The sequence below is a fragment of the Pinus tabuliformis genome, chromosome 2_2 (assembly GCF_031772625.1).
Source record: "Pinus tabuliformis cultivar Carrire ecotype Pingquan chromosome 2_2, CPIR1, whole genome shotgun sequence".
NCBI lineage: Eukaryota > Viridiplantae > Streptophyta > Pinopsida > Pinales > Pinaceae > Pinus > Pinus tabuliformis.
Window position 1 is genome coordinate 954,078,817 of NC_142300.1, and position 72,089 is coordinate 954,150,905.

General features: G+C 37.1%; 2 protein-coding genes across 10 annotated transcripts; both read left to right on the top strand.

The window, feature by feature from the left end:
- Window positions 1–3,596: 3,596 nt before the first annotated feature.
- LOC149196374 (uncharacterized) lies at window positions 3,597–7,289 on the top strand. Its single transcript, XM_089408265.1, has 4 exons — window positions 3,597–3,795; window positions 4,556–4,648; window positions 4,784–6,692; window positions 6,836–7,289. The coding sequence occupies exons 1-4, from the start codon at window positions 3,597–3,599 to the stop codon at window positions 7,287–7,289; spliced, it is 2,655 nt and encodes an 884-aa protein (XP_089264391.1).
- Window positions 7,290–37,457: 30,168 nt separating this feature from the next.
- LOC149196375 (uncharacterized) lies at window positions 37,458–40,656 on the top strand. 9 transcript variants are annotated; one of them, XR_016254668.1, is made up of 4 exons: window positions 37,458–37,723; window positions 37,864–37,930; window positions 40,190–40,486; window positions 40,626–40,656. XR_016254668.1 is itself a non-coding variant. In XM_089405536.1 (3 exons), exons 1-3 carry the CDS (start codon window positions 37,648–37,650, stop codon window positions 40,648–40,650), a joined length of 183 nt encoding a protein of 60 aa, XP_089261662.1. In that variant the 5' UTR covers window positions 37,460–37,647; the 3' UTR covers window positions 40,651–40,656. The 9 variants fall into 9 exon arrangements, 3 of the variants coding, with proteins under 3 accessions (XP_089261662.1, XP_089261661.1, XP_089261660.1); XR_016254666.1 differs by having other exon boundaries at window positions 37,467–37,723; window positions 37,849–37,930; window positions 40,611–40,656; XR_016254665.1 differs by having other exon boundaries at window positions 37,467–37,723; window positions 37,849–37,930.
- The last annotated feature ends 31,433 nt before the right edge of the window (window positions 40,657–72,089 follow it).

The window sequence follows — 72,089 nt, forward strand, 5'->3', positions numbered from 1 at the left end:
AGACCTGTGGCAGAAGATACAAGCAGCCAATGCATGATGATTGCTGCATGTTAATAAGCAGGGCACGTAAGGAAGGACCAGGTCGACATCTGGCAATGGGAACGCTTGACAGCCCCAGTTAAATTCTTAGGAAGGCAGGAGGTTCCGGTTTAGTTCTCTGCAGTCTCTGAGTGACACTAGTGATTAGCTGATAGTATCATTGAAAGGAAGCATTTTCAGAGCTTAGAAAGGTCATAGTCATCTCCAACTCTGCTTTCTTCTCAGGCAAGCTTATCCTTAGGATCATGGTCTAATATAATGGGTTACAAGTGGTGCTGAGCTTCCTGGTATCGGTTTTATGAGGGAGAGCTTTTTTGGTCAAGGCCGTTTTGTGGAATGATGGAGGATTGTTATGTTGTATCTCCTTTTGGTGCGGAATGGGCGATGATTTCCTCGGATATGGCTCGAGTTGGCTACTTCCTGCACTCTATGCTCAGCTTGCTGGCGGCCCTAGGTCAGTTCATCTAATCTGTGAGTTTCTCTCTATTCTTTTTCTTCTACTAATTTTCAAAAAGAGGTAGTATAAGAACAATGAGAAGTAGTAGCTGCTTTCGTTTGGAACAAAGAATTATGGAATTGGTAATCTGGTTGTAGATGAGTAGGAGTTTTTTAGAATGGAATGGAAGTAGAGTGGTTGTTCCCTTTTGTCTAAATGACCTCAAGCAAACCATAATAATCCTCAACCTTATGGATCTGAGACGGTCATGGGCATCGTTTCCTAAACCTCAAAAATTCTTTGTTATCTCCAAGCCATGCTCGGACTTTCGATTTAGGATTTGTCAATGGTGGTGTGTTTGCCAAATAGTGTGCTACTATGTTGTATGCCCAGAGGAATCATCCTGATCAAAGCCCATCCTCTGCTATTCGGACCTCATCTCCTTGCCTGAATTTTCAGAAGTTCTCCGGGCTAGGTTTTTTTTCCGGGATGCTGACTCCCGCTCTCATAAGTACAAAGAATTAAATCATGCTCTGTCTAGAAATTTGGGGTGAGGAAAGCTTTGTACTTCCCCTGGAGTCTCGAAACTACTGAAGTGCTAGATCTGAATTTGGGATATTACATCTAGCCGTCGTTCTCCATTTTCTATTTATGACTGTTAGCATCCAGGTAATGGCATTGTCCTCTCCCGTTATAGAAACTCTGACTGAAGGATAAGTATTTAATTCCTCAAAGATCCTATTTAGGGGCGACTCAATCCCTAGACAGTCCGGACCTGTACTTCAGCTTGAATTCAAAATTCTAGGCTCTCTTCCTCTAGGTATTATTCAATTCCCTCTGTCAGTCCTCCCTGGATCATATCTTCGCAGGACCTATTGTAATCCTCTTGGGTTCAGAAGTCGTTGGAGAATTAAATAATGGCTGACACTTCTGATCTCGAGGCAATGATTCAACTAGCGATTCAGGCAGAGTTGGTTCAAAAATCTGCCAGAGGGGTTTCCGAGTGGCAATCCACGCTGGAGGAGATGCTTATTCATCCCTTGGTCCCACGAAATGAGAAAAGTGACCTGTCAAAGGAAAAATGTGTTATTTCAAATAGCAAACGTGGAATGGACATAACACAGAAGCCATGGAAAGAAGTCTGAAACAAAGGAAATAACAAACCAGTCAAAACTATCCCTCCTCCTGATGCCATTAGCATTAACAGTAGCCACCTGTCAGAACGCATTGAGAGTCTGCAATCTAAAGCTTTAGTTGGGAGATGGCACTTCCCGGAATTAGACGATGCGGGAATGAGGCGCTGGTTGGAGCAGCAATGGAAGCCCTTAATTGGATATGTGTCGATCATCTCTAGGCTATTAAAAGAGTGGTATTGCTTCCACTTTCTAAACTCTGTAGATCTGGAAATCATCCAAAAACATCAATGGGTTTATAAAAGAAGTTTCTTAGCCTTACACAGGTGGTACATGGGCTATAACCCATTGAATAACATTCCATCTAATAACTTAATCTGGGTCAAGCTACCCGGCTTACCATTAGATCTGTGGTCAAAGGAAACACTCGCTGAAATTGGCAATGTTATTGGAAGGTGCGTATATGTGGATCCTTGGGTGTTAGGGGAAAAAGACAAAAGGGTAGCCTGGATTTTGATAGATAAACCTTTCAGAGGGGGCTTTCCGGCTCACATAGACATTCAATGGAGGGACTTAAAAATTAGGCAAAGGCTCGACTTCTGGGGGATTCCCTTTAGATGCTCAGGTTGCCATCGCACTGGGCATCTAATCAAGAACTGTCCAAGACGCTTACCAATTAATCGCAGACAGCTCGGTCATCATAGATATCCCACGAACGCCGTCAATAGCTCATCCCCTGAAGGGGATTCTGAGAATTCATCACCCGTAGTGTACAGGGCGCTTATGGATTTTGATGACCAACTGGATAGTGCAGAGAAGGAATTACGCCCATCATCTCATTTGAAGGAGCCAACTCCATCCACGGAACCTGTCTCGAACCACGATCATCCTGTTAACCCTCACATGCCGGAGCCCATATCTCCGTCCATGCCCCTTTTGGAGCCTGCTTCGGACCACGATTCTCCTGTTATTCCACACATTCCGGAGCCCATATCTCCGTCCATGCCCCCACTAGAGCCTGCCTCGGACCACGGTTCTCCTATTATTCCTCACATTCCGGAGCCCATATCTCCGTCAATGCCCCCTCTAGAGCCTGCTTTGGACCATGAGATCCCGTGCCCAAGTCCTTCTCCACATCCTTTCTATGGATCTGTAAATGACAATCTAGTCCAATCTCCCTCTTTTTATGCTTAGAATAACAATCACATGTCTTCAGACAGAGGAAAATAAATTATGATTTTGCCTACGCCTGCTAACTCGCCTTACTCATCGCCTACGAATTTGGTAAGCAGCGATTTGGATTTCCTGCTGAACAAAAAATCGCTCCAACTCAGGGAGCTTACAATCCACAAGCCCCTTGACCATTTGTCCCCTCGAATCAGTCCGAAGTCAGCCAAAAATATAACGGTGAGAAGGAAAACAAAAGGGGGAAGCAGACATTTCAGGGGGAGAGGGGAGGGCAAGGGGATCCGTAATTTTTCTCTTGTTGATGTTCCAATTGTAGACATGACTGAAGACAGGCCTCTTAGAGCATGCAAGGTCGAGAACACTCCAAAATGAATTTTGCAATCTCCATGAATATTAGAGGATTGGGGGTAGACCCCAAGTTTTTGGCTTTAAAAAATTTCTTTCATTTTGAAAATCCTAAAATTATTCTAATACAGGAGACAATGCATGATGCCAATGCTGCAATTTCTTACTTTAGGAAGATGTATCCTTCATGGCATATCTCAACCACTGAAGCGAAGGGCCTTTCGAGAGGGCTAGCAGTCCTCTGGGACCCATCTTGGATCAAGGCAAAAACTTATAGATGTCTGGCAAGGATTTTAATTTCTGCAAAATTGAGAGGACACAATTCTCCCATCAATATTCTCAATATATATGCTCCATACAGGGACAGAATGCTCTTCTGGGAGAAAATCCTAGACTCTGAAATTTTTGATGTGGAAAATTTATTGATTGTAGGTGATTTTAACCTTACTTTAAGCATGGAGGAAATATGGGGAAGCAATAGGAAAAAAGATCCTATAGCTGAAAGACTGAAAAATGAATTTCTTAAAAGAAGTTTAGTGGATGTCATTCCTTCACAAATGAGGCCGACTTGGGAAAATGGCAGAAATGGAGATGCATATGTTGCAAAGAGACTGGACAGGTTCCTTATTCATGCTAGTGTGATTGATTGCATGGGTATGCCTTTTTCCTCAATAGAAAACATTTTCATTTCATATCATAGGCCAATCAAGCTAGGCTGGAGGGGAAGAAACTTTAGGAAGGGATTCCCATTCAAGTTTAATAGCTCTTTTATGGAGGATCCAGGATTTAATGATCTCATTAAAAATTCATGGTCTGGGCTGACAAAAAATAAAAATCCTTCCACGCTCCTAATGACCTTTAAGGACAAAATGGATTATATGAGGAGGATTATTAAAAAATGGCAATATGAGAAAAGACAATCAAATAGGAAAGAACTAAGAATTATTCAATGGGCTTTAGATATGGCATCGAAGGCTTTTTCCTCTCAGAGTTTGTCTCTGGAATCGAGATGTCTCATAAAGGAGCTGCAGAAAAAGAAAATCAAAATCATGGAACAAGAGGAATCCTATTGGCGGCTAAAAAGCAGAATGACTTGGATTAAAGAAGGGGATAGAAATTCTAAGTTCTTCCATAATTTTGCAAATGCCAGGGGAGAAAAAAATACCATATGGAAGATAAAAAAATGGCAATGGTCAGCTTATATATTCTCAGCATGATATAACAAATGAGGCAGTAAATTTTTTTGGGAAGCAATTTCAAAGATCTGAGAAATGTAACTTTAAAGACATCTTATGGGGTATCGAAATTTTCCCAAAGATGTTTGATGTGGAAGCAAATGTCAGAATTTTCCAAAAAATATCTGAGGAAGAGCTGCTTAGGGTTATGAAGTCATTTAAATCTGATAAATGTCCAGGGCCAGACGGCTGGACAATAGAGTTTTTTATTCATTTCTTCGACCTGTTCAAAGGGGTTTTGCTAAAAATGGTTGAGGCTTCAAGAATAGCGGGTAGTATAAATTCAAAGGTTGCATCCACCAATATCACCCTCATCCCAAAGAAAGATGAAGCTGAGTCGTTTATGGATTTCCGGCCGATCTCTTTATGCAATATTTCTTAAAAAATTATTGCGAAAATAATTGCAGAAAGGATAAAAGAGTACTTATCAAAGCATATTTCATCAGAACAGCATGCATTTCTTAAAGGAAGGAACATACAAGATGCAGTGGCAAGCACCCAGGAAGGCCTATTTACTATACAGAAAAGGAAAAGGAATGCAACCATCCTTAAGATTGATCTCCAAAAGGCATACGACTGCCTCGATTGGGGATTCCTCAGATGCCTATTGGTAAAGATTGGCCTTAATACTGGTATGACAAACTGGATAATGGCGTGTGTCGAGATTGTGAATTTTTCAGTGATTATAAATCGTATTCCTTCCCCTTTTTTTTCTGCATCCAGGGGGCTCAGACAAGGATGCCCCTTATCGCCTCTGTTATTTATAATGGCAATGAATACTCTTACTCTCCATCTTAACAAAGCTGTAGAAGAATCCAGAGTTCTTCCGCTTAAAGTTTGTAGAGGAATCTCGATATCCCATAACCTGTTTGTCGATGATATCATTATGTTTGGAATGTTGTGCAAGATAACTTGGTCATGCTACTTCGATATCTTGGACAACTTTCAAAAAGCAACAAGCCTCAATATCAATTCTGAAAAGTCTGTTTTTTTTCACAACGATTCAGGCCAGGATATGATTGATTGGTTGTCGGAGCTGTTTGGAATCAAAGCCCATTCTATTGGGCGTGGGCTGAAATATTTGGGCTTTCAGCTAAAAGCCACAGGCTATGAAAAGGCGGACTGGGGATGGATATTAGACAAATTCTATAAGAGGATTTCTGGTTGGCAGTATAGATTCCTATCTCTTGGCGGTAGAATGATCCTTGCCCAGTCGGTTTTAAATCAGCTGATGGTATATTGGGCTCATTTATATGCCATCCCAGCAAGCATAATATCGGCAATGAATAAGCTCACAACGAGATTTATTTGGGGAGACCAAGTAGGGAATAAAAAATATCATCTTTCTTCTCTTTCCAATATCTCCAAACCAAAGAAATTCGAAGGTTGGGGGCTATTAGACCTGAAATTTTTCGGCAAGGCTTTATTATGTAGGACGCTATGGAGAGGAGTTTTTGAGGAAGGTCCGTGGAGTTCCATTATTCGTTTCAAATACCTAAGAAGGAAGAGCCTGGCATATTGGGTCAGGAGAATGCAATTAGGCTCTCCTAGGGGATCTCCTATTTGGCAAAGCATGCGGAAAATTGGCAAATTTTTTCTGGAAAATTTATTATGGCATTTCCAAACAGGTAAAAATATTCTCATTGGGAAAGATTGTTTTTTGAGTGGATCTGAAGTAATTGAGATACAAAAGCCTCTGCTAATCTTTCTCCACAGACAAGGTATTTTTTTCTGGGAAAGTCTTATTGCTGAATGGAATGGTCCCATCCCCCAGTGGAAGGAAGCTAAACATATGCGGATGCCAGCAGACATTGCCTCACTGTGGAACAACATTAAAGTTCGACTCAGGGACTGTGGAATCTTTCGTTCAAAGGAGCAAGATAATCTCATCTGGAGAAGTTCTAAGGTTTTATATGAGGTCCAAGTTAAAGATGTTTATAAAGATTTGATTAGCAAAGTTCCTTCTCTGCTCAAGCCGTCCATTCTGTGGAAAACAGGTTGCCCCTTAAAAATGATCTTGTTTTCGTGGCTGGCATTTCACAACAGGAATCTTTCTTGGGATAACTTAAGGAAGCGAGGGTGGCAGGGACCGGGTGTTTGCTCCATCTGCTGGGCTGAAGAAGAAACCAATTTCCACCTTTTCTTTGCCTGCAAGAAGACTCGTCTTCTGTGGTGGAATCTGGAGAATGCCCATGGTATCCAGCACTTAGCCCATTCATCGACTGTTGATGCGTTCTTATGGTGCAGCCTTCAAAAGAAATCATGGAGATCTATCTTCATCATTCGGTATGGTGCATATGGAAATGGCGCAATAAGGTTGTTTTCAATGGCAAGGCCCCCCAGCACTTGGAAATTTTATCCTCCATAACTTCTCTTTTTGAATGAATCCCACAAAGTTCAGCTAAGCTTCCTCTCCAAAAAGAAAGTGTGATTCAACAAGACCTGTCTGTCATCCCGAGAGCCTTCTTCGATGGGGCTGAGCAGGAGGGCCAATATGGCTGCGGGGTTTATATTGTGGTGAATGAAATCTGTCATTTTCATCTGTTCTGGAATGGAGGCAGTGGTTCAAACAGTAAGGCGGAAGTAATGGCCCTTGCGGGCCTTCTTCATTTTTGCCTTTTTCTCAATCTTCAGGATGTTTCCATCTTTGGTGATTCTAAGGTCTTGGTTGATGGTCTCTGTGGTAAGAACATCATAAGAAATCTGCAGCTCTCTGGTTGGATTGAGAGGATTAATTTTTTATGGAACAGATCTAAGGGGGTGTCCATTCGTCACATCAAGAGGGATCTTAACCATGCTGCTGATGACTTATCCAAAAAAGGTCTCCGGGTGGCTCCAGGCTTATGGTTCTTGCAGGTCTTTTTTGAAGGCAACGTTATCTCCATTCAGGACTTTCTCCCTCCTGATTTCTAAGCCTTGTTTTGATTCTAGCTCCTTCTTCTTTCTCTGGTTTTGTTTCAAGAAAGCTCTGATTTCTCTTTCTGGAAGATGAAGGTTCTCTTTGGCTAATCTTGTTGTTCCAGTGACCGCAAGTTTTTCACGAGCGCTTACAATATACAGTTGCTAGATGCAGTATGTCCGTTCTCGCTTCCTTTTGGTCTGCGATTTGCTATGGGTTGTGGGATCGCCATAACTTCATCCCTGGTGTAGTTAGGAGTTTTGATTCAGATGTTGTTCAATGGGAGTTTTTGGTTTATGATGTTCCTATTTTAGGGAGATACATGTGGAACATTTATGTTTTTTAAGTCTGGCTTGTGCCTTCAGGTAAAATATCTTGTATGCTTTTCATCACAAAGACCAGAGGAACTGATATAATGTCATTGTTTATATTACTGATATAAATGAAATATAGCTTTTTTCGGCCTAAAAAAAAAAAATAAAAAATAAAAAATTATATATATATATATATATATATATATATATATATATATATATATATATATATATATATATATATATAAATTGTATTATGTTGTATATCTGACTATTGGCATATTGAGGATATATTGAATCAGTCCTATCTGGAGTATATTGTTTTCAGATTGGGCGAACCTATTTCTCAGCTATGATGTAATATTTTGGCTGTTATATATCTTATATAATACTATTGAGCTTTTTCTCTCTAAAAAAAACTCAAAATTTCAAAATATTCTGCAGATTTTATCATAATCTTTCTAAAATTTCCCCTATTTTCCAAACTAATTTATAAATTATTTAGATTAAACTTACTCCTAATATCTCTCTAGTTCATGAAAATACCTATCCCATCAATATGGTTCTATTCATTCCTTTCTCATCAAATTAAGTTTGGAATTTGAAAACTCTCAGAAAGAATGTATGATAAACAGAAAATATGATTGCATAATAAATCTCAAGTTGATTTAATAAAAATAGCAGTTGTCTATAATGCGACTTTTTGGATGCTTTTCCGGTGGGTTTTTCTGGTCAAAATCCGGCAGCAATTTATTGGAATCGCAAGTTTGATAGCTAGTTTCTGCACAATCAAAATCTCAGAGTTTTTCACGGTGCTGAATCCAAATATGCAGTTAAAAAAACCATTTTAAATCATACAAATCAAGATTTAACCTCAATTTTTTCCGATTTCGTCACCAGAATCTCCAAAAAGTCACATTATAGACAACTCCATAAAAATATACAATTAACATTAAAAAAATTATGATTGTACAATAAGATTCAGGTTAATTTAATTAATTAGATACTAAAAGATAAAATTATATATATATTAAAAAATGAATGTTACAAATTATTATTTGATTTTAATTAAATGAACGATTAATAAAAAAATAGTCACCCATTATACCTTACCAATAGGGGATAAATGATAGGTTGAATCTTTGAGTGTAATGCATTTTACCATTTAAAAAAAAAAAATATTTAAAAAAATATAAATTTTTATTAAATAAAGTAAATTTAATAAAATTATCTTTTATAAAATTTTATTAAATAAATAAATTTAATAAAAAATTAAAAATAACATATCAAAATTTTTATCATTATTAAAATTCACTAAAACATCGGTTATCCGTAACATAACACATAAAATTAACGGTGTAGTCTATGAATTGGCTTTGCCGGCTATCGTTTTTCTCATGTTCTCCAGCAACACATTGACTCGTTCCATAAACAACTCAACCATTAAAATTTAATTCCAGAAAAATATCAAATATTAAGTAATTGCAGGTCTTGTCTCTCCTCACAATTAATAGATTTGGAAAAGGTATTTAAAGTTGAGAGATTTATTAATTGTTTTCGGAAAGGAGAGATTTATTAATTGTTATCAGCATTGATAATTTATAATTTTCATTGTGACTTGATTTTGTTATTTTATTTAAAAATAATTGTATTTAAATTTTAGATTTAAAAAAAAAAAAATAGTTAATTAGTTTTTTGTTTGTTTGGTTAGGTTATGTGAGACTTGTGATTACTCACACATTTAACTTATGACTTGAGTAATCGGAATCAGGGGCAATTAAGTCATCAAAATCACCTAGTAATCCTAGCAGATCTCGGCCACGAAAACCTTTAGCATGGCTAGATTTTTGCCCACATAATTTTGAATCAATGAAATTTATACCAGAAAATGCTTTAACAACAAAACTCCATAGAAATCTACAATAAACCTTATGGGAAAAAATAGTAAATTATTAATAAAAAATAAATTGGTATTTATTTTTCTATTTTCTTAATCAATAGAAATACATCTATTGACATTAGTTTTATAATAATTAACAATTTCAATAAATATAATAACATTCTTGTATTGAAAAAAATTATTAAACTCTATTTTATATTCTTCCACAAAGCTAGATAATTTATGTCAACATCCAAACACCATATTGTTAAGTAACAATACATGGTATATGAATAAATAACATTCAAGTTATATTATTAAGTGGCATTACATATATTAAAATATTGATTTATGCATACAAGTTTTATTGAGCTATGTAGGGAATCAATAGAGGCCATAAAAGGGCCTTCTTATGTTGTTAGGAGGTAAACCAAGTACCCAATACCTTGCTTTATCTCAAACAATGAACATAGCAACCACTGCCCCAAACCCTATCCCAATTCCCATCCCTAATGCTATCAAAGACATCTTCTCATTTACATGGCTTAACCATCCTGTCTTGATATTAATTTGACTGCCACTGTCTCCACTGGTTGTCTTCATATATTTTTTTATTGCATCCTAGAAGAGGATATCCACATAAGCACTTATTCCTTTGAAATGAAGACTCATTAAAGGTGTAAAATTGTGTCCCTCCTGAAATTGGTCCACATAAGTTATTAGATGAAACATCTAGATAAGCCAACATTGATAATTGAGAGAGCTCTTGAGGAATTGCTCCATCCAAATTATTTTTGGACAAGTCCAACTGCTCCAAAGTTGGTATCTCACTAAAAGACACTGGTATTTTTCCTTCCAATTGGTTCCCAGAGAAATTTAGTAATCCCAAGCTTCTCATGTTGCCTATGCTTTTGGGGATTTCTCTAGAAAGATTATTCCCAAACAAATCAAATATAACATTTATAATCAAGATATATGACAAATTATACTCAATCCCTTTTATGTATTCTTTGGTTTGGAAATAAAGCTCAAAGAAATAAAATTGATGAATTGCAAACCCTTGCAGTCTTTCAAGATCATATGGTATGCTTCCATTAAAATCATTGTCTGATAAATCCAACAAAAACAAGTTGGTAAAATTTGTGATCCATTGGGGAATAATACCTTGAAAATTATTATAACTAAAACTTAAAAATCCCAATTTACTCAAATTTGCTAGGGTTGAAGGAAGCTCACCTCTAAATCCACAATTCTTTAAATCCAATATTATAAGCTAGGTGCAATTTGCAAATGATGAGGTTAGAGTCCCAGAAAATTTGTTAGAATGAGCGAAGAAAATATTTAAAGAAGTGGAGTTATAGATGCAGATACTAGGAATAGGTCCCTCCAAATTGTTTTCTGATAAATATAATGCATTAAGCGAAACCAAATTATTAATATTATTAGGAATCTTCCCGGTGAAATTGTTTGAATTTAAATATAATTCATTCAAAGAATGAAGGTCTCCTATAGCTCTGGGAATTGTCCCTTCAAGATTGTTGTTTGAGAATTTTAAGTATATAAGCTTCTTTAAATTGACAAGGGTTTTAGGAATGTGACCTATGAGTTTATTTTGAGACAGATCTAGGTATGACAGATTAGTCAAATTGAAAATTGTTTTAAATATGTTACTGCTTAGATTATTGTCAAAGAGATTTAATTCTGTCAACTGAGATAAAGCGACAATGTTTTCATTTAAGTGAGTAATGTTGTTTTTATTAAGATCTAAGTACTCTAACTTAACCAAATTGGCAATACCTTCCAGTATGGTAGTCAGTATATTACTAGAGAAATCTAAGTCAGTCAACCAGGTCAAATTGCTAATGCTCTCAGGTATGAGAGTGAGCCCACATTCATAAAGTTGTAAGGCAGTTAATTTGGTCAATTTAGTAATGTAATTAGGTATCCTCCCTGTGAGGTTAAAACTAAGAGACAGAGTAAAGAGGGGAAGTCTAAATATTTAAGAGGGAATAGAACCTAAAATACTATGACCAGAAATGGATAGATCTGAAAGTTGTGTCAAATTACCCAATTGACATGGAATTCTGCCTGACAAGCTGTTGTTGTCCAGATACAGGGACTCTAGCTTCTGTAGCAGGCCCAACTCCATTGGAATAGGACCGCGGAGCGTATTGGAGCTAAGGTCAAGCTACGCTAGTTTCTGTAGCAGGCCCAGCTGGACTAGAATAGGAGCACTGAACGTATTGCTACTGAGGTCACGCTCCTGTAGTTTCTGGAGCAGGCCCAACTCGACAGGAATAGGACCGTTGAGCATATTGTCTTCAACATGTAGGTGCTCTAGCCTCTGTAGCATGCTGAACTGGACTGGAATAGGGTCGTTGATCGTATTGCTGTTGAAGCCAAGGTACTCTACTTTGTGTAGCAGGCCCAACTCGACAGGAATAGGACCGCTGAGCGTATTTCTGCTGAAGCCAAGGTACTTTACTTTGTGTAGCAGGCCCAACTCCATTGGAATAGAACCATTGATCAAATTGGCATTGAGGTCAAGGTACTTTAGCTTCTGGAGCAGGCCCAAATCGACAGGAATAGGACTGCTAAGCATATTGAGGCCGAGGTACAGGTGCTCTAGCTTCTGTAGCATGCCCAACTCAACTAGAATAGGACTGTTGAGTATATTGTTGGTGAGGTCCAGTGTTTGTAGTGCTTTAAGGTGGCCAAACTCGGCCGAAATTCCTCCACTGAAAGCATTAAGGAAAGAATCAATGTGTTCAATAATGAGAGAATGCTGATAGATGGGGAAAGTTTACCTTGCAATGCTCCATCAGATGGACAGAGGTCAATGGCCACCACTCTTTTGGTGTTTGCTCTGCAGCGAATACCGAACCATGAGCACATGTTATCGGAGTTTTCTACCATCTAGTTGGATAGCAAACCTTCGAGATCGTGTGTGATAGCATTTCTGAATGACAAGAGAGCATCGAGGTCACTTTTATGGCCGACGTCCATTGAAGATACATTGAATTCACGTTCCTCCACCAATATGCGTTCAGAATTAGAATTCCTCCGCCTCGGTAGACGACTCCAAAGAAATTGGGCATCGCGATTCGCATGCAAAAAAATTGGTGAATAACTCCATTCAAAATTATTGGTGTGGGTAATCCATCCGTACATGACGGCTGTAATGAAGAAATTGGGCATCGCATGCAAAGAAATTGGTGAATAACTCCATTCAAAATTATTGGTGTGGGTAATCCATCCATACACGGCGGCGGTAATGAAGAAATTGGGCATCGCATGCAAAGAAATTGGTGAATAACTCCATTCAAAATTATTGGTGTGGGTAATCCATCCGTACACGGCAGCAGTAATGAAGAAATTGCACATCGCATGCAAAGAAATTGGTGAATAACTCCATTCAAAATTATTGGTGTGGGTAATCCATCCGTACACGGCGGCTATAATGAAGAAATTGGGCATCACATGCAAAGAAATGGAGTAGTCTAACAAGGCGGAGGAATTGCCCGGTTTTCGTCACCGCCCGGAAAAACATCCGGCTCCAGCCATTGGAAATTCCTCTGCCATCCGCCACCCTCCGCCACCGTTCCACATTAATTGCCGATGGAATCTCGTCTGACATATTTTCGGAGTCTACCAGCTTCTATGATCCTTTCCTTTTGAATTTGGGCCAAACCGCGGGTTCTGCAGCTCCCCTCACCAGCTCGACTCTCGCAAAAACTCCATCTTGGCTCTGCAACTCCACTCACTAGCTCGACTCCCGTAGAAACTCCATCCCCGCTCTGCAGCTCACCAATTGCCTCCATGCAGAAACTCCATCCCGCGCTCTACAACTCACCACCATTGACTCGTCACCAGGCGACAGACAGAGGCAAGTTCAATCATCTGGTTCATTTTTCTGCTCTTTTTCGTTGTGTCCATGTATGATCGAGGAACAGGGTCTTACTCTTTTGCTTAATTCCTAGTGGCTTGCTATTGTTGTCTCAGCTTCACGACTTCCATCATTAAAACGACTTTGTCCCTTCTAAGCCCTTCAATTTCTCCTAGCATATTGTCCAACCTCAACGCAGGAACCCATGCCCTGCTGGTGATGATGATGAACATTATCACACTGAGGTACTAAATTGCTCGACATAACAGCGTTGCAATAAAATCACTGAACCCCATAAGCTAAAAACTAATTCAATAATTAATTGTGTGGAGGGGTTCATAGGCAAATGATCCGTCGAGGGTCTAAAACTAACATTTGGAATTAGGTAACTTGATGATTTACAACGCTCTCCCTTCAAGCAAGATCTAAAGCCATGTCGATTGGTCTGGTCTGTTGATTTGAAAAATCTTATCATCTGCGTGTTTTATTATATATAACCTGTCATTTCCATGGGTCAAGGAAAATCCATCGTGTTATCGAACTATCAATTTTATGTAAGCAAGTCAATGAGGCAGGATATGCAAACATTGGGGACGGGGAGAAGGCACTTGATTATTTTGTCCGAATGTTGAGGGCAAGGATGAGGCCGGACCGGATCAGTTTTGAAAATATTCTAAATTGCATGGTTTCTTTTATCAAATCCAAAAACTATTGAGGAGGATAACGCCCTACTTGATGGATACAATTAAAAGTAGACAAAATATTCTACCAAAATATTTGAGCAAGTCTTTTGTTTCCTATGCAGTGGCTGTAACTTTATTTCCTAATGGGAAGGATTCTTTTCATAGTTGTCACTTTCACATAGGTGCGGCCAAACATGGTTTATCAAATATCTAGTGATTCTTGTAGTTTGATCTATTGCCACTACTTGGAAAACTATATTATTAGAAGATTTTTACTGCAGACCTAGAGCACAACACATTTTGGGGGTTACCATTAGTCACATGACCTGGACTAGGGAAACGACTGGGCAAAGCCAAAGAGTGAGAGTTTGAATTTGTCAGGCCAGAATAGGTAACTCCATGATGGTCTTTTCATTAATGTGCAATCAGAGATATATAATGGTGCAACCCTTTGTTTCATTTTCAAAGGATCCCTTCATCTTTGCATTCTCCTACTTTATTTATTTACAATTTTATTTATAGGGAAGAAATCTTGGAAGATTATGTCCAACATAATCGAATTGTGAAAACTCAAGGCTAACATGAGTTACCTTCTTCACATAAGAGTACCATAATACCAGTGGAAGTGGAAGGGATTGCCTAGAATTATATTGATGAGGAACAATACATTTTCAATACATCCACAATTGAGGTGAATTTCAGGAAATTCTAAAACTCAAAAACAACTTAAAATAGGTAAATGTTGGTTGAACATAGTCAAACTTGCTGAGTAAATTGCGTAAGATCAGTCAAACTTGTTGAGTTCTGGTGACTTTGACAAGATTTAACTGAGTTTTGCTAAAATGAGAAGACTTGGCTTGTTTTGGAGTTGAGCTGAGTGAACTCACTGAGAAGTGGACAAATTTGACAATCTTGTAAAATTGGTTAACATGCAACATATTGTACAGAATCAACCCCAGGGAGTATATACATTAAGCTAATGTATTGTTTGCACAATGTAGAACCTTGCATCATTAAGGAAAGCAAAATGATTGACTGCTAGAATCCAATCTTCTTGTGGAGACCACCTTCCATAGGTCAAACACCATGTTTTCATAACTAATAAATCAAACCGACAAGTAGCTTGACATGACTAGACACTCCACCATATAACCATGGGCACAGGATGACTCTTTGATGCCTTACTAGCACTGAACACTTAACCTAGCTGGAATTTCATGCTACCTATTATGCAACAAATGGGAGCAACAAATACAATCATATATCAATTTTTGGCACACGTGTGGGTTGACCCTATATGAACTTTGTGGAAAAAAATCAATTGCAATAGACACACATCAATTTCGACTAGCTAGGTGGTCCATGTGATTAGCAGGGATATTACTATGATGATTGATCTTCCATACCCGTAATATATTCTGGACTTAATAGATCACCCCAGGGACTTTCAACCATGGCACATAGTGAAGCATGATGGATGCAAGAAGTCAAAGTGAGATAATTATAATGGTACCAATAAATATTAGCACATGGTGATGATGATGATGTCTACATCCGTACACAAGAACATGGAAATTAGACACAAATGAACCATACTAGTAAACAATAAGTAAAGTGGAAAGAATAAAACAATAGGTAAATAATAAGTAAAGGGGAAATAATACCCACTGTTTCATAAAAGGTTAAATGCTAGAATGCTGAAGAAAACTGAAATATTATCGTTCATATCTAAAATCATCTCTTCATGTTGGATTTATGTGGTTGGCATTGCAAATTTGGCTCTTCTGAAATTGGTCTGTCTCATTTTAACTTCAAATCGTATGCATGGCCAGAGAAATTCCATGTAAGACTACAAATATTCCCAGGTAGCCATAGAAACCGTGTTCTAGCTCATGTAAAAATTCTAGATCTAATTCAATTATTCAGCCCATAAAAATTACTAAGATTGAAAGTTCGGTTCTGATGTCCTTGCATATTGTTTGACCAGATCAGTTCAAAATGGGCAAGCAAAGCAAATGGTAATATATCATGGATCTTGAGGTGCAAGACCTCAAAGGCAAAATGACGTTCTCTAGTAAAGACTTAGTTTGGACAGAAATAAATAGAAAAAACAATAGTATTGATCGAGTTGTCATAATCCCATTACAACGAGTTGCTGACTTTATGAAAGGAGAGGAAGAAAATCCTATTGCTCCATGTAAATTCATACAAAAAACAAAAAAAGAACCAAAAGAAAGAGCTACCGCTGCATTATAATATAGATGTGAGTATTTAAAATATGTATTGTTTAGATCTTTTGAAACCACGGTTATCTTTCTTTGTATGTACTAACATTTTAAATTTTTGGTGTAGTTATCATTGTTCATTTGGCCTAGAGGATAAAAGAGGAAATCTTCCAACTAAACAAAGGACCTCATTTGTGTAGAAGAGGGGTTGCCAATGCCACTTTATTGTGAAAGTTATGCATGAAATTCTTGATAGAGAAATATTAACTTTCAATATGTATGAACCTAAAGATGGGGGAGGTTGGGCTTGTCATGGTCAATGTGACACCTCAGGTGAGACCAGGACCTTGCATAGGCAAAAGCTTTCAAGGGACGTTGTTGCATATGTAGAGAGATGTTTCTTTTTGGGAGTCCCTGTTGATGTAGTGTATGGAACCCACATTAAGAGACATGTGGACATCGATGTGGAAGCTCGAGATAGAGATTTCTTCTTATGCAGGAAAGATATTATAAACATCTATAATAGGTTGGCGAAGAGAAATTATCAACATCACAAAAAGGATGAAATGAGTGTAAACCTTTGGTGTCAAAAGCATCGGGAAGATTTTTTATTTTACCAAAAGCCAAATGGTGTGGAGGTCCCTTTTATAATAGGGATTCAAACAAAGTGGATGTTAGAGACAATGGTCAAGCTATCACACAATAGCTTAATAGCCATGGATTCAACATTTAACACAAGTAAATACGGTGTAAGTCAGATGCCAATCATTGATTGAATATATTTATTTAAGTTGTATACATTTAGAATGATTAATAACTTGTATTTGATTTTATGTAATGTTGAAAATGACAGTATCAGTTGTATACACTCGTGGCATTTGATGAACAACAAAGTGGGGTGCCTGTTGCATGAGTCGTGGCATCACGAAACACATAAGATGATATTGCAATATGGCTAGAGCAGCTCATGCACAAATGTTTCCAAACCCATCCTAATTGGAAAGTCAATGCTTTCATGGTTGATGATGCATTGGCTAAAATCAATGCCTTGAGGTAATTTTAACATTATCATGGTATAACCAAACTTGCATTGTTTTCTAAAAATAGCACACTAAAATGCATTGAATATAGCAAGAGGATCACAGGTTGTGATGTGATCTTATGAGTTTGGCATGTATAGAGGGCTTGGTTAAAAAATGTCAATTGGTTGGCCACTAGTTCCATAAAAGCCAATGAGATGTTCAGTGAGTTAGGTTTCATCATGAAATAAACTCTCAATTATGAAGTGGAAGATGCAATCAATCATTTTTTTATCAAATTTGCAGATGAAGAGAAGTTCTTAGACTATTTCAACAAGAATTGGGTCACTGGAGATAAGATTCGTAATTAAACATTTTTTCGTATTATATGCATTTTTTTCTTCTATAAATGTAATATAATGAGATTGACATTGTTCTATTTGCAATTAGGTATGTGGGTGAAAGGTTGTCGGGAGTTTCCTCATGCAAATTAGGAGACCAATAATGTTGTTGAGTCATACCATTGTTACCTAAAAACAACATTTCTATCTGATAGAAGGAAAAAATGTGCTCAGAGGATGGATTGGTTATTGCATATGCTACTAACAACAGTTGAACCTTGTTATCGGTTCAAGGAAATCTTAAAAGAAGAAGGATTTCTAAACAACTACAAGAGAGAAAAACAACTAGAATCATCAGTGGAACGAGCAAGAAAAATTCTGAATACTGATTGTTGTCCGCATGAGAGCATAACCTGTGTTTATTGGGTGAGAAGTGAGACAGATCGAGGTAAAAAATACCTTGTGACCTAGTATCGTACGGATTTTATAACTTTTGAATGTCCATGGTCTATCTGTTGAAACATTTGCAAGCATGCCACAAAGGTTATTTGGTTGTATTTCCACTCGGATAATTCAAATCCATTGCTTCATTAGCATGCAGAGGATAACATATGTAATGACCCACCTAAGATCAATATAGAGCCTGAAAACCATGATGTAGATGTTGATGTTACTCTCATGGCCACAAATATTGTTGATGCAGATGCCGAGGCACTTCATTTGGCAAGGGAGGAGTTGTTTAGCTATACACATCTCATTTTAGATAACCCTCCTACTACTTTGACGAACACAATCCAGTTGACTGGTATGCTTAAAAAAATGTTGGATGAAGCCAATAATTTGCACATTACTAATTTTGACTTCACACTTGGATTGGGTTATCTTGATCCATCTTTGAAGAGGAAGAAGAATTTCCTTAGCCCCATAAAGAAAAGAAGAAGCAACAGAAAAAACAATGGTTTGGAAATTGATTTAAATGTTGATCCAACAGAATATGAACCATTTGAGTTTCGATACCTCAATAAGCGAGGAGGTCATCAATCAAATAATGCCTTGTCTATGGTTCCAGGTTAGTTTTATGTGTTGAATAGAGTCATGGTTTTAGATTTAAGTATTTAATCATCACCATTCTTTAACATGTGGTATGTTTATTTTTATAGCAATGCAACAATCCCCAACCATGGCGATAACCCAAGACCAAAGAGAGATGCAAGACCATCCAACTTTACCTGCCATGCTAGGTACATTTGACACTCTTTCATTGTGTGTGCACATATACCTCGATGCTCTAGCAATTTTTTTTGCGATAATGTTTGACACTTTTCTAGGTAACTGTAGAATAAGTGGAGAAGCATCATCTTCTACCATGACTGATCATTTATGGAAGGACTTCAACTCTAGTGGGAATCAATGAGGTATGCACAAAGAATAGATAAGCTAGGTTTTCATGGCCTCGTCAGGTGGGTTGCCCTTTTTCATATGATAAGTATATTTATGTTTTCCTATTGTTATGTTGTTATGAAAATACCTTCTTCATAATCTGTTCAGGGTCACTGAAAAATTAGGATTGCCAAATGTGATCATTGTGAGTGCTTATGTTTCTTCCCATGCATTTCTCACTGAAACAAAGTTCAGTCGTCAACACCTTTCCCCCACTAAGGTGTTTATTGTATTTCCTATGCCAAAGTCATGGGCTTTGTGTGCCTTTTTATGCTTGTTCATGGTTAAGGAGAAGGACCATCATTGGGTTCAAAGCTCATGCTGTTATTTTTCCCTATCCATCATGTTGGCTGTCAAATATAATCTCTTTACTTATTTATGTTCATGCAACATGTTTGATTTTTATATGTAAACATGTAGTTACTATGTTCTCACACCTATGTTCATGGTTCGGTGTTTATTAGATTTATAGATCTTTATATTTTACATCTTTATAAATTTATGGTTAGATGGTTAAAGGCCAATGAGGTTTGAACCTTATCATTGCGTTTTTTGTTGTTGGATTTTTGATTCCTTGCCTCTAGTTAGAGATCTCGTTGGATTTTCATGACTTCATCAAGCTGATTTTTCCTTCATGGAATAGTATATGATAGCATAGTAGAATGTTATGTTATTTTGAACATGCCCTCTTCATGATTTGTTGATGTTCACTGAACGTTGTTCTGTCCTTTTATGCCTGCGATAAAGTGTTAACTGTCCTATTGCCCAAATCAACATCGGTTGTTATCTTTTAGTTGTGTGTTCGGTGAAAGTGTTTATTTAGATCTTGTGTGCTCGTGTATATATGCGTGTTGAAGTTCCTGGTCACATATAGTTTATGGTCTGCTAGGATAATGATGGTGTTGATTAATTTTCAAAATTTTAATGTGGATGCTCTTTTTTTCAGGTTGTTCTATAGTTCTACTTCCAACCAAGATTGTCCATGCATTGAACCTCAATGTGGAAGACATAAATTCTTAGCCAAGCACACAATGTGGTCTTTTTCCAAGCATGCAATTCTCATCCAAGCACACAATGTGGTCTTTTGCCAAACAAACAATGTTTATCTATACAAATAAATTCTAGTCCATGGTTTTCCAACTTCCAGTTGTACAACAATTGATAAAGCCGTGATAGATTAATTTATCTTTTGTATAAGCATCATTACATGAAATGATGCTTTGGAAGCACGAGTGAAGTATCATTCAGTACTATGGCAGTTTCCACAGTCTTGAGGAAACAATTCTAGCATTTTGTAATAAATTGAATATAATGAAATCCATTGCAATGAATTTCTTGCTAGCAATCTGTTATATTTCCAAACTTTTGATGTTCAGCTCCACTCCATTTTGGTATCTTCCCTTTTATGTTAGTAAAGCAAATCCATTGCAATCACTATACTTATCATTCCAATGGTAACCCCTTGAAATTATTAATTAACCAATTTAAGCTAATAAGGAAGATCCTTGCAAGTGTCCACTCTATTCCATCTATGTTCCTCGAACAAGCCAATGAAAACACAGATTCATTCTTTGAAATCTGCTCCCTTCACCATATTTCCGTTGTTGATAAAATTGTTTTTTGATGCATATACTAATGACAATATTCCTATACCCACCTGCCCCTGATAGTTGAAAGGGCTTAGGCATTTTCTAGGAACTACAAAATCCCATGTTACATTACACTTTATAAATGTTCCAAGAATTTTTGTCCTTGCTCATTTCCCTTAACAGAATTTATAAAATTTGATAGCATTTAAAAATATCGATGGGGTTCAATTATTTGAAACAAAGTTTTAGGTTCTAGAATTCCACAGAAGGTATATTTAATGAGCTTTTTTCATCATTTTTTTATATTCTGGAGTACCCAAAAATGTGACATTTATGTTGGATTCATTCTGAATCCAAATGAATCCATCTTCCCCAGAATAATTAGTCTCGGGGAAATCATAGACATCTCTGCATTGTCATGAATTTGACATGGCTTAGGCCTAGAAATGGCATTGGTTCTAACAGAATTTATAAACTTTGCCATGCCCACAGTGCACAAAAGACAAGTAGAATCCCCAAATATATGGATCCTATGATCTAATCACTTCCAGAATTGTAAAACTATTAGCCACTTCATAAAAGTAGAGTCTAACTGTTCTATGTGTTTACCCTCTTATAGGTATATTTTCTGGTCATTTACAATATGCTAGTTGTAGGATCCAAATACAAATCCATCATACTAAACCCATCTTTTAAGTTGCAATTTGTACAACAGATTTAGATTCAGTGTAATACGAAAAGATATTGATGGAGAAAATGATAATGGTATTTAATTATTCATGTCCATTTTCAAGACTCAAAACTAAAACTACATGCCTGGAATATCCATGAAATCTGCCCAGAGCATCTATGAAATGGCCAGCAAGTCCCCGTGCCCCTGATGAAGTTCTCAGCAGTTTGTGCACATTTACTAGGGCTCCCCAAGTGCTTGAAATGCTTTCAATGAGTTCAGATGTCAACCAAAATTTGTTTAGAGATTCTGGAACAACTCTTGTTGCTCAAGAAGCTAAGCATCACTGTTAGACCATTTGTAAACAAGGGGTATCTCAACCAGCCTATGAGGATGCTCTTCTAGAACCATGTCTTCATCGAATGCGGTGACACAACTTCGTAGAGGAATTTCATATCTCCTTTCACTATTAGCTTCTGATATCTTCTTTCAATGCCTAACTTCAGACCCATGAGGAGGCCTTTTGTGACTTGTCTTTACCACATTTTTAAAATTTTTACTCAGGCATTGACAAAAAATATGTGTCCCTCCTCTCATCCTTTAGTAATTTCCTCCACTCTCCAACTTTCCCCTTTGGTGCTTTGTCAAATTTTAATTTTACTCAACTTGTTGGGTGGTTTCAAATGAAATCCTTTCTGGTTTATGAGAACCAGATTTTTTCGACCCTTAAGCATAGATTGAAAATAACTTTCTAAGCTCTTGTTTTTTATGAGATCCCTTTCTGCCTTCTCCATGTGCCACATACCTTTGATATGTTCATGTCTTCTACAATCTCTCTAATCACTGCTTTGATTTTTAGCTTCACTTGTTTCTCTGAATTACTCTACCCTACAAAGAACCTATGCTTATCAATGAAGATCTTAATGGATGCTCCTTGAAGATGCTTCACCTGATTCATTGCAGTTTATTTTTTTAATAGTATGTGCTTTCCCTTTTTCAAGATGCATCAATAAAGATTTGTAGTCTCTTTATCCTTACATAAGTACACGAAAGTCTATTAACTTATGTTCTCATGTCCCATTTTTCCTTCTGTTGACTTTTCAAATAACCTTAGAATTTGGGAGAAGGCTTAACTAGCCTAATGTTTTTGATAATGTAGATGTAATGTTGTTTGGAGAACATTAGTTTATAACATATCCAATTTTGTCTCGCCTGGCCTGAAAAATTAACTGTTGTGATGTTTTTGTGAGCTGTAAATACAATGGAGCTCAGAATAGTTTGGAACATGCAACTACTCCTTATTTACGAGGAATTCTAATGGACTATTAGAGCTTTGGTTCCACATTTCCTCCTTTTTGGTTGTCCACACTTAAAGTTTTTATATTCCTTTGAATATTTGGTCATCAGTGTAGGGCAATCTATGTTATGTGTGGAATTGCCTAATATATACAAGCATTGACAAATTAAAATGGTAATTTGTATGTCAACTACTTTATTGTAGATTGGATTTTTCCTTAACTTTTTTGTTTAGGATATAAGATAAGATTACAATAAGATAAAATGGGAGAAGGCAACAATTATTGATTGTCTTGAAGTTTCTTTGTTTATTTAATCACTGTACCTAAATGAATCTATTTATCTTTTAATTATGTTGAAATGGGATGAGACTAGATAGTTTGCATTTGGTGTATCTACATGCAGTTTATTGGGTCAAATCCTACAATATATTTTTGCACAGACAGATTTGTCTTTGTGGTCCTTTGATGACCACCTTAAATTTGCCTTGGAAACACCACAGCTTGCTATTATTAGCCTTAAATATAGTTTTAGGGGATTGACTTAGTTGTGTCTCTCCATGAATGTCAATTGTTTTACTTTTGCTTAAACAACTCTGCTTAACTTATTTCTGTCTATTCTATCCTTGCCTGACAACAAATTACTCTCTATCTCATATATTAAGGAAAAGAAATAAAATAACTAATGGTTATGTGTGTCTGTGTGAGAGAGAGAAAGAGTGTGTGTGTGTGATAGCCATTCATACTCTAACCCAAGAAATAACAAACAAGGATACAAATAATTATTGTTTTGTCATTAAGGCTTTTATAGGAAGTGAACTTTGGGCCTTATTATGTTGGCATGCAAGTGTCAAGGCTCAAGTTGCATCAATTGAACAAGCAACTGCTGAAACTCCTAAAAAGGTTGAAGCCCCAGTGGTTGTTGTAACTGGAGCTTCGAGAGGAATTGACAAAGCCATTTCTCTGTCACTAGGTAGAGCAGGCTGTAAGGTGCATACTTATATCATTGCCTACTTAATAGATGCAATTACAATGGTTGTTTGCACTCATTTATGATAAACTGTTTACAGATTTATTTATTAGAAAAGGAAGAGGGGACAAATGATGCAACAATTGACGTGATGCAACTTTCTCTCTTGTTGCTTTCGATGAATATAATGCATGAGGAATAAGGCGAGTTGTTTTTGCACTATTAGGAGATGCAATATTTTATTTTTGTAGATGGTCTTTGTTTAATACATGACCTTTTTTCATTGTGTATTCATACAAGTCATGTATGACATGACAAAGGAAATGCCTTGTAATTGTAAGAAGGGAAAAGCAGAGCAGAGGGATTTAATGTAATACAATTTATCATCTTGAACATCCACTAAGGTCAACGATAACACACGGTAACTAGTACCCTTCGAAGAAGTCCAAGAAAAGTGCAACAAAGAAAAGATGATAAGTTAGTATAAAAGCCTACCATCCCGAATTTTAATGTCTTATGTAATAAATGATGCATTGCTAAAGGAAGAGAGAATAATTTAGTAATCTTCAAGATTAGTTTCAGCAATGCTGTTTCATAATCTTGTAACCCCCCATACTGAATTCATAATAGTTTTTTTTGGCAGGTTTTATGGGCCTTATTTATGGTACTTATTTACTACTTTCAATGTATCTTGAGCATGGCATATTGACTGGTTGTGGATTTCATTCTTTATTTGATTTGCATTGTACTTTAAATAGTCCAACAGCTGACTTTTGTTAGGTGCGACTTGAACTTTTCTCTTAAGTTTTAACAAGCGATGTGTGCCATCTCCCTTTGGAAGTTTGTATTCTTATATATGTCTGGGAAATTTCTTTTGTTATAGATATTGGGTTCATTTGTTTTAGCCCTACCATGTATGTACTTTTGCAATTTTCTTTTAAAAGTTGTCTTGAGATATTTTTATACGGCTGGGCAATTGTCTTATGTTATAAGCTATTGTATTATCAAATTTGTTGCATTCAATGCCCTGTTTCTAGTAAAATTTGCTTGCAGGCATTCTTGATTAGGTAAGAAAATGATTTTTGCTTGTTTCTATCTTCCTTTGTCATCTCCCTTTGGAGTCTGCATTCTTATATGTGATCAGAAATGCTTTTGTTAAATATTTTGTTCTTTGTTAAACCTACCATGTCTGTAGTTTTGCATTTTTCTTTTGAAAGCTATCTCAAAAACTTGAGTTATAGTTGGACAATTATCTTGTGTTATATGCTACTTAATTATCAAATCAGTTGCATTCAGTGCCCCATTTTTGATAAAAATTGCATGCAAGAATTCTTGATCACATAAGAAAGTGATATTTTTCCTATTTCTTTATTTATATACCTCTGTTACAGGCACTAAGTGCTTTATGCTTAATTTGTTTCCTAGCGTTGTCATCGAACTTGTTTGACATGGGTTTGGTATTTTCTAATTGCTTGTGTGTTTCAAATCTATCTGTATGTTGACTACCTTCTACTGTTTGAATGAAAAGTTTAATCTCAGAATTGGGCAAGTGTGTATCAGCAAGCAGTGTAGGATTTTCTTAGTCTTTGATTTGTAGAATTATGTATCATATGTTTCTTATTTTGAAAATGCACATGATGCAACTATAATAGTAGACTTCTTTCACTCAATAGACATGTTCTTCCTCAATCTGTTATAATGAAATTCATTGTACTCCAGAGTCCATACACGAAGAAATACACATGGCAATAATGATATCATTTTGTTGATAGGCTAGGACCCCATACAATTGATTAACACGTTATGTATTTGTACCACTCAGATTCTATTCATATTGCACCTACAACACAAGAATTTAAATTTAGGGTGTGGCTTCATACTTTGAACATATGAAAAATAGACACTCTGACCACTTTCAAGTACCATCCATTGAACTCAGTTACTATTGCTGAAGTTGCTAATTATAGTCTTGTATCTATATGTTTCTAACATGGCATAGCTCTCAAGATGTTTGACATGTCATCATATGATATAACTTTTGATTGCAAGTGATTTCATTATGAACTCTGAATTATCATAATCCTACACCTACCATTTTTCAGATTAAAATGATTGCTAACCATTTATACTTAAGATGATAGTGATTTCTCGAAGGTATCCCAGCATCCTGATCTCTTAAATAATAAAAACTATCCAAAACTCAAATCTGGGTTATTATAATTAGTGATCACTGATCATAGTTCTTATTCCAGTTTAAGAGAATGCAATATACACTATACCGTTAATATATCTCAGTATCTGGTATTAGCGTTGCCCATCAATTTGTAACTTTGTATTATCGATGTGTGGTATCATGCTATTTGTATGAATGTTTGAATTTTACCGTACTTAGATTTCGTTGTGTCATGTTTAAGGAAAATCTTTCATAACAGTCATGTAGAAATGTGTCTTCTTGGTTTCATATACTTCTTAGTTGCAACTATCATGACAAAAAACAAACAAATTCACAATACCATCATTACTTTGATAAGTAAAGTGAGACAACTCACAATTTTAATTCCTTTCAGTTCAAATGTTTTCTCTGTGAAACATATATTCACTTGAGTCCTGATTAATCATTTTTCTGTGAAGCTGGCAGGTTTTTAGCCTCTTGAATGTTCAATTGCATCACTTTACTCAAATACCTCTTCTTGAAAAAATATCAATATTTTGGATTTCTTTATAATGCAACTCTCAGATCTCAACTGTTTATCACACAAGGCTTTACTATGTTATACTTGAAAAAACAAGTATAACATTCAACTTACTTCTTAAGCCAATAATGATAACTTTCATGGATGTTTTTATTTATCCAGACTTGCAAATCAAGGATGCTCATTCCATATTCCCATGCACATTTCTCTAGATAAAAATTACTTGATATAAGGGGATGAGAGAAATTTAGATAAGTTTCTTATACAATATAATTAAGCAATTCCGTCATCATAAATCATAAATTTAAAATGTAGACTTAAACTTTCAAATAGAATTGAACAAACTAGAATGTAATATAATCCATCACACATAATCACAAGTTATGAACAATTGCCTTCCTAGGAACTATCTACTAATTGATTATGAAAAAGGGACAATCCACTCGCCAATAGGATTGCTATTGCGCCAACTTTCATTGTAATAGAGGTCAACCCCTAAGCAAAAACTATGAATCCATACTAAAACAATGGGTCGATGTTGCTTCATTATTTTTTATAGCTAAGTAATGCAAATGCATGTCTAACAATCATTTCAATTGAGTATTCCCAGACAAAAACAAGGTCTTTACGAACCTTAATGACATTTGTTTCAGGGTGCTATCCCAATCCCAACATATTCCAAGAAGGATCAATAGGATGGACATGACCATTAAATGCAATCAATGTTGGTGGTAGAGTCCCTAAATTCCGAAGTGGTGGATTTGAAGTTAGATTTCGTGCATGCTTAATGAATTGTTAACTTGTAGATCTAGATATAAAATACCAATGGTAATCCAAAATTTATAAGCTAAGCTTGATCAAATATTTGAACAAACAAGGATAACATTCAACTTACTTATTTAAGCCAATAATGATAGATTCTGCAAAAATACCATGTTCATGCTTAGCGAACTGTTAACTTGTAGATCTAGATATAAAATACCAATGGTAATCCAAACTTTTTAAGCTAAGGTTGATCAAATATTTGAACAAAAAACGATAACATTCGACTTACTTCTTAAGCCAATAATGATAACTTTCATGGATGCTTTTCTTTCTCCAAGCTTGAAAATCAAGGACATTCATTCCATATGCGCATGCACATTGCTCTAGATCAAAATTCTTTAATATAAGGGGATGAGAGAAATTCAAATAAGTTGCTTATACAATATAATTAAACCATTTTGTCATCATAAGTCATAAATTTAAAATTCAAACTTAAACTTGCAAACATAATTGAAGAAACTGAAATGTAATATAATCCATGACACATAATCAGAGGTTATGAACACTTACATTTCTAGGATGAATTTACAAATTGATTGTGAAAAAGAAACACTCCAACCTAACATAAACTCCTTGTTGCAACAACTCTTATTGTAATAGAGGCTAACCCTTAAGCTAAAACTATGAATCTAAGCTAAAACAATGGGTCGATGTCACTTCATTATTTTTTATAATTAAGTTATGCAAATACATGCCTAACAATCATTTGCAGTTGAGCATTCCTAGGCAAAAATAATAGCTTTAGAAACAATATTGAGGTTTGTTTTAGGGTGGTATCCCAATTCAAACATATGCCAAGAAGGATCAATAGGATGAACATGACCATTAAATGCAATCAATGTTTGTGGTAGAGTCCCTAAATGCCAGAGAGTTAGATTGGAATTTAGATTCTAAAAAAGTACCATGTGCATGCTTAGCGATCTGTCAACTTGTAGATCTAGATATAAAATACCAATATATTGTGAAAAAATACCATGTGCATGCTTAGCGAACTATTAACTTGTAGATGTAGATATCAAATACCTATGGTAATCCAAAATTTTTAAGTTAAGCTTGACCAAATATTTGTACAAACAAGGATAGTGTTCGACTTACGTCTTAAGCCAACAATGATTACTTTCATCGATGTTTGTCTTTCTCTAAGCATGCAAATCCATGATGTTCATTCCATATGCCCATTTACTTTACTCCAGATTAATATTATTTGATATAAGGGAATGAGAGAAATTTAGATAAGTTTCTTATGTAATATAATTAAACCATTTGGTCACCATAAATCATAAATTTAAAATGCAAACTTAAACTTGCAAATATAATTGAACAAATTGGAATGTAATATAATCCATGGCACATAATCACAAGTTATGAACACTTATATTTGTAGGACGTATCTACTAACTAATTGTGAAAAAGGGACACTCCACCCAACCATAGGCTCCTTGTTGCACCAACTCTCATTGTAATAGAGGTCGTCCTTTAAGCTAAAATTATAAATCCACCAATTTGATTTAACTATGGTTGAGTTAAACTCTCTTCATATAGTCCAATTCCTCTATTCATAATCAATTCTCAACCTACAACAACCCCAATCCACAACATTCTTTCCTGTCTACTTGTAATCCAAGGAATGGGATCAGTTTCACCAATCAACAATCCATTAGGCTAATGCACTTTCTTTTAGGGCTCCAACATATGATGGCCAACAATTTTCACTGTTGGAATTCCAAACATTTTGAATTGTAGATAACTTTCACAATGATATCAATTTTCATTACAGGTAGTCTTTATTACATTCATAAATATTGCACTATAACTCAACATAATTTCTACATCAAATATATGGTTGGTTATATAGTCAGTTTGTTTTGTCCTTAAGTGGATATACTCTATATACTATCTACTTTCACCTTAGGCTATAAAAAACTAGATTCCTTATCCAAACAATTCTCCCAACTTAAGTTTTCTTTTTAAATAAAATAATTCAAATTTATAATTTAAATATTCAATTAAATAGCGTAACATATACTCTTTCCTATGCTACAGACTTAAGACGTTTCTTTTGTAACATATTGTGCAATTGCTAGTATTAATATTATTAGATTTAATAACTTTGGATTAATAATTTGAGGAAAGGTTTGTATCTAGATGGATTTAATCCCTTTCTAGGAATGATAGATTTGTGGTTAGATGGATCTAGGCTCGTTTAAAAACTCTATTAATTAATATTTATCACATCTAGAAAATATATTAAAATAATAACATTCATAAAATAGAAAATCATTTATTTGATAAAAATAATACATATTTATGTAAACCACCAAATTCTGAGTCCGAATATCGTGTGCCAGACCAACAAAGATGTAAACATTCTGTTAGAAAACTAATAAACTTAAACAACGATTCTGCATGCGGAAAGAACTGAAAAGAATCACTGAAACTTAATAACCACAAATCAAGGTAGAGATCAGATCAAAGTGATGGACCACTTTAGTAGCTCCCAATTATAAATTTAGTAATTGCAGTTGATTTTCTTAACTTAAGGAAACTACTGCAGTTGGTTTCCATAAGTTAAGAAAAGCTGCAATTCCATAAATCAAGGTAGCTTTTGTGTAAAATCAATGGGGCTTAACATTCTCCCACTTGGTCCATACTTCCAAACTTAATGTCTCAAAAACCATTGACAATCTGTATTAAGTAATAGATACATGAATCTGGCGATAAGTCCTCTTATGACGAGTATTATCTTCCATGTATTACTATGCATTTATTCTTATTATAATTTATGTGGCAACAATATCTTAATGAATAAACCTTATGTTTATTCTTGGTCCTTCTTAAATGAATTTTTTCAAATCAACTTAAGGTGCACATAAATATGAGAAAAAACATCACAATAATTAAGAATTTCATTAACATTGTCCATACAATGAAAACCTACATAATGGAACCAAGTCCCATATTCAATACATGATCCTTAAATTTAAACGGTTGCATGCCCTTTGTCAAAGGATCAGCGATCATTAACTCAGTGCTGACGTGCTCAATGACCACTTTCTTTTCTTTAACACGTTCCCTTATAGCTAAATACTTAATGTCGATGTGTTTATTTCGACTCCCACTTTTTTAGCCATAAAACCAGCAGCTGAATTATCACAATATATTCTCAATGGCTTAGAGATAGAATCCATAATTCTAAGCCCAGAAATGAAATTCTTAATCCATACACCATGTAAAGCAGCCTCAAAATAGGATATACATAAGCATGTAGTCTTTGGTCCCTTGAAGGTACCTCATTACTTTCTTTGCAGCTCTCCAGTGGTCTAAACTTGGATCACTCTGATATTGTCCCAACATTCCCACAACAAATGCAATGTCAGGTCTTGTATATACACAACATAATCATTAGGAATTGCTGATCTCTTAGGTCTAGTAGATCTTCTTAATGTTGTACCATCATCTTCCTGAGAAGTATGTGGTTCAACTTGTTGTTCAAAAGTTCTTGGCAACTCTTGAACTCCTTGATCTACTGGAATATCGTCAGCAGCTTGTGGAACTTCAACAATTGGTTGTTCAACACCAGTTTGTACTTGAGGGGTGTTATGAATAATAACCAATCTATCACTTGAAGTGGAAGGTTGAGATTCTGAATGATCTTTCTCAGAAACTACGTTTCTGGTTTGATCGCTCCCACTGATCAAGTCATTTTCAAGAAACTTTGCATTTCCTGATTCCACAATCCTAGTGCTGTGAGATGGACAATAAAATCTGTAAGTATGTATGATTTCTAATATGTCTGAACTCCTATTGGCACCTTTCTTTGACTTGTTGGTCTGCTTTCCCTTTATGCAGTCCACACAAGTCTCAAGATCAGTAAAATCTAGAGTATTAAGTATTCCTTCATTTACCAATCTTTTAATTCTATCTATGGAGATATGACCTAGTCTCCGGTGCCACAATTTAGAGGAATCTTCATTAACAACACATCTTTTAGTGCCAGTGTGAACATGCATTGAATAATATGTGACATTGTTTTGTAAATTAATGCAGTAAAGACCATTAGACAAAATACCATTCCCAACATAATCAGATTTATAGAATAGACTGAAAGATTTTTCTGAAAAGTTTAAGGAATATCCAAAAGGTACAAGCCTTGAAACTGAAATCAAGTTTCTAGAAAAACTTGGAACGTAAAAGGTCTTTTCTAACTCCAAAACAAAGCCACTACTTAAAGTTAAATAACATGTTCTTATAGCTTCCACATGCGAGCCCATCTTGTTTCCTGATAAGATGCTTTGCTCACTTCCCACTGGCTTCCTTAGGTTCTGCAAACCTTGCAAGGAATTCGAAATGTGAATTGTTGATCCAGAATCAATCCACCATGTGTTAATATTAACATTAACCATATCAGATTCATAACAAACAAACGAGATTACTTCCTCAAGTTCGGGAATGTCAGAACGAATTTCAAAGAAATTTGCAGGTTGTACTACTGCATCAAAATAAAGAATCACATGCTTATGTTGAGGCTTAATAAACTTTCATGTTTTACCAATGTAAAACATGCTAAAAAGAATTGAATCAAATGACATGAAAATTGCCTGTGGGCTAAATTTTCAATTCAAACAGATTCAATAAAACTTTATGAACTTTCATGTTTTACCAATGTAAAACATGCTAAAAGAATTGAATCAAATGACATGAAAATTGCCTGTGGGCTAAATTTTCAATTCAAATAGATTCAATAAAACTTTATGAACTTTCACGTTTTACCAATGTAAAACATGCTAAAAAGAATTGAATCAAATGACATGAAAATTGCCTGTGGGTTAAATTTTCAATTCAAACAGATTCAATAAAACTTTATGAACTTTCACGTTTTGCCAATGTAAAACATGCTAAAAAGAATTGAATCAAATGACATGAAAATTGCTTGTGGGCTAAATTTTCAATTCAAACAGATTCAATAAAACTTTATGATAAAACTTATTAATTTATAACTCCTGTGGGTAGGTTATGAAATTTTATCCTAATTAATTACATAAATATAATAAAAATTCCTGTGGGATAAGATTTATTATATTCAGTGTAATTAATTACAATTTAATGTCTAAATAATCTTCATGTGATCAATCAAAATATATAATTTTATTTAATTAAAGATGTTGTGGCTATTCTCTAATTAATTAAAATCATATGGATCACTAGACATTATTTTGTTGCATAAACAAAACTTAACCCGGAGATTGACTGAAGCAGCGTTGTTCTACTTTGCACTTGCATAGCAAATGCAGTTCGAAGGCTAGCTGGCTTGACTTCAGGCTCCGTCCTTAAGTTCAGCGTAAATTTTACAATGAATATGTAATCAATTATAAAATTTACAGAGTGCCATTATTCGATAATGATGGGATCAGGAGACGCAGCTAACGAATTCAAGAACCATCATATAAACATATATTGAATAGCATGGCACACGCTAACACACAAATTGTGCAAGTCTTTAAGGCTGCTAACTGCACCACTAGATGTGTCAGCCAGAAGCCTTGCTACATAAAGACATCCATTTGAAAATATGGCCAAGTTTATTCTTCCATAAAAATAATTATCAAATAATAAAAAATGCTCTATCACCTTAAAAAGTTAAGGAGCACTGGCTCTTACCACATGATCAAAAAAAACTTTGTTCTTCAAAAAGTGATATAATTAAAAAACTTCATATAGCACTTTTAAAGATCTCGTGTTTATTTTTATCAAAAGGAAACCTCTTAGGCTATAATCCCAATAAGAGTTGGACGCTTGCTCTTAAAACATGATCAGAACTACTTTGCACATCAAAACGATTTACAATTGGAAAAATCCATTTGAGCTTACCATTAAATAAATAAAGAATGGACTCCATGTCATAGATCTCATGCCGGACCCGGGGCTTCAGGGCAGGAGATTATCATATCATTGGGTTCTAAAAGCCTCCAAACAGTTCCAATTATAAACTCAAAAATAAAAACACAAAGACAGGCATTTCTGCCCCCATATAAGTTTTTGATTTAAACCTTAGTGGTAAACCTATATTGTATTCAATTTTCACTTATAACTCTTTACCAATATCGTTTTTGATTGAAACCTTAGTGGTAAACCAATACAATATAAACGTATTTGGTAAACCATAAACGTATTTGGTAAACGTATTTGGTAAATATATACCATGCCACGTATTTGGTTAACCATATACCATAAACGTATTTGGTAAACGTTGGATAATCCATAGTGTGTTTTATGATAAACATAATAATGGTTGCATCGGACAGGTAACAATTTACCATACCATATAGTCACAATACCATATAAATTTCAAACAGAAAACGTGGAATACAAATTTAAGCAGACGGAAGAACGAAAAGGGACAAAACAATAAAATTTCTGTTGATCGACATTTCCACGGTGGGATGCATAGTTCATATATATAATGCAATGAATAATGTCCTAAATTGCATAGACCACCTCTCTGCTCCACTTTCCGTGATTGAAATTGATTTCGGGATCTCAGATTAAATAGTCCTGACAATAACAATGAGCATTCCACACCTTTCTGAATTTGCTTTCGATAGTCAATGGTAGTGCCCATAGTTTTAAAATTAAACAATAATAATGTCACAAACAAAATAATCTTAAATCAATAGTATACTATGGCAGATTAATATTTTCTCACCAAAATAATTTTAAGGATTCTAATGTCGTAAGGGATTTTGTGAAAATTTGCCAATCAAATTATAATCTGCGCGTTGTTATGGCATAAGATTAACGTAACTTCACATTATTATCATGTTAATAATTATGATAATAACAGTTATGGCATTATCAATTATGCATTAAATTATAACCAGTGTTGTTAAAAGCGCGATTAAATCGCACTTTTTTCAAAAAAGCGCACTTTTTTCCCTAAGCCGATTTAATCGCGCTTTTTATGGGAAAAAAGCACCTAAAATTTTTTTTATCGCTTTTTTCGAAAAAACCCCGCTTTTTTCGTAAAAAAGCTCGGGGGTCCGTGGCAGCACGATTTATAATGAAAATTTGGATTTATTAATTATTATTTCATGATCTTTGTACAGGTTGGAGTCCCAGCGACTTAATGACATGGTCTACGTCTACTACAATCTTCGATTGTGGGTGAGGCAACTTGAGAGGACACCTGATATGGATGCCATCTCATTGGATGGGATTGACATCACTGCTGCATGGAGGGTTGAGGCCGAGAGGCCTCTCATGGATTCTACTGATGATTGGTTAGTGCAGGATGAGGGGGAGGAGGAGGAGGAAGAGGAGCAGGTGGAGGAGGAGGAGGAGCAGGAGGAGGAGGTGACACCGCCTACCCGGGCTACCACTAGGACCAGTAGAGGACGTGGTCTACCTCCTGTAGCTCATACTTCTAGTTCTTCAGCTTCTAGAGCACATCAGATGATCAGACTCCATTGCCATTTCCACCAGCACAGGCACCAACATCTACATCTAGAGGGAAAGAGAAAGCTGTGACATTTTCTCGCAAGAGGGGCAGAGGAAATCAATAGGATTAGACTTTCATTTTATTGTATATGAGTCTATGACATTATGACATGATGAGATACATTATCATATTTTTTGTTGATATTTTGAGGCTGAGCTGGGACTCAGGAGTCAGGACTCAGGACTTACTATTCAGGACATGATTCAATGTTATGTGTGATTTTAGCGCTAGAAATGATATTAAACATCTTATATATTAGTTTTCTTATCATATTTATGTGTCAATGTATTTATTTTATGTTGTAGATGGTTTAGATATTAAAAGAATTGAAAAAAAATGAATATTGTTGTACCAAACGCTTTTTTCCCGCTTTTTTCCCTCTTTTTCCGATTTTTTCCGCTTCATTCCCGGCGCCGATTTAATCCCGCTCGCGCTTTTAACAACATTGATTATAACAATAAATTAAATTATCGTTATTATCATGTTATTATCATAAATTAACAGTTGATAATGCCATAACAGTTATGACAGTTCTTTGGTTAAAGCTGTGGATATGTCCAAAGAAGAGACGGGGAAAACCCTTAAAAGAATCGGTACACATAATGGCTCTTTTCACTGTGACGAGGCTCTCGGATGCTTCATGATACGCCTCACTCACAAATATGCAGGGGCCCAGATTGTACGCACCAGAGATCCAAAGGTCAGTCGCTCAGTTCGGTTCATTTTCAAAAAATTAAAATATCAAGATGAACATTAATTCCATTTCGATCTTCACAAAATCAAAATTAAAGATAAAGCGGCATTGCGTCTCTGGTTTCACCTTGCCCAGTAACCCCAGCCATTCTTCCCACTATGCAGGGATTTTAACTCAAAACCTTTAATAACGACAACCCAGATTTTCAAAGCGTAATATAAATATTTGAAAATCATGTACACACTAAACCTGTCCGGTCCGGTGGTATAAACATAAGAGACATTGTGCTTTGGGTTCGGCTCTTGATGATCATCATGATGATGAAAAAATTTAAATGCCAATTTGACTGGCTGACCTTGAAACACACCCTTTGATTTGATTTCTGAGCATCCATCTAATTTATTAATATATCGTTGTTATTATTATTATTCTTCAGCCTACTACTGACTTTAACAGCAGACGCACAAACACATCCACATGCACGCATGTTTATCCTTTGAAAATTCGGCGACATGATTATGGCTAAAAACTTAAGAAAACTATAAATCAAGGCTCCACCACGTCTATATTTATTGCTATAGAATAAATATTCTAAGGCAATATAATATGATAATAATGGATAAACAACCACGTCAGTCCCTTATGATATGTAAATCAAGGCACTTCCACGTCTATATGATTATAATTATAATATGACGTGGGCTTAGAATTATCTCCCAATTAAGAACTATTAAAAAATTTTGAAGTTCCGGTGTTGGGAAAAATTTTATACGATTCTAAGCTGCGAGCTGAAGAACAACTTATTTCAAGGCAGAGATAAAAGGGCTCTGATACCAACTGTTAGAAAACTAATAAACTTAAACAGCGATTCTGCATGCGGAAAGAACTGAAAAGAATCACTGAAACTTAATGCCCAGGGATACGAGTTACCTCCAGCCATTGGTGAAACTGTTGATGCAATTTCCTTCTGAAACACCACGCTCCAGCTGCACATGCAAAAAGGAAAGAAGACAACTAGTCTGAAGGCACTTCCGAGCTCTGCTATCTCAGCTAGATGGTGTAGAACTGAAGGGGATTGAGATATGAGCTTGGGGACCAAACAGATGAACATATAGCTAAGCTTCCATCAAGCTTCTAAAAGCTATGTGTTAGAAAAACCACAAATCAAGGTAGAGATCAGATCAAAGTGATGGACCACTTTAGTAGCTTCCAATTATAAATTTAGTAATTGCAGTTGATTTTCTTAACTTAAGGAAACTACTGCAGTTGGTTTCCATAAGTTAAGAAAAGCTGCAATTCCATAAATCAAGGTAGCTTTTGTGTAAAATCAATGGAGCTTAACACATTCATAACTCATAAATTTTATATATATCATTACTTATACACATCAATTAAGAAAGTTTCATATAACGTTTTTTTAATTAATCAATTTAATTAAAATGATAAAAAAAACATAACTATTTTTGAGATAAATCTCAATCTTTTATTTGTGACTATTAAAACATTTCAGAATATTTCAATAAAATTTCAAATCTCTATCACCCATCTACTTATTATTGATAATTAAATTAAAATTTTCGATGCTTTATTCTAAAATAATAAAATCTCATAAAATCTCCTCTTATTCCCTAAAATATATAAATTCTCGTAAAATCTCCCCTTATTCCCTAAAATATATAAATAGATGATCGCTGAACTACCCATTACCATAAGTATTCTAAAAAACAAAGTAATTTCTTTTCAATTTGGAATATCCCAATTTGGGATATCATAAAATAGTAGAATTGGATCTTGTGAAAAGATCCCAATTGCCGCCCCTATCACTTAAATTCTCCAATATTACATAATAAAAAACTTTACATCAAATCATTTGCATAATTGTAACGACTCCACCTAAAATAAATTTCTAATATACAGTCACATTAAAAGAAATTACTGTAATTAACAACTCGTCTACAGTGCTCTTTTAGATACATACGCAGGTCTAGCATTTACGTCTAATACTGCTGTTCCAATTCATTAATACCCGGCTTAATGTCAGAGGGTTTGATTTTATGGTTGCATACCACGTGGCTTGATTTCCAATACCGATTTGTGTTTTCCTTGTCGCTGTCATCACATGGCATGACATGTCTGATAAGGTTGATATTAATTCTTCCTGTCCATCCTGTACGTGGCCCGGTCACTTGGATACCCCGCCTCATCAACGGAGCAGCTCGTTCCTCGCGATCCGACGGTGGAGCTCTTCTCGGGCTTCCCTCTTCCCCGGATTGCTATGGGATTGACCTCATTCGCTATGCCGCTCCCCAGCGGAGCCTGCTCGGATAAGGCTTTCATTCAGTAGCTTAGAACATATGGATGCTCAGTTCAACGCTGATGAAGTCTTTACCGTTTCTACCTTAGAGTCCGGCAGTGGATTGTTATCTACAGGTAATTAGTTTGTTTCTTTTTTGTAACAGGTTATTCTTTTCTTCCTTAACATTCTTTAGCTGTATGCAATATTTACCTCGCCAGACCCTCTAATCGATTTTCTTGTGACTGCATTTACCACGCAGGTTGTTTGGTTGCAGAATTGTGGCTCTCAGCCTTACCCAGCGGGAAGGCGCTTCTTCAACGTGGGTCTTCATCCACATCCGGGTAAGATCATACTCCGGTTGGGTGTTCTCTGGCTGAAAGTGGAAGACTTAGAGCGTAGGTTTGGCCTCAGCCTTCTGCTATTATTATGGTGTCCGCTAGTTTGACAGCATTTTGGTCTTTTAAATGTTAGGGCTTTAAGGGGTTTTTCCCCTAGGTTGTATATATCTTGTACTATGAGGCTACGACCTCGCTTCTATCTCAGAGTTTGCTACTATTCAGTACAGTGTAGTTCTCCTGCTGTTTTCATCTTGTATCATTTGAGGGTTTCATTTATAAATGTTTAATAGTTTGCCATTGTATTGAATGTTCTGGCACACGACTGAAATAACACTTGCTTGCTTCGAGCTTTGATTCCGTTATTAATAGATTTATGATTCTGGGTTTGGCATTCTTTGGTCTTCCAAGAGAATTATATGATGGAATATTTATTTGGTTGTGTTTCCGCAAACTCGATAATATGGTTTTCTGTTACCATCTATTTAATTTTAATATATCAGAAACAAGGTTCTATGGTGACCGCCATTTAGGGTCTTAGTCCTTCCACTTAACGGCTGAAGGAATTTGTTAATTTATTACCAGGATTAGGCTTATATCACTCTTCGGAAGCTAATTCCATTGTAAATTTAATATATCAGAAACAAGGTTCTATGGTGACCGCCATTTAGGGTCTTAGTCCTTCCACTTGACGGCTGGAGGAATTTGTTAATTTATTACCAGGGTTAGTCTTATATCACTCTTCGGAAGCTAATTCCATTGTAAATGGCCGCCCTTGATACGCCGAATTATGAAGAGTTATCAGCAGAGGGTTTCATCCCTCAGCAATCTTCTGGTTCGACGTGTAGAGTTCCGAAGAGGTTTATCAGTCTCTGAAAAATCCGAGTCCCTTCAGGGTTCGAACCCCTGAGCCTTATGTATGATCTATGCTCGTTGACGGCTACTCCTTAGTTCTATTCTTTTGCACTTAATTTGTTTCTTTTTTTTACATGCATGCAAATCTGTTGTTTATTTTCAACTCTTTTTCAGAATGCACGAAATATTTCTTTGGGTTACAGTGGGTTTATTATTTAGAAATTCCAGAACAGGGTCCTGTCATTCTTTAGCATTCAACCGTCTTCTTTTCTTCGATTCTTGTATGGTTTAGCCAGGCGGTCATTAACACGCTCTGTCACTGTAGTCCTATTTAATTTAGCATTTTACAGAACTAATTTTAACTTTCTTAACACTGAGAATATCTGTCATTCTACCTGTTCCTAAACAGAGCTGTAACAACATTTCTATATATAGATTGTCTGTCAGACTAAACTGTAAAATTATTTCCTTTTTAAGGTGAATTGACGATACAGAACTGAAATGTCTTTTTCCTTTTTAAGGTGAATTGACGATACAGAACTGAAATGTCTTTTTCTTTCTTTTAAAATCAATACAGATTTGTAATATCATTTTCTTTCAAGTAATCTGTCAATACAGAATTAGAATATCATTTCCTTTCATTAACTGTCAATACAGAAATTATAATATCATTTTCTTTCAAAGCTAACTGTCAATTTTACCAGGTCCTATAAAGATGACAGTACTGTGTTTTTTTACAATTAACACCACCAGAATTCACAATGGGATAATCCCACCTTGACAGTTGTTTCTTCCTCTAAAACCCTTACGTTGAATCAAACTCTGTAGTTAAATGTAACTGAGTTCTTCTATAAAAATATATATACTAGCTAAGAATTTTTAGAAAAACTATTTGCTTGCAGAACTTTCTTCTAACACAGTTCAATAATATCAACAAAACTTCCAGAAGATACCTCATACCTGAGTTGCTTTCAATCAAGTAACTTCACAGGAAGAGGTCACCTCTGGTTGTAGCTAGTCAACCACCCAACCATGAGATTGTCTTTCGAGACCAAATCTCCCCCCTAGCTTGTTCACAAGACATTCAGTCTTCTGCAATTTGCTTGCTAGAGGCCGCATTTTTGTAACTCGGCTCTGATACCACTTGTAATGACTCCACCTAAATTTTTTTCTTCTAATATACAGTGACATTAAAAGAAATTACAGTAATTAATAACTCGTCTACAGTGATCTTTTAGATATATATGCAGGTCTAGCATTTACGATTAATACTGCGGTTCCAATGTCATTAATACCTAATTTAATGTTAAAGGGTTTGATTTTATGGTTGAATACCACGCGGCTGGATTTCCAATACCGATTTGTGTTTTCCTTGTCGTTGTCATCACATGGCATGACATGTCTGATAAGGTTGATATTAATTCTCCCTGCCCATCTTGTACGTGGCCTGGGCAAGCTGTCCGTCCTCGCTTGCTCCACTTGGAAACCCCGCCTCATCAACGGAGCAGCTCGTTCCTCGCGATCCGACGGTGGAGCTCTTCTTGGGCTTCCCTCTTCTTCGGATTGCTATGGGATTGACCTCATTCGCTATGTCGCTCCCCTGGGGGCTTTCCTTTAGTAGCTTCGAACATATGGATGCCCAGTTCAACGCTGAAGAAGTCTTTACCGTTTCTACCTTAGAGTCCGGCAGTGGATAATTATCTATAGGTAATTAGTTTGTTTCTTTTTTGTAATAGGTTATTCTCTTCTTCCTTAACATTGTTAGCTGTATGTGATATTTACCTCGCCAGACCCTCTAATCGATTTTCTTGTGACTGCATTTACCACGCAGGTTGTTTGGTTGCAGAAATGTGGCTCTTGGCCTTACCTAGTGGGAAGGCGCTTCTTCAACGTGGGTCTTCATCCACATCTGGGTAAGATCATACTCCGGTTGGGTGTTCTCTGGCTAAAAGTCGAAGGCTTAGAGCGTAGGTTTGGCCTCGACCTTCTGCTATTATTATGGTGTCCGCTAGTTTGACAATGTTTTGGTCTTTTAAATGTTAGGGCTTTAAGGGGTTTTTCCCGTAGGTTGTATATATCTTGTACTATGAGGCTACGACCTCGCTTCTATCTTAGAGTTTGCTACTATTTGGGACAATGCAGTTCTCTTGCTGTTTTCATCTTGTATCATCTGAGGGTTTCATTTATAAATGTTTAATAGTTTGCCATTGTATTGAATGTTTTGGCACACGAGTGAAATAGCACTTGCTTGCTTCGAGCTTTGATTCTGTTATTAATATATTTATGATTCTGGGTTTGGCATTCTTTGGTCTTCCAAGACAATTATATGATGGAATATTTATTTTGTTGTGTTTCCGAAAACTCGATAATATGGTTTTGAGAAAGATCTAATCTCACTAAGTTAACCAAATTGGCAATACCTTTCAGTATGGTAGTGAGTTGGTTACAAGAAAGATCCAAGTACGTCAACTAGGTCAAATTGGTAATGCCCTCACATATGTGAGTGAGTCCACATTCAGAAAGCTGTAAGTCAGTTAATTTGGTCAAATTGGCAATGGAATTAGGTATTCTCCTTGTGAGGTTAAAACTAAGAGACAGAGTGGAGATGGGAAGTCTAAATATTTTAGAGGGAATAGAACCGGAAATACTACAACTAGAAATGGATAGATCTGAAAGTTGTGTCAAATTGCCCAATTCAAATTGAATTCTGCCTCACAAGCTGTTGTCATCCAGATACATGGACTCTAGCTTCTGGAGCAGGCCCAATTGGACTGGAATAGGACCGCTGAGAGTATTGCCTCCGAGGTCCAGGTGCTCTAGCTTCTTGAGCAGGCCCAACTCGACTGGAATAGGATCGCTGAGAGTATTGACACTGAGGTCAAGGTACTCTAGTTCCTGGAGCATGCTCAACTCGACTGGAATAGGACCGCTGAGCATATTGCCTCCGAGATGCAGCTGCTCTAGCTTCTGTAGCATGCCCAATTCAACTGGAATAGGACTGTGGAGCATATTTTCTTGGAGGTCTAGGTTCTCTAGCTTCTGTAGCATGCCCAACTCGACTGGAATAGGACCGTTGAACATATTGAATTCGAGGTGCATGTTCTTTAGTTTTTTTAGAAGGCCCATCGCCACTAGAATAGGATTGCGGATCAACATATTGCTTCCGAGGTTCAGGTGCTCTACCTTCTGTAGCATGCCCAACTCGACCGGAATATGATTGCTGAGAGTATTGAGATTGAGGGCAAGGCACTCTAGTTCTTGGAGCATGCTCAACTCCACTGGAATAGTACCGTTGAGCATATTCTCTCTGAGTTCTATGTCCTCTAGCTTCTGTAGCAGGCCCAACTCCACTGGAATAGGACCATTGAGCATATTGCCCCTGAGGTCCAGTGTTTGTAGTGCTTTGAGGTGGCCAAACTCTGTAGGAATTCCTTCAGTAAAAGCATTACCTAAATGAATCAATGTGCTCAATAATGAGACGTTGCCAATAGACGGGGAAAGTTTACGTCCCAATGCTGCATCAGATACTACATTAGAGAGGTTAATGGCAACCACTCTTTTGGTGTTTGCTATGCAACGAATACCGAACCATGAGCACATGTTGTCGGAGTTTTCTGCTGTCTAGTTGGAGAGCATGCCAGATGAATCCTTTGTGATGTCATTTTTAAATGACAAGAGAGCATGGAGGTCACTTTACGGTGGGCGTCCATTGAAGATACATTGAATTCACGTTCCTCCACAAATATGCGTTCAGAATTAGAATGACCCAAGGGAATCCAGCGGCCATGTCTTCATATGAACCGGCATCATCTTCCCCATGGAAATTAATTAATAGCCGTTGCTGCTAGTAGAGGGGCAGCCATGATGCAGAGAAGCAATAATTATAAGATCACAAATTGAACATCCATTTCTCTCTCCCACTAAAACCTCTCCTTAACAACCAGTGAGTTGTTTGTTCTACATGCATCTCTATATATATACAAGGTAGTCCTGATAAGGGTAGAAATCACGTTGAAGATGGAGAAGGAGTCGGCATCGAATGGTGTGGTGTCAAATCGAAAGAAAGTGTTGAACAACTCTGAAAATAATTTGTGTGGTATTATCAATTCACTCACATTTAGCGTTATCTTCATGGCGGTAGTTGGTCTTTCTGCAAGTTTAAAAAAAAAGATATATATGGAGTTAGTGTGTTTCTCAGGAAAAAATGCAGCGGTCTTGCTACAACGTAAAAGAAAAGGATATATGAGGAGTTTATAAGATTTAAAAAGCAAAATAAAATATCCTTTGCTCGGATGCTTAATGATATCTTGAACTTCAAATTTAAGTGAAAATTGTTATATCCATTTATATCATAAAAAAATATGGAGTTATTGTAAAAGGTTGAAATAATAACCAAACGAGAATTAAACATTAGTCGAACATATATATATATATATATAAATTGGTATTTTCTCTTTAATAAAAATAATAATAATGTAACATATGTATAAATTAGTATTTTCTCTTTAATAAAAAATAATATAAATATCAACGTTAGTGATATAAATTTAAATGTTAGTATTTGATTTCATATTTTTGTATTAATTTTTAAAAATATATATTTTACCTTAAAAATAAAAAAACCAAACATTTATTATTCCAAAATGTTTTGAAATTATATGCTTTTGTTTATATTAATTAATTTATTTATTTATGGTTTTGTTTATTTTTATTTTAAATAAAATTAATTATATTATTTTTTCCCAAGTATATATATATATATATATATATATATATTTAATGCCTCTTACACACCTTTATATACAATGCGATTGTGATAAAGGAAGAGCCGTGTGCATAGATAGAAGTCACGTTGAGGATGGAGAATGAGTAGTATGAAACGGTTGAATAACAACTCCACTGAAAATGATTTGTGTTACCCCCACGGTGGCCGTTGGTCTTCGCCGCACTAGAGGTTGGTTGAATATACTAACGACGATTAATCATTTTTCAATTTAAATTTAAATAGGTATGTTATTATCTATTATTTATTATTATATTAAATTATATTTTTTATATATATGAATATTAGATTTTAAAAAACTGATAATTTCATCTATTATAATAATTATTTCGAGAAAGATTTTTTATACAAATATTCAAATATTGACATTTATTAGCTGAACTAGAATTGTAGTATTGACAAAAAATTATTGAAGGATGAAAAATTTATTATGAGGTTTGGAGCAAAAAATGGTTCTTCTTTGAGACTATCGTCACCCCTATTATTTTATATGTTTGTGAGGTTTGGGGTTCTAGTATATCTAGAGAATCATGGAAGAAATTTGAGTTGATCCAAAAATAATTTGTAACCTACAACCTCAAGATGAAAGGAAATACTTCCCATCCTAAACTCTTGATTCAAGCTAGTTTTTCACCCATTCAAAGTATGGACATGGTTAGGTATCTAATGTATAAGAAGAAGCTTTACAACATGGATGCCACGAGGTTCCCCAAAACTTCTTCTAACTCTAGCTAGAACCCCTACCTCTTGGTCAAGCCAGGGTGGCATAAGGATGCGTGGATTCAAAGTATGGCCATGGTTAGGTATATAATGTATAAGAAGAAGCTTTACAACATGGATGCCATGAGGTTCCCAAAACTTCTTCTAGCTCTAGCTAGAACCCATCTAGCTAGAACCCCTACCTCTTGGTCAAGCCAGGGTGGCATAAGGATGCGTGGATTCAAAGTATGGCCATGGTTAGGTATATAATGTATAAGAAGAAGCTTTACAACATGGATGCCATGAGGTTCCCAAAACTTCTTCTAGCTCTAGCTAGAACCCCTACCTCTTGGTCAAGCCAGGATGGCATAAGGATGCGTGGTCTTGGCTTGACCATTGGGGGATAAAGGAGGAGATCTTCTTGGAGAATAGATAATATAAAAATACTATTCTTCCAAATTTAAAGATAAGTTGTGGGATGATAAGGAGCTAGAGGGGAAAATGAAGCTAAGGTATTATAAGGAGGTGATCAACCTCACTCTTTCTAACTAAATGTATCCTTTTGTCTTGACGAGTGCTAATAAGAAAATGAACATTGTAAAAATAATAACTAATTCTCATGAGCTCCCAAGTGAAACTCGAAGTTGCTCTATTTTTAACACCTTTGGATGAAAGAGGTTGTCACTTTCACAATACTAAGAGTTCAAGATGAAAAACAATTTTTTTCTCATTTCCAACACACTTTACAACTTTATTGACTTGTTAAGTCAACAAAACTATAGTGACCTAGGAATGCTTCTTTCCCTTTTCTTTTATCATAGAAATAAAATATCAAAGAGTCTCAATTAATCTCTTATTTTCTTAAAGTTAAATAGACCACATTGATCTTAGTGGGATGTTAACATCATTATCATGAATTAATTATCTCATAATAATTTTGAGGAGATTTAAAATGTTACAATAATATTTACAAAATTAAAATAACTACTAAAAACAATGAAATCCATATAAAATAAATATTATAAATTAATTTATTACAAATATTATACCTTAATTTAATAAATATTATAGATTAATTTATTACAAATATTATATATTAATTTATTAAGTTTTATTTTTATTTATCAATATGATTTAATTTATTTATTTTTAAGTCATTTTAATTGATTTGAATTGGATCCACGAAGAGTTATCAGAGAACCATGACTCTATCAGATCGGGATAGAGTTCAAAGAATTAAGAGCAGCGATCAGAAACACCTCGAAACAATGGCAGTGAGTAGCCAGCATGGAACGATGCTTTGACCGAAGCCCATGGAGATTGCGCAGGAGGTGAAACTAGCCCCTGGGAAGCCCGGATCGGGAAAAGGAGGCAGTTGCTGATGCGTGATTAGCAAAACCCCTAAAGAAGGAGAGGCCCCGAGCGCTTGGTCGCATGAGATCCCTATAAGCCTGATGTTGGCGCCGAGACAGGGAACTCAAAGCGAAGCTGTAGCAGGTAATTTGACGGAGGTGGAAGGGGAATCGAACAGCCATGAGACCGAATGGCTTTAAAGCCATGAACAAACAAGGCAGAAGACGCTGAACACGTAGAGGAAGAACAAAAGACAAAGAAGAGAAGAAATAATGAAGCAACAAGTAGCAAGAAGATAGAGGGCTGAGCTGACCAAAGGCAGCGTCGAGCACCAGAGAGCTTGAGAGATTCGAGCCATCCCTGAGAGGATCTGTTAGGACGGAGCACCACATGGGCTCCTTCCATTAAAGATCAGAGAGGTCAAAGAGCTGGTAAGGAAAAGAGTCTGTGCACTCTAGTGGCTTGGAGAATCCAAGAACCACCTTGCCAAGCAAATTGTGTTTCAGGAGACTCATATTGAGCTCCTTCATTGTAATTCTCTGCTTAAGACAATAAAATTAGGCCACCACCAAGAGCTGGACCGGAGATGTAGCCCTGGAGGATAGGGTGAACTCCTTATTAATTTCTTGTGTCATTGTATTTGTTTACTCTATTTCCCTGTTGTTTTCCATTTCAAGTGTCTGTGTATTCGCAATCTGATTGATCCGTTACCTAAATAACATAGACACACACCAGCGCATGAGTTTGTAATACCTTCATTCAAATAAATCTTTAACTGAGATCACTCATAGGGTGATTTTCAGATCAAGTGGTATCAGAGCTTTAGGCTGTAAGGTTAGACACGCTTGTGTTGGTTTAGCTATTGAATACTCACTAGATCAAAGCTCAAATTAGGAGCAGGAGAGTTGGTCGAAACTAATCCTGAAATTGGGAGAGTCTATCCTCGGAAGACAATGTCATAAGAAGGTTTTGTGGGGCTAGACCCTCAATTCATAGAATGTTTCCTAGCCATAAAGTCCATGGTAGAAGAAATGTATAGGGACTTTAGAAAGCATAAGGATGAAGATTCATTAGGTTCTAAGCAAGACAAAGAAGAAGATGAGTCTCACTTCCATGACCGCTCAAAAGGAAAAGGGAAAGAGGAAAACTTTCTCACACCTCCTAATAGCCCTGTGCATAACAAGAAAGCATCTTTGATCAAACTAGATGTTAAATTTGATTTGCCTATATATGATGGAGAGTTAAACGCTGAAAAGTTGGATAATTGGATTAGACAAATTGACGTTTATTGCAGAGTACAGAACATCAACTCAAACGAGTAAGGTTTAGTTGGCAAGCCTACGCCTAGGAGGCATTGACTTGGTTTGGTGGGAAGGCAGAACCCAAGCTGACATGAAAAGACATGGTAAGACTATCTTTGTGTGGAGTAAATTTGTTTCTGCAATCAAAACACAGTTTTATCCATTGGCCTACATGCAACAAGCCATGACGAATTGGCAAACTCTTCGGCAGTTTAAAGGGCAAAGTGTGCAAGGGTACACTCAAGAATTTAGAAAGAGAGCATTGATTCTAGGAATCTCATTAGACCCACCAGAGACACTTTTGACATACATCGGTGGTCTACACAGCTACATGAGGCATACCATCCTCCATGTTTAATCCCACTAGTATAGATGAAGTATTTGTACAAGTTACTCATCTAGAAGCTAGAGGAAAGAATGGAAATCCAGAAGTTGGGGGACCATCCCAACCCACTGCAAGCAAGAGTAATGAGAAAAGAAAGCAAGGAAGGCTAACATTGCATAGAAAAGCAAAGCTTCATGCACTCACTGTAAAAAGGATGGGCATGATGATGAGCATTGTTGGATTTTGCATCTAGAGCTGAGACCTAAAAAGTTTGAGGGCAAGAAGAAGAAGACTGTTGCAGCTATTCAGAAAGATTTGGGGTCAGACTCGGGAGATGAAACAACCATTGCAACCACAGGTATAAGAGGTAAGAATTCTGAAGCATCTACTAGTAATTCTGCTCAATCTATTATTGATGAAGAACATGAGAGAAAAAGAGATGAGATTTTCCATATTTGAGTTGTTTCCAAATATCAAAAGATTGATACTTTGTTTGATAGTGGCTCACAAGTAAATTTAATTTCTACAAAAATTGTAGAGAAATTGGGATTAGCAACTACACCTCACAAGAAACCATACCCATTAGGATGGTTGAATGATAAAGCACAACTACAAGTGACTAGACAGTGCAAACTCAAGTTTTCTTTTGGGTTAGCATTTGTAGATGAGGTTGAGTTAGACATAATTCCTTTGGATATATGTGGAATTGTTTTAGGAAGTCCTTACTTGTATGATAGAAAAGCTATTTTCTATAGAGTTGAGAACAAGTATCTACTTGTTAAAGATGGAATTGAATACTTTGTAAGAGCTCATAAGCTCAAGAATAATTATACTCTCATAAACTCAGGGCAGATGAAAAGAATGATAAATTCATGCAAACAAATCTTACTGCTGGTTGTAAAGGAAAAGAAACCTGATAAAACCAATGTATTTGAGGGTTGTAATGTTAAATAGCAAGCTGATATAGAAAAGGTTGTTTCAGAGTATGATGCCTTGTTTCAAGAACCTAAAGGTCTGACACACAAAGGAAATAGTACATGATATTATTTTGCAGCAAGATGTTCCATTGCCTAATATTGGAATGTATAGGTTGTCTGCTTTAGAGAATGCTGAAATCAAGAAGTAGGTGCAGGAGTTGCTCGAGAAGGGGTTCATCAAGCCTAACATATCACCATGTGGGTCACCAATTGTTTTGGTGAGAAAGAAAAATGGCTCGTGGAGAATGTGCATTGACTACTGAGCACTGAATAAGATAACGATAAAAAATTGTTATCTCCTTCCTCGCATAGATGAGCTTTTAGATCAATTAAAAGACGTTTATTTCACCAAGCTGGACTTGCACAGGGGATACCATCAAGTCAGAGTTGCAAAACAAGATGCATGGAAGACTACTTTCAAAACAAAGCAGGGATTGTATGAGTGGCTGGTTATGCCTTTTGGCTTAACTAATGCTCCTGCTACTTTCATGAGATTAATGAATGATGTACTCAAACCCTTTCTTGATGATTTTGTTATTATGTATTTGGATGACATTCTGATTTTTAGTAAAATGTGGGAAGAACACTTAAGCATGTTAAGCAGACATTAGATGTTTTGAAAAGAGAAAAACTTCATATTAAACTCTCAAAATGTGAATTTTGCAAAACATCTCTAAATTATTTGGGTCATATAGTAGAGGGTGGTGAATTGAAAATAGATTCCTCTAAAGTGGCAGTGATTGTAAACTGGCCTAAACCCAAGTTTGCTACAGAAGTGAGAAGTTTCTTAGGAGCAGCACAATATTGGAGGAAGTTCATTTCTAACTTTTTCTCAATTGCAGCTCCCTTACATGCTTTAACAGAATTGAACAAGGTGTTTCAGTGGGGAGGCAAACATCATAAAGTCTTCGACACCTTGAAAGAAAAGATTAGTACGAAACCTCTACTAGCACTCCTTGATTTGCAAAGACCATTTGAGATCCAAACATATGCTAGTGACTATGCCATGGAAGCAGTGTTGACACAACATGGTAAACCCATATGTTATCATTCTGAGACTTTTAATCCTGCAGTAGTTAACTATCCTACATATGATAAAGAATTGTATGCATTAGTTCAGAGTGTGAAAAAGTGGAAACATTACTTAATGGGCAAAGAGACAGTAATACATATTGATCATTAACCACTTCAATATCTACACTCCCAAACTAAGTTGCAGCAATCAAGACACTACAGATGGATGGGTTTTCTACAACAATTTCATTTAGTCATCAGATATAAAAAGGGCATACATAACAAAGTTGCAGACATGTTATCTAGACCCATTATAAATGCATCTACTATACTTAAGCATAATTTTGTATTACATGAAAGCTACATTGAACAATATGCTCAAGATATAGACTTTAAAGATGTATATGCAACTTTGAGTCAAGGCAAGAGCAGAAGAATTGGATTATCATGTAAAGGACTGACTCTTATATCATTGTGGGCAACTTTTCATTCCACAAACTGAGAGAGTAAAGATAATTAGAGAAGCACACACTTCTCTGATATCAGGGCACTTTGGGGTAAGTAAAACAGTTTCACAGCTGCAAAGATTTTGTTATTGGCCAAAAGTGAATGAGACAGTTTCTAGATATGTAAGAGGGTGTACTATGTGTGCTAAAAGCAAGCCCAGCGACATAAAACTAGGCTTGTGCACTCCATTACGAGTACCTTCTCACCCTTGGGAAAGTGTTTCCATGGATTAGGAAAGGTCATGATTATTTATGTGTTGTTGTGGATAGGTTCAACAAGATGTGTGTTTTGATACCTTGTAAAAAATAGATTAAAGCTGAGCAAATTGCAAAACTGTTTGAACATGTATGGGTTCATTTTGTATTACCCACTTCCATTATATTTGATCCAGACACCCGATTTGTGTGGAAGTTTTGGTCAAGTTTGTGGGAACTGATGGACACCAAACTAAATAAAAGCACAACTTTTAATCCACAAACTCATGGCCAGATAGAAGTAGTTAACATGACAGTGATCCAGCTACTCAGAGGTTATTGCAGCAAACATATTAAGCTTTGGGATGAACACTTGTGTTATGTGCAGCGTGCTTACAACAGAGCAAAACATTCTTCCACACAGAGATCTCCTTTTGAGACCTGTTTTGGTTTCACACTAAGGTCTACTTTGGATTTCGTCTTTGGTAAAGATACAACAGTTGATGGACACAGTAATGTGAACAAGGAAACTAGGTTCATTGAACAAATCCAAGAGATCCAACAGGCGGTACAAGAACAGCTGGAAAAGAGCCAAGCCAAATACAAGGCTAGGCATGACAAGCATCGGATGGAGCATAGTTTCCAAGTTGGTGACCAGGTTTGGATGTATATCAGCCAGGACAAAATGCAAGGTGAAGGTAAAAATCTAAAGCTTATCAGGTATGAACCCTTCAAAATACTTGAGAAGATTAGTGAAAATGCTTTTTGCCTTGATCTACCAGCTTGCATGCACATCTATTCAGTCATAAATGCAGACTACTTGAGATTGTTTGAACCTTCAATGATTGAGGATCCCAAAGAGCAGAGTCAATTGCTTTCTATTGACGACCTGCTACCTGAATATCTTAATGAATTGCAGGAAGACATAGTGCTGGATAGGAAGGTGAGGACAACGCGCAGAGGAGATGTTGAGTACCTCAGAATTGGGCTCAAAAGTTCAAAGCCGAGCAGTGCAAAGTGGATTGAGATTGGACAAGTGAGACAACAGTACCTTCACTTAGTCGACGCTTGAAAACCAACTTTTGGTGGACCAAAAGCTTTTTCGGTGGGAAGGTTGTGATTTGAATTGGATCCATGAAGAGTTATCAGAGAACTGTGATTGTATCAGATTGGGATAGACTTTAAAGAATTAAGAGCAGTGATCACAAACACCTCTAAACTATGGCAGTTAGCAGCCAGCGTGGAACGACGAGGACCTCAGTCAAAGCACGCTGACCGAGGCCCATGGAGACTGCACAGGACGCTAAACTAGCCCCTGGGAAGCTTGGATCGAGAAAAGGAGGCAGTTTTTGATGTGCTTAGTGCTAATTGTTGGGCAAAACCCCCCAAGAAGGAGAGGTCCCCAACGCTTGGTCGCATGAAGACCCCGAAAAATTGTGAGGAAAAAGGCAAAGGCAGGACCCATGCTCCAAAAATCGACAGTATTTATCAGGGGCGCCCTTGGGCAGTAAGCAGATTTGGTGAAAACAGAGCGATTCCACTCAGCGCTCTATGCATGGCAAGCGGAGGAGAGAGAAAAACGCCTCCCATCGCGCGCTAATAGTCAAGGAAGTCAACCCTGCGAAATGTGTGTAGGGTGTCGGATCCGGAGGCTCCAGATCTAACCACTGAGAATGCACCCGATGGGGAGATAGGATTTAATAGGGGATTAAGCCGCGACATAAAGAATTATGAAGTTTGATATGAAGCAAGTTGGCGCAATTACAGGACGACAAGTGGCCACTTCCTTTGAGCCTGATGTTGGCGTCGAGACAGGGAACTCCAAGCGAAGCTGTAGCAGGCGATCCGACGGAGGTGGAAGGGGAATCAAATAGCCATGAGACTGAATGGCTTTAAAGCCATGAATAGACAAGGCAGAAGACACCGAACATGGAGAGAAAGAACTGAAGACAGAAGGTAGAGAAGAGAAGAAACAGTGAAGCAACAAGCAGCAAGAAGACATAGGGCCGAGCTGACCAAAGGCAGCGTCGAGCACCAAAGAGCTCGAGAGATTTGGGCCATCCCTTAGAGGATCTGTCAGGACTGAGAACCACATTGGGCTCCTTCCATTGAAGATCAAAGAGGTCAAAGAGCTGGTAAGGAAAATACTCTATGCACTCTAGTGGCTTGGGGAATCCAAGAACCACCCTGCCAAGCAAATTTTGTTTCAGGAGACTCATATTGAGCTCCTTCATTGTAATTCTTTGCTTAAGACACAATAAAGTTAGGCCAGCACTGAGATCTGGACCAGAGATGTAGCCCTGGAGGATAGGGTGAACTCCTTATTAATTTCTTGTGTTCTTGTATTTGCTTACTGTATTTATCTGCTATTTTCCATTTCAAGTGTCTGTGTATTTGGAATCTAATCGATCCGTTGCCTAAATAACATAGACACTCACTAGCACATGAGTCTATAATACCTTCATTGAAATAAATCTTTAACTGAGATCACTCATAGGGTGATTCTCAGATCATTAATAGAGAAAAAAAATGACGATTGTACTTCACTAAAATTTCCTTCAAAATTATTGGGTAACTCCATTCAAAATTGTTTGTGTCGTATCAATTCAACCCTATATAGCATTATCTTCACGGTGGTTGTTGGTCTTCGTGGTATGGGAGAAGGAAAAAAATGAGTCTTTATCAGTAGAGGTTTACGAGAAAATGAAAGGGCCACTAGAGTAGAGAAAAAACGCACTGGAGTTTATATCACAAAACAAAATATGTCATGTGTGGATGGATATTATATTTATGGTATTATTTAGTTAATTTGGTTTTGATTGTTTATTAGTTTGTTTTTATCAAAAGTTTATGTTATTTATTTATAGTGCGGAATTCAATTATTTTATTTATTATTATTATTTAAGTTTATTTATTTAGAAGATGATTGACTGAGATATTATTATACACTCTTTATAACTTTTAATTCTCTTAGGTACTAATCTTTTGTTTTTAGTTTTATTTCCCTTTTAATTTTAGTTTTAACTTTTTAATTTTTTAATTTTTATATAATTTTTATATAATTTTTATTTTTCTCCATATTTTCAATTGAAAACGATTTAATATGTATATAAATAAATATAAATGTACATGTCATATTTTAAAATTTCTTGTGATAAAATTTAGCAATATAATATTTTATTAATTATTTTATTTTTGTGATGAAATTTTTGTCATTATTATTTTTAGTTTAATTAAATTATATTTAAGTTAAGTAGCAGGTACTAGCTACTATATAGTTTTTGTTTATTAATAATATGTTAAAATTTGAGTGCAAATTGTTATATTCATTTATATTATAAATTATCTAAATTATTTAAAAATTTTAAAATAATAACCAAATACAAATTAAATCGAGACAAAATTAATATATATAGGTATTTTCTCCTTGATAAAAAAATAAAATAAATTTAAATGTCAATGATTTTTTAAAAAATTGATTATATATATATAAAAAAACAAAAACTTACTGTTCTGAAATATTCTGAATTCATATATATATTTTTTATATTATTTTTTTAATTATACATAAAATAAATTATACAATTTATTTCCCAATCATTTCTTTCTTATTTTTATTTTTTAATTCTTGTTGTACACTTTAAATTCTTTCGTACATATTAAAAAAACATTATAGACAAGTTAGCATTTAAAAATTTTAATAAAATTTTAAATTATAGAGTTAAGGCTTCTGTGATCCATATCAAGTTAGAGAAAGATTCTTCGACGAAAATCACATGGAATCTCATTTGTCGACGTGTTTCGAACCAACCAGTGTGGTTCATCGTCAGGACAAGTTGAAGAAACAGATCTAGCTCACCATGCTAAATAGTCTGAGCGGAGCCTCCAACAGCTATCATCTCTAACGGCTAGTTGACTCAAGGACAGGGGTCAAAATTATTATAATATTTTAATTCGTAAATAAATTATTATTAAGGTAAATGGTACGAGACCTAATAATTAAAAATTATAAGTTAATTAATAATTAGTCAAATAATAATTTTTAATTATTAGGTCTCGTACCATTTACCTTAATAATAATTTATTTACGAATTAAAATATTATAATAATTCTGACCCTTGTCCTTGAGTCAAACTAGCCGTTAGAGATGATAGCTGTTGGAGGCTCTGCTCAGACTATTTAGCATGATGAGATAGATCTGTTTCTTCAACTTGTCCTGACGATGAACCACACTGGTTGGTTCGAAACGCGTCGACAAATGAGATTCCATGTGATTTTCGCCGAAGAATCTTTCTCTAAATGTTTAAATTATTTTTTCCAAAAAATTGATTAGTTAATGCTGAGTTTATATAATTCATATATTAAAATCGAAGTGAAAAATATTAGAAAAATTTCAATTTATAAATAAAAACTTATATCTTCTTTCTACTATAAAAGGTTTATAATATTTATATGACTAAAGCGATGGAAAGTCAAGAAAGCTTTTTATGTAAAAATGAAATCAATTTTGTATTTTATATACATATTAAAAAAAACATTATAGACAAGTTAGCATTTAAAATTTTAATAAAATTTTAAATTATTTTTTCCAAAAATTTGATTAGTTAATGCTGAGTTTATATAATTCATATATTAAGATCTAAGTGAAAAATATTAGAAAAAGTTTAATTTATAAATAAAAACTTATATCTTCTTTCTACTATAAAAGGTTTATAATATTTATATGACTAAAGTGATGGAAAGTCAAGAAGAAAGTTTTTTATGTAAAAATGAAATCAATTTTATATTTTATATATGGACATAGTGAAAAATGATAAAAATGAAAGTATGATTTAATCAAAAAGAGTTATTTGTTTCCATAAGGATTTTCATGTGATTATTTTTAGGCGTTTTTTTAATGTGAAGATGAAATCAATTTTATTTATAGTGAAAATGTAAAAAAAGAAAATTGATTTAATTAAAAGAAAGAAGTTAGTTATTTCTAGAGGAATTTTCATGTTAGATTTTAGATTTTTGTAATTCATATTGATAATGAGATTGCTTTTTAGAATAATTATATTATTGAGATTTGGTTGACTTTTCTAACATTTATGTGAGATGTTAGCTTTAGGGATCCTGACCCAAGTTTGGAGTTAGTTGCGCCAAGCAACAAAACCCTACACTACTGGCCCTTTTGGCAGCAACACACATAATGCAAGCTACAATTTCACCTAAAGTAGTATGGGGCGATGCAAGAACCAAGTTTCTGCATCCATAGACTAGTGTGATGTCTTTCAGCGCCTTAGATCTTCTTTCGTGCAGATCGATAACCTCTTATGGCACGTTGTTGCAACTCTATTAAAATAGCCTTCAGACCTTCGCGAAGGTCTATGATCAGTCCTTGTGGACCTTTATTAGTTAAATTGCCTACCTACGCGCATTAGAGAGTAGTCTTATACTAGTGTTCACACAAATTTACTTAAAGTTATTAGTAAACATAGCAAAATTCATCAGAGTCTTCACGAAAGTACTTAGACATGTATTGCATACATCATTGAAACTTATTCAAGAGAATTGTGTAATATTCAATCAAAATTCCATAAAACACGTCATTCATTGAGAACATATAACATTAACAGAGATAAACAGAAATATGCAAGAATTCTTCGGAAAATTGTCTTTATTGATCTTCAATTTAGGATTACAGACTCAAAACTGCCCTGTGCACACAGCTGCAGGGGTCCGCGCACTCAGCTGCTGACTCTACCTAGGCCTTCGTGCACTCAACTGCAGAGCCTTTCTTCTCCTCTCTTACCCGCTTCTCCTTCTTATCACTTGCTCCTTGTCTCTATTTCCTTTGACTCTCTAAGACACACCTATTTATAGTCTTTTTCATACAATTCCATGGCCCACGAACCATGGGTTAATCTCAAAATTGACTAAAACTTTACATAAGACAAGGGGCTAAGGGGCTAAGCCCCTATGACTCTTATTCATCTATGCACTCTACATCCACAAATCGTGGAGAATTTACATTATTTACAAAATTGTATTAAATTTTGGGTTAACTTAACCCCAAACTAGCCCAGGGGACCCCATCCCAACATGCCCCCAACACAAATAACGCGACACTCCCTTCAGTCACTTTTTTGACGCGAAGATCTTACTATAAATAACCCCCAACTCCATCTGGATTACTACAACTTCAGCAATGCTTTGTGTCTCTGCTTGTCAAACTTCCTTGACTAATCTTTTAGTGGCTGGTCCCTCTACTGCCAACCTCATCATTTGTTGTGTCTGTTGTAGTCGCTTACGCTTATCCTGAATGGTAGTCGTGATCTAATAAGCCTCCTCCAACCAAGGCTGCAACCTGGACTTTAGAAAGGCCTCATTCTTCTACGCTTCCTCCACCTGTGTCAGCTGCTGTTTTCCTTCCTGTAAAATGGCAAGGCACTGTGCTGGTGCTAAGGAGTGTGCAGTCGCCCTGACCTCATTATATCAGCGCTGCAACTCCCTTACTTCTGTATTCAATGTTTGTAGGTTCGGATCCTCATACAGAGAGGTCACTAGCTCCATAGCCTGCTCAAACAATGCCGCACAACTAGTGACTGTGGCATCCAAGGTATCCATGCCTTCCTTTGTTGCGACTCTGTGCTGCTCTTGGACCTCAAGTGAAGTCGTGGGCTGCAACTTTAACTGCAACTCCACGATCTTCATGTTGAACTCAAATGTGACGCATCCAACCTCGACTTTTTCTTCATGCACACCAGCGGCTAGTTTTTTCATCTTGGCTTTTGGTTGGGCATCCTCTAGGATGTGAAGTTTAGGCACTGTCTTACATGCTTCTGTTGTTGCTGACTCCATACACTAACTATGCGCCTGTTGCGCCTCATTTTCCTTATGAGCCTACGTCTTTTCGACGAACAGTTGATGATTATTGACATTGATTTCACTGACAACAGAGAGTGCTTGTTGCTCTCTGATCCTAAGCTCATTTGCGACTCCATGTAGTAACTTATTCAAAGATTCAAGTGATAGCACAACAAGGTTCAATCCCATTTTTGTGACTTTGTGAAGCAGTCCGCGTTGTTCATCTATGTCGGCTCGTATTGGCCCTTCAGGCAAAGGGAAGACTCTCACATCCTGCGGCCGGGACATCTCCGCGACTGTATTCTATCATCACGCCAGACTAGCTTGCGTGCTGCTCGTCTCCCCAACATCCTTGTGGATTCTAGTTGCTTGGAGTTGCAACTCTCGTAGATCCTTTTGAACACCCCCTAATGTCTGCATGTATTGCTGCTAGAACTGCTATAACACTTTTGTTGTGGTGTCTTGAATTTTATCACAGATCTCGTCAAGATCGCCTTCTGTTAATACCATGGGATCAAATCATGTTCTATCGGATTTCTACTTCTTTCACGTTCCTTCTTGTCGCTCCGTGCCACGTCTTTTCAAAATGAAGGGGGTGCTCTGCCCCTCATCACCTCTGCTGCCTTGTCCTGAAAGTTCTTCTTTCTCTGTCTCCGGCGAGGGTGACTTGTCACCTTTTTGTGACTCGTGTTGTACTTTTTTTGTCTACTGCTTATCAGCGTGTTTTGGCTTTATGCGAGCATTTTCTGCAACTTCCTCCTTTTTCTTCTTTGCTAGGTTATGCGCAGCATTCCCAACAACCTCTTTCATTTTTGCGTAGCTGAACTTTCCGCCCTCGTGCTTGCTCCAACATCTAAGTCTGACGGGGTGTGCCACTCTGTAGGCCATTTCACTACAACCTGATGTATGCCTGTTTATGTCACCAAATATGGCAACTGATGCCATTTCTGCTCTAGATCCTTCCGCGCTTGGATATAGATTCTATGGAAGTCGGCCTTGAATGCCATGTAGGCTGATAGCTGCGTGAACAAGGTTGGGGACAAGCTCAGATGCTGATTGATTGCCATACAGAGATCCATTTCCATAAGAACGCAAAATTCCTTTGTCTCTGTAATCTACGTGGCATCCTTTGTAGACCATAAGAATTGTTAGCTTCGGTAATCCTTTCTCGAGCAGAGGAAATTGTCTCTCCTTCGGAGATATCCACGCAACGAGCATAATTAAGAACAACAACTAAGCAGAGTGGAATGGCTTGGTTTCATCCTGGGCCTTGTGGTAGTTTGCTAGGAACTCCTAACGTAGGTACTGTGCCCAATTAAATTGCATGCCCTTCGCGCACTGCGTAGAAAGGGAAACTATGGGTGTCGGAACTTCGTCCGCGCGGCATTTTCTTATCACCTTCCCTACCAAAATGTGGGCATGCAATTGAACTGTTGGGTATGTTATGGAAATAATGGAATAACCTCACGACTTCTTGAGGAGGCTATAATCCCTCTTCATCCTTTCTGCAAGGTCTTTCTCCCCCGTCTTTCTGCCAAACTCTTTAGCTGGGTTCATGCCTTTTTAAGGCAGTCGCGTGATTCTGTGAATTAGCATGTCTATAATGAGGATAGGCCCCCTAGCAACAAACATCCATTGTGCACTAGTGTGAGAAGCTAGCGCACACATATCATATTAATAGGGGTGCGGTGGTAATGTGGCACCCATAAAAGATTGAGTATCCCTGATTGCTCGACACTGCGGACCCATTCCTCCGCTTCCAGTGTTGGAATGATTGTTTCTTCATAGTAGACTCTCCGCATATACTTGTTGTTTTTTTCCAAGTGTGGAAACTTAGTGTGGTTTGCGAGGTCCTAATCCTACATTTTCAACAGTGGGACCCTTGTGAGCCAAGGGCCTTCAATAGGGACCTGCTCAGGTAGCAGGGGCTTGGGTATTGTAAACTTCTCAACATTTGGTTCCTTTGTGACCTTTGCTTTTCCCTTCCGTGAAGGGATATACTTAGGGAGCCTTGTTAATGTCCTCTGTTCCCTAGGCTTCTTTCGCCTCTAGGTCTACTACTTTTGCTGGCATCTTATATTTCTTCTGGTTCTGTGTCTCGGTATGCTTCTTAAGGGATGTGCGCACCAACACTGGATTTTTTTGCTTTTCCTTTGCTACATGTTGCTTCTCTTTCATGGCAGGTTGTTTGTCTTTTTCCATGGTCTGTTTCGGCCTGGGTGACCTCAGCACCGTGAGCATCACAAGCGTAGCCTATACACTTCACACCTCTAGTCCTCGTGTGTCGGACACAGCTACTTCTGAACTCAGGGCTTCAGTGGGGTTGGTGGCAATGATTTTCTCCAGAAACAACTAGCGGGCTTCATAAGAAATGTTTGTTCGTGACACGAATTCTTCCCAAAATGCTTGACTCATAGGCGATAGATAGCGAAATTCACTAACAATTTTGAGAGCGCAAAGTGTTCTCTGTTGGAACGACACGCGTAATTTATAGGGAGTTTTGAATTCCAATCCCACCGTTCTACCCAATTTTTGATAATAAATGTTGTTTTGGTGGAAGATATTCAAAGATTTTTGCCGTAAATGTTGCTACTTCGCTCCACTTAACTGTCTTCTCATCGTTAAGTCATGAACAATAACTTCAACAGTCAGTTTCCTTCTGTGTTGCACGATACCTTCCCTCATGGCACAACTTCCTTAGCGGTGCTTCATAGGTTGGATTTTCGTCACTCTGCACAACTTGCTCGCTGCATTGTCCTCCAAGCGAGGTAGTGTAGTTTATAGTCTCGCACCTCCTTGCAACTTCCTGGAGCACTAAGACTATCTTGTTGCCATATAGTCATTGTGCAGGATTGTCTGTATACAACTTCAACTTGCTCCCATCCGCTCTTCTCGGGAAGGGTTCCCCACTCAGCTTCACAAGCTGAACTGCACCTCCACCTGTAATTTCTTTGATAACATATGGCCCTAACCAATGCATCTTGAATTTATCCATAAATTTAGTGCATTTACTATCATATAATAGGACAAGATCATTTACCTTGAATGTGCGAAGCTTGATGTGGTAATCATGCCATGATTTTTCGTGTTCCTTTTGTAATTTTTAATGGAAGCCCGCCAAAAATCGATCTTCTTCGAGCTCTATCAGTTGCGCGAGCCGTTCCTCCAAGGCCTCATGATCTGCCATACCCATGAGAGCTTCTATGTGTAGACATCCACAATGTACTCCATTAGCATTACGGTTTCGACCCCATATAGTAGTTTGAACGACATTTTCCCTATCAGACTCTTACAACTAGTCCTATAAGCCCATAGTATTGCAGGTACGCTGCACATCCTAGTCATTCTGCTGCGCATAACAAATCTTCATTAGAATTTTCTCCAAAATCCTATTAAAGGCTTCCCCTATTTCCTTGGCCTGAGGGTGATATGGAGTACTCTTCTAGTGGTAGATATGGAATTCTTCAATCAACGTGTTGATCGTTTTGTTCAGAAAGTGTGTACCCCTGTCACTCATCAACACTTTCGGGCAGCAAAATCTGGTTAAGACTCAAACAAGAACTTTTTTGTTGTAGCTCATGTACAATCTTTAACCGATTGTGCTTCTGCCCATTTGGTTAGATATTTCGTCATAGGGATAATATAGCACGCAACTGTTTTCTTTCCTGGGGGCTGAATTGGCCCAACAAAATCGATTGCGCACTTCTCAAATGGCTGTAGGGACACCTGAGGATTTAGTGGTAACTCATCCCTTCGCAAGGGTATTCCAGTTCGTTGACATGCATCGCATGCCTTAAAATACTCGTTGGAATCCTTGTGCGGAGTTGGCCACCATAGACTTGCATGCAAAATCTTCTGAGCAGTTGCCTTGTCTGCGTAATGGCCTCTCGCAGCGCTCGCATGGGCTTCAACAAGAATTTTGTCCCGCTCAATGTGCGGCACATATCTTCGCAATATTTCATCAGCCCCCAATTTATACAAATGTCCTGCAATGATTGAAAAATCGGCCATGTGCACTACCAATTCCTTCTTTTGTTTGCCTGTATATCCTTCCGGTGCCAACCCCATAGTCAAGAAGTGAATAATGTCTACAAAGTGGTCATTTGCTACACGCACCGTGGAGAGTTGCACAACTGGCAACCCTTCCTCCAGATTATTAGGTTCCACCCCTGTTTTGATCTGTGACAGATGGTCAGATCCCGCATTTAACCTTCCCGGCTTCACAATGACTTCAAAGTCATACTATTGAAATAATAACAGCCATCTGCGAATCTTCCCCCCCAACATAGGCTTGTTGACCAATTATTTCAAGGCAGAATGACCTGTGTACATCTTGAAGTGCCCTCCTCACACATAATGCTTGAATTTTTGCAACGCGTACACCATAGCCAATTCTTCGCACTCAGTCATTGAATAATTTTTCTAGGCCTTCTATACATTCCTACTTGCGAAGGCTATAGTATGGTCCATTTCTCCTTTCCATGCCTGTGTTAGTATTGCACCCAACGTAATGCAAGGGGCACCCACATGTACGTGAAACTCCTTTTTCCAATCATGGAATACCAAGATTGGCGTTGTGAGCATTTTTTCTTTCAACACATCTAAGTTGCATTGGCATTTTTTGTCCCAAAAGAATGCTACATCCTCCTTTAGTAGTTTTTGAATGGGCGCAATAATTTGAGCATAAGCTTTGATAATTTTTCTATAGTGTCTTGTATGTCCCAGCGTCGCGCGCAGCTACTTAACGTTCCGAGGGGCCTCCATATTCACAATTATTGCAATATTTGTAGGGTCCACTATCAATCCTTGTTTGTACACCACATGACCCATCAAGATTCCAAAAGGAACACAAAATATGCATTTTTTCAAATTCAGCGCGATCTGGTATCTGCGACACGTATCCAACATCAGGGGCAATCTTGGTACATGGTTCTTCACTAATCCAAACACCGTCCACTCATTAAAGTATACTTCTAGGAACTTATGAATGAACTCCTTGAACGCTACTATGACTATGCGGGAAAATATCGCAAGCGCATTCTTAAGCCCAAACGACATCAAAGTGTATTGAAAACAACCCCACTCCATTGCGAAGGTCGTTTTGCTCCTATCCTCTGGCGCGATCTTGATTTGATGATACCCAGAAAACCTGCCAGTAAAGGAATAAGCCTCCTACCCTCCAACATTATTTAATACTTCATCTATAAACATTGTTTGGAATGGGTAGTGAACACACGCATCATTAAGCTTCTACAGATCTACACAAATCCTTATTTCACCTTCTTTTTCTTCTCTTGAACCACCATTGGGCTCACCCAATCAGATTCTTCAACCGATTCTATGATACCTGCCTCCAACTCTTGGTGAACCTTTTCCTTGTATTTAGGATTAAGGTGATACGACCTTTGTTTAATAGGCTTCTTGTTCGAGTGATCCTCATAATACCCACATGACCAACAATACTCTTCAAATCTGAAAACTTAGTGCAGAAGAGATCCTTGTATTCATGGAGTAACTCAACAACTTCATCCATGGTAGCGTCGTCCCAATAATCTACAGTCTTCGCGAACTTTGGTTCTGCTTCAGTGCCAATGTTTACTTGCTTCGTCTCCAACGACGCGGAGATGTCTAAGTTTTCTATTTGTGGGCCTTTGACTTTGCGATGCCCTTCTGCCTTTGGAATATTAATGTTTCTCTGATCCTCATCTTTCTCTTCAGTGGTTACATTTTAGCATTCCTTCGCATGGCACAACTAGGTGCTCTAATCTGGTTGGGTCCATTCCATAGGTTTCGTCGGCGTTCAAAAGATAACCACCTTAATGTCTTGCCCACTTCATCAATGCTTTGGAAGCCATCTTCAAAGATGAAGTTCAATAAGAACCCTTCTCTCAACACATCTTATTCCGCGGTGCCATGGCGGAGCTCCGTTTCTAGATACTAGTTCATGGGAATAATATCTAAAATATGGAAAAATATGGGTACCCATTCCCGCTACAGTTCTGTTCCCCATGCTTTATTCCATTTCGCTAGGTGATCACGTTGATCATCGCTTCCATTATATTTCTCAGTCATTCTGGTGTTAATATGCCCAAACCGCAACTTCATCATTATTCTTTAATCTTGCCATCTAGCAAAGTTATCCTTGTGTGTTCCCACCGTCGTGTAGCCGTCACTTACAGTGCCAACTCTAATGTTTGGAAGTGGCGATCCTCAAGGATTTCGTGCTCAAATTTATCCAAAAATAGATCTACATCAGTTAAACCATCATAATAGGGTAACTTTTTTACCTCCAATGAAACACAACGTAGCGACTTCGTCATCATATTGCATCGTAGTGTAGATACTTCATGCAAGAGATTCCACCAATGCTCAAACTCTTCGTCTGAATGAGAGGTGCAGGAACTCTCCCGATCCCATGTAATCCTCCCATTTGTTGTCAGATTGATCCAATCCTCATCTCGCGCCCTTATTTTGTAGATTGGATCCAGTGGCACTATAACCCGTAGCGACTTTTTTTCAAATGATATTGTCCTCTTCTTCAAATTATTTACCCCATTCATATCAACAACCCAATCAATTCCCAAGAGCGCAGGGCATGGATTACTGTCATCATCTATTTATATAACTTCAAAGTCTGCTATTGCACTCGCACCTTTAATATCAATTGTTACTCCATATAATCGTCCCATGGGGATGATTTTTTGTTGGTTCACCATTCTGAGTTGAATCGAAGATCACTGGAGCATAGGTCTCCCCATTCTTTCCCATGTTTGTTTCGGTAATACTTTCACATCGGGCCCCAGATCCAAAATGACCTGGTCTGTCTCATAATCACCTATCTACGCAGTGAGCCTCATCTCGCGCCCTGTTTGTGCCTGATGTTTGCAAATTTTTTTGATCATTCGATGTACATCAGGGACTTTCTCTTTGTTGGCACATTTATTTATTAATTCTTGCAAGCCTTCCATGACTTTGTTTTCATTGCAACACTTTTATGTAGGTCTCCAAAAACATAGTGAGTACAAAAGCATCAACCTCTGCAGGCGTGTTGGTTTCTTGCACCTTGTCCTGGCTTCATGAGGTGGAGGCCTCAACGTAGGCCTCAACAAAGCTCTTCTTGGCTTCCATAAATGTTTCCTTAGCATGATCCAAATTAACGCAGACTTCTTTCTCTTTGGCCTTGCGGACCCATCCGTCCTCTTCAGGATGTTTACTGTTACATTGCTTCATTATTCCACTTCTCAACACTATATTCACGCTTTGAACCTCCTCACGGGGCTCAACTATCATCATCTGTAAGTTCTGCGTAGGTTGTTGAGGCTGAACTTTCTTCTCCTGCATCTTAGCTATCAACAATGGGCATTCTTCTATAGCATGGTCAAACTGGCTACAGTATTGACGTGATGGGCACATTTGATTCTAGCACTCTTGCGCATAGTTCCCCGGTTGTCTGTAGTTGTAGCAGATAATCTCCTCTACCAAGTACTCCTCCCCCGCAGCGCTGTCCTTGACCCTGATATCCTCTGTGTGCTCCTCCCTTTCCTTGATATGGAGGTTGAGTTTCTACATACATCTAGTATGTAGGCGTCCTTTCCATCATCAGCTCATAGCTTCGACAGTGGCGCTCATCGTGGCCCACAGATTTGCAAAAGTTATAGAATAATTGCTGGGGTGTCTGGACGAATTTTTGAAGTAAATGACAATTGTCCGTCGTATGTTGTCCAACAACCTGACAAATAGCACACCATAGTGCAGCCCCCACGTTCGACCCTGCTGGGGCTTCAGGTTTCAGGGGAATTGGCCCCCCTCATGTAATATAATTTGTGTATACAAGACAATGATATTTATCATGCCCCTGCCCCTTTCACTTCAAACACCAGACTTCAACACACACTTCTGGTTTAGTGTCCTTGTCTTTCTTCAAACTCTGTAATTCCAAGTGTAGGCGTTGTAACTGAGAGTGGATTTGTTGTATCCCCAAGGTCACATGGCGAATAGGATGCATGCAACCTCATCGTGATTTCCAACGATTTTGCCTGTGTTCGTATCTTCTGTTGTGACAGAGAAATTCTCAGATGGGGTAGAAGCGAAGCTATAAACCACTCGCTATGCTGAGTATCTCTGCGATGCATGTTAGCTTCTCGGTTCTGACACTTCAACCTTTTATCTAATTCCCAAGGCGTCTCATCGACCCTCATCACGGTTTCTTTGAATCCAATTACAGAGTGTGAGTCAGATTTAGGCTCACTAAAATCCTTGTTTGAAGTTGCCTTAGTCTTTGCTAGCATTGCAAGTGGATTATTGGAACAATACTTAATATACTAGGTTAGCGCATTATCCTGTAGAGAGGTAACCAATTATGTCGCCTTTATATTGTCATAAGTAATTTGTTGCATTGTCCATACAACATTCGCAACAAACCAAAACTACTTTGTATATTCACTCCCTATGCCCTTGAAAATCGGTACTTCATGGTGTTCACCATGTTGAATGGTGGAGGTGGAGGTGTGGGTGAAGGTGTATGCAGTGGAGGCGAGGGTGGAGATGGAGTGGAAGGACGATTTTCTCGAGGAATCCCCTGAGTGATTAGCTGAACAGTGCTTCGCGGAGGAGTCCGTTCCGCCCCTTCGTCGTTAGTTAAAGGAGGTCCAATCAATGGACTATACTCAGGTCTTGATCCTTCACGGTTTTTAAAGAGTCATCCACTCCGCGTAGCTACGAACATCAAGGTAATGGAATCACCTGTTTTTCACATAACAACATTTTAATCCAAGTATTCAATGATATTAAGTACTTACATCGTGGTCCTTTGAAAAATCTTCGCTCCGCTTCGCTATAGCTGACTAAGGTATCAACTACAAATTCTGTAACAAATCCTCCTATAATTCGATCAAGCCAATGATCGCCAGCGCACATGATCTTGTTTTTAGAGGCTTCTAACCGTCGCACTAATTCTGGAGTCCACACTATAGTATTATCGAGCTTCCACCTTCCTTGGCTAGTTATCAATTTAGCCAACCATTGATACCGTTCAATGGGGAAGGTGCAAAAGAAGATCTTGTGTATCTTCGTATACAGATACCTGTTCAACCACTCTTTTCTTGCGCTGCAAACTCATGAATCTTTCGCTCAAACCACTTTTCAATCTCTTTCTTGGTTAGATTCCAATGATTCGACATCACACATCTCCTTCAAACAGATTTGAGTCCTGGCAACGGATCCATTTGTTGGCTTAGGGGGTCCTGACCCAGGTTTAGAGTTAGTTGCGCCAACTAACAAAACGCTACACTACTGGCCCTATTGGCAACAACCCACATAGCGCACGCTGTAGTCTCAGGTGAAGAAGTATGGGGGGATGTAAGAACTAAGTTTATGTATCCAAAGACTAGTGTGATGTCTTTCAACGCCTCAAATTTGCCTTCACACAGATCGATAACCTCTTAAGGCACATTGCCGCAACTCCGTTAAAATAGCCTTTAGACCTTCACGAAGGTCTACGATCAGTCTTTGCGGACCTTTATCAGTCAAGTTGCCTACTTATGCACATCAGAGAGTAGTCCTATACTAGTGTTCGCACATATTTACTTAAGTTATTAGTCAACATAAGAGAATTCATCAGAGTCTTCGTGAAAGTACCTAGACATTCATTGCGTACATCATTGACACGTATTCAAGAGAATCGTGCAACATTCAATCAATATTCCATAAAAAACATCATTCATTGAAAACATATAACATTAACAGAGATAAAGATAAATGTGCAAGAATTCTTCAAAAAATTGTCTTTATTGATCTACAATTCAGGATTACAGTCTCAAAACTGCGTTGAGCACACAGTTGCAGGGGTCTGTGCACTTAGTTGCAAACTCTACCTAGCCCTCCATGCACTCAGCTGCAAAGTCTTTCTTCTCCTCTCTTACCCGCTTCTCCTTCCTATCACTTACTCCTCGTCTCTATTGCCTTCGACTCTCTAAGGCACACCTATTTATAGTCTTTTTCATACAAAGAAATGGTTCACGGACCATGGGTGAATCTCAAAATTGACTCATACTTTACATAAGACAAGGGGCTAAGCTCCTATGACTTCGATTCATCTACACGCTCCGCATCCACGAATTGCGGAGACTTTACATTATTTACAAAATTATATCAAAATTTTGGTTATCTTAACCCCAAACTAACCTACCGGACCCCATCCCAACATGAGATCACTTTTATATTTATATATAGATTATTTATATACACATAAGTGAATAATTTTAAAAAGGTTTTGAATTATTATGAAGAGTCATGCATTTCTCGAAACATAAAATATTCACAATAGATATTGCTACAGCTAAAGAATTCGAAGAAGAAGGATTTCGGTGTGATTATGAGATCACTTTTATATTTAGGTATAGATTTATTTTGTTTTAGAAATTTTGTAGGACCTTTCCATTAATTTTTTATTAAAAACGAAGGTTAGATACACATGTCTGAAGGTTAGGTGGTCTCAACCTGCCCTAAGGGAAACCCGGTGTGTTAGCCACTTAATAGCAAAATAAGCCATCCAAAAACAAAAAATAACAAGTCTTGCTAGTCACACTATATATGTTTGAGAGCCTTTGTTCTTCATACTAGCTAGATACCTATAAACATAACTGCTAATATGCCTAGAAATTCGAAACTTCTTCATACAAAGCTAAAACTAGGGGTGCATTGTCACTCTACTCATCATCAGTTGAATTAATAGGGGTAGGGTCCTTCATAGTGGAACCTCGCAGCTTCGTGTGGGGAATGCATGGGATGTGTTTCTCAATGCGGTTGAGGCGTCCATTTTGCTACTACAACTGAAATTGGATCTTTCGAAACTCTTTAATATAATCCAAGTGCCCATGGGAAGATATATGAATGTTTGGTGGAAACTGCTCCAAGGCTTTATCCAGAAGGATCTTCATCATCCAATATAAGTGGACCGTTTTCTTGTATTGAGTAGATCATTCGCGGGTATGACTAGGGTCAGGAATAAAAAAATTCCACTCATCCAAACTACTTTCAAAACTTTCCTCTGTCTAGTTATTCTCCTCTTCCCAATCTTCTTTAAGCTGCTTCAATGGGTTCAAACTGCCCAAATGATATGCCTGAGCAGCTTCCTGGATAATTCGACAGGTCGATTTACAATCCCCCCAAATGAGCTAGGTTCTTTGGCTTGGTAAGGGGATGCTTTCCTCTTTTTCCCATGGCTGCAACCTCCCCGACTATTCCTTCCCTTACTAGAGGCATGAACCATTTTTATACACCTGCAAATCAAATAATGGGTTGTCTCAAAATCTGGAGGTCGACCCATACATAATCTAGGCTCATAAGTAAGACACTTCCGAGGGTTGCTACAACCCTGAATACTTGCCAACGAAATTGCATAAGAAACCAACAAAATAAGGAGTTAGAAAAATTTCTGTTAACAGTCGACCGCAAGGAGTTAGGGTCCCACGTCTACTATTTCTCCATCAATTCTTGAAGTCGGGCGTATACAAACAGACTGAAACATCCACAGGAAGCACTGGAGAGTGGGCCATGTGAATCTCATCTCTAATTAGTTTGAGTAATGAAACTATACGTCGGATAAAGAAAGAATAGTTGAGTCGTGACCTACCCTTAAACTAGGATCCACACACAACCATGCGCTGGAACTATATGCAATATACCATTACCACATGGACATGATTGACACAAATCAACTGAAAATGATTAGTTTGGTATCAATTCACTCCTATGTAGCATTGGTATCAAGGGTATATGTGGAGTTGATATTTAAAAGTGAAATGTGCAAAAAAGTTACCACCTTTGAGTTGTGTGTTGTACATGGATCTCTATATATACATTACATTCCGATCAAGGAAGAGTCGTGTGCGTAGAAGTGACGTTGAGGATGGAGAACGCGTGGGCATCGATTGATGTGGCATGAAATGGAAATAAATGGTTGAATAACAACTCATTGAAAATGATTTGTGTGGTATTACTTCACTTTTATATCACGTTAACCTGACAACGGTCATTGGTCTTCGTGGCACGAGAGAAGGAAAACAAATTAAATATCCATCCTCTTTGTTTCCAACCACAGAGTCTTCCAAAGCATGAGCTGTGTGTTCTTGTCTATATACATGGCAGCTGTGATGAAGAAGTCATGTAAGTCACATTGAGGATGGAGGAGTAGGCATCCATTGATGTGGTATCGCATCTAAATAAATTGTTGTATAACTCCATTCAAAACTATTGGTGTTCTATCAATTCACTTGTATAACGTGAGCCCCATGGTGGTGGTTGGTCTTCGTGGCATGAGAGAGGTGAAAAAATAAGTGTCCGTTGGCCTTCTAGAAAAGGGTATATGTTGAGTTTATAAGTTTTAAAAAACAAACAAAATATACCAAGCAAGGATGGTTGATTAATCATATTTCAATTTAAAATTTAAATATGTATATTATTATATATTATTTATTACTATATTAAATTATATAATATACTTAATATTAAATATATGATAATTAAATCTAAAAAAATTAATTATGATCATTTCATCTATCATAATAATTATTTGGAGAAAGTTTCTTCATACAAATATTCAAGTATTGACATTTATTAGCTCAATTGGAATTGTAGCATTGACAAAAGGATGATTGAAGGATGAAAATTTTATTATTAGCTTGAAAAAAATTGTAAGTGGACTTATCTTTGGGTTTGGAGCGACAAATGGTTCCTCTTTGAGACTCTCGTCAACCCTATTGTTTTATATGGTTGTGAGGTTTGTGGTTGTAGTATATCTTGTTGGCATTATGTTTCTGGTATGGCTATATGTTACAGATGTTGTACTTGATGGCAACTCCCATGGCAAGGCTCTCAATTTATTGAAAAATTAAGAAGGACGCAGGAAATCAGTTCAGAAGGTGCGTACCCGCAGGTACACCATGCAGGGACCGCGTCCAGAGACGCAGGCCAGCCGTTCAGGAGGTGCGTCCACCCAGTGCACACATTTGAAGGTCACGTGGGGGTTTCTTGTGTTTTACTCTTGGTATCTAGCCGACGGTATTGTGTTATTATGGTGTCGGCTCGTGGTATTGTTCCATGATTTGAGGAGGAGCTTGCCTATATAAATCAAAGGAGATCATTTGGTTTGTGTATGTCTTTTGGTTGAATATCTTATGGGGTGAGATCTGGTCTAGATCTAAAAGGCGAATCTACTGATGGACCGAGATCTCTTGGGCGCATGTTCAGATCTGTAGATCTGACTGTCTGGGTTATTTCTAAAGTCTTGAAATCATTTATGCCCGAAGGTACGCAGGTACAGTGAAAGAAAAGTGCCTACGTACGCAGGAGCGAAGCGTTTCAGGTGCGCCGGTACGCAGGCACAGAAGAGGTGCAGGTGCGGGGTACGCAGGCACAGAAGGGCTGCAGGTGCGTACATACGCAGGAAGTTCAATAGACTCAGAGCGAGGTACGCAGGCTAGTGGTTGAGCAGGGTGCGTCCGGGACGCAGGCTAGCAGTTGAGCAGGGTGAGTCCGGGAAGCAAGCAAGCAGTTGAGCAGGGTGAGTACAGTAAGCAGGCCAGCAGTTGAGCAGGGTGCTTACGTAAGCAGGCAAGCAGTTGAGTAGGGTGCTTACTTCTCTTAAAATCTTTGTTTATCATTGTTGTGTTCTGGGTTTGGTCCTATTATTGTTGATCTGGTTACTACAGTTGATTGGGTGATTCTCTTACACTTGATGATCAATTGATGCTTATGGATCCAGTTTGAAAATTTATGAAAAGTGGTCCTTGTATGAAAAGAAGTAGGGGGTTGTAGCTCCCTTCCAGGAGAGACTGGAAAACGAGAGAGAGTTGTAGCTCTCTGCAGGTTGCAGCCTGCGTACTGGTAAAGGACTGCACCAGTACACAACCATTGTAAAAGAAGTTTCTAATTTGAAAGATGATAGAGACATATTGCAGCAGGTGGTTTTCACCCACATTGGGTTTCCACCTTACATCTTGTGTTCTTTGGTGTGACTATCTGTTTTCTTTGTTCATGCACATTATTTTATGGTACTGACATGCAAAAATAATTCAAAGATCAAATAAGGAAGGTTCATTAAAAGAATTAGATAATACTGATTCACCCCCCCCCCTCTCAGTATTATTTCCAACATATCTAGAGAATCATGGAGGAAACTCGAGTTAATCCAAAAATAATTTATAACCTACAACCTCAATATGAAAGGAAATACTTCATATCCTATCCTCTTGATTGAAGCTAGTTTCTCCGCATTGAAAGCATGTCCATGGTTAGGTATCTAATGTATAAGAAGAAGCTTTACAAATGGATGCCAGGACTTCCCCCAAAACTACTTCTAGCTCTAGCTAGAATTCGCACCTCTAGGTCAAGGGAGGATGGCAAAAGGATGCCAAGTCTTGGCTCAACCATTGGGGGATAAAGGAGGAGCTAATATTGGAGAATAAAGTTAAAAAATATTATTATTCCAAATTTAAAGGTAAGTTGTGGGATGATAAGGAGATAGAGGGGAGAATGAAGCTAAGGTATTACAAGGAGGTGATCAAACCACTCTTGTTAACGAAAATTATGCTTTTTTCTTGAGCAATGTTACTAAGAAATGAACGTTACAAATGAACGTTGTGAAGATAAGAACTAATTCTCATGACCCACCAACTGAAACTAGGAGTTGGTCTATTCCCAAAACACCTTAGGATAAAAGAATCTGTCATCTTTACAATACTAGGAAAGAAGAAAAACATTTTTTCTTGTATTGCTCAACTCTTACTCACATCCCTTCTCATTACCAAAACATTTGCCACACTACCAACTTTCTTGACTTCTTAAGTCAACATAACTATAGTGGCCTAGGAATGTTTATTTCCCTTTTCTTATCATAGAAATAAAATATGGAGTCTCAATTAATCTCTTACTTTCTTAAGGTTTGATAGATGACATTGATCTTGGTGGGATGTTAATCATTAACATCTTCATAGACTAATTATCTCATGGTAATTTCATAGACTTTAAAATGTTACAAAGATATTTACAAAATTAAAATAATCACTAAAAAATAATTAAATCCCCATGATATAAATATTATAGATTAATTTATTACTTGTTATTTTTATTTAGCAATATGATTTAATATATTTGTTTTAAGTTCTTTTAATAAAAAAATAAAATTGATGATGATAGTTAGCGTTCACTAAAATTTTCTTGAGAAATAATGATATCGATCCATTTCTCTCTCTGCCACTAAAATATCTCTAACAACATGTGAGTTGTGTGCTCTACGTGCATCTCTATAT

Excerpts from the sequence above, each read along its gene's own strand:
- LOC149196374 (XM_089408265.1), top strand. The coding sequence starts at position 3,597 with ATGGAGGAAATATGGGGAAGCAATAGGAAAAAAGATCCTATAGCTGAA. Across the intron at positions 3,796-4,555 it reads TAGTGTGATTGATTGCATGG|GGCCAGACGGCTGGACAATA; the intron begins GTATGCCTTTTT and ends ATAAATGTCCAG. Across the intron at positions 4,649-4,783 it reads TGAGGCTTCAAGAATAGCGG|AAAGGATAAAAGAGTACTTA; the intron begins GTAGTATAAATT and ends AAATAATTGCAG.
- LOC149196375 (XM_089405534.1), top strand. The coding sequence starts at position 37,648 with ATGGATGCTCAGTTCAACGCTGATGAAGTCTTTACCGTTTCTACCTTA. Across the intron at positions 37,724-37,848 it reads CAGTGGATTGTTATCTACAG|GTTGTTTGGTTGCAGAATTG; the intron begins GTAATTAGTTTG and ends TTTACCACGCAG. Across the intron at positions 37,931-40,610 it reads GGGTCTTCATCCACATCCGG|GTTGTTTGGTTGCAGAAATG; the intron begins GTAAGATCATAC and ends TTTACCACGCAG.